Below are 72089 nucleotides of genomic sequence, written 5' to 3'. Positions count from 1 at the left end.
CGAAGCTTGATAATGAGACGCTGTTAATGCTTGAAAACAAAATTGTTTCAACTACTCTTCCTGTGGTTTACTCAATATTGGTTTTAATCAGCATTCCGGGGAATCTGTTATCCCTTTGGATTTTGATATTCCATTCCAAACCCATTACATCTTCTATAATCCTCATGATCAATCTGAGTCTTACAGACTTTGTCCTTGCAATATTTCTTCCATTCCAAATCATCTATAACATCAACAACAATCACTGGATATTTGGGACATGGCTTTGCAATATAGTGTCTGTGCTATTTTATGCAAACATGTACATTTCCATCTTGACCATCATGTCAATTAGCATTGAGCGCTACTTGGGTGTTGTCCATCCAATGAAGGCAAGTACATGGAGGAGAAAAAGATACGCAGTTGCTGCCATTTGTTTTATTTGGATATTTACCTTGGCTTTGTTGTATCCACTCATATCTACAGACCTGACCTATGAAGTGAAGCATTTAAATATAACCACTTGCTTTGATATACTTAAGTGGAATATGCTACCAAATCTAGTGTATTGGGCAATTTTTATTGGTGGCCTTTTTATGTGTTTATTTTTAATTCCTCTAATTGTGACTGTCGTCTGCTATGTTTGCATAATATGGACACTTGTTAAGTGTTCAAATAGACGCGGGACAGGTCAAGAGAAACGCTCGATAAAACTCGCTATCATGGTCCTTGTTGTATTCGTCACGTGTTATGCCCCAAACAATTTTATCCTCTTAATACACACTATTTGTCGATTATTCTATTACAAAAGCTACTACCATGCTTATAAACTCACACTTACCTTGAGCTGCCTGAGTAGTTGCCTGGATCCTTTTCTTTATTATTTTGCTTCTAAAGATTTCTACAAAAAAGTCTTGGAGGTATGGAATAGAAGCTTCAAGAGAAATAAAAGCTATGAGGGGCGACGCGGCAGCTTATTCTCAGCGACCTTCTCAAATGAACAAGTGGAAGCCCTTGAAAATGGAAATGGTCATAAACATAACCTTCAGCAAAGTGATCTATAGACTGTGTTACAAGACTTTCTGAATGAGCTCTTAAGTCATATTTTACATTTAATTATCAAGCAAGCATTTATATTTATGTACAGAAGAAAAAGATGTGTCATTTATGAACGTCATGAGTGGAAATAGTAGTAGGGTTGAAAACTACTGGGAGCAAAGAACAAAGCACTTTAAAAATGTGGCTATGCTATGACATTGAAAATTACTTTATGATCAAAATAGGAACTGGGGCAAAATGTATATAAATGTATAAAGGTAATTTGGCTTGAGTAAACAAACATACTCTAGTGCTTTTTTGTATACGGTATATGTACAAGATGCTTTATCGGTATTTATCTTACACTGAATATACTGCTTTATATTCTATTTTGCATTAAAAAAACAATGTTTGACTGCACTCAGTTTATCATTTGAGAACACTTTGTAAAGCACTTAAATCCCCATTACCTGTAGAATTTTGTTTTTCCTGTTCACTATCTACCATTGGACAAAATTATTTTATGTTCAAATGTAAATAAAATACATTTATCTGAAGGCTAGAATGTTTTTTTTTTTGTGCTGGAACATTAAACTGCTTGCGAAGCCCATAACCTGTGTGCTGGACAGCACAGATTTATAAAGACACATGTTGCATTTTTTTAGAATAAAGAGACGTAGCTTGTTCTGCTGCAACACATTTATTTTGTGATTCGGAAAAATGATAAATGACTCTGCTTTACTCTGGACACCCTGTTGCTATGTGTCTTAACGGCATTCAGTGCTGGCCTCAGTAGTACTGAACCACTGAGGTGTTCCCATGGCACCAATTACAGTTACTGTGACTGAGAAAATAGGGATCGCCACCTGCTGGTAGGAGGTTAAAACAGCAGCAAAAGAACTATGGACAATGTAGTTATGGGATTGTCAATAATAACAATAAAAAAAAACACATTAGATCTGTGTAATATAAAAACTGGCTGTTTAGAAGTTGTGTTCTTGAACAAAACACCAATATATATACAAATATATTTGCAGGAATAAATCCTAAACCTAGTAGATACACATCTTACCGTCTATTGCAATGTTCAGTTCTCAGTAGAGAATTGAAGAACAATTGTTCACTTAAAGCAGTTTCTTTTCATTACACTTTACTGTTATCAGACTCAATTTTACAGCCTACAGTTAATTTTTATGCTTTGACAACAATGTTACCAGTCAGTATACTCTATACTATAACAGTAGTATTTGACTTTCAATTCTCTAGTTATCACTTTAATAAGCGGTTTGTAAGTCCATTGTATTCCATGGTCTCCAAAAGCTCGGACTACAATGTGTGGTGTGAATGTCCTTCACAGGTAGTTCTCTTTGTATCACAGAAGGTTGCCAAAAAGTTTCATAAGTCAACATTCTTGGTTGGCGTCTCTCTCTCTCTCTGTGTGGATGTGATCTAGGTGATTGTGCAGGGTTTTCTTGTTCTTCATCAGAAGACTGTCCTGCTTCAAGTGCTGGCTGGGGAACTTGAACTTCACTGTGTCATCTTCTAAATTTTCATCAATGGTATTGATACTTCTACCTCAGCTGGCGGCAGGTATTCATTTGGCTGTTGGGTGACTTTGGGTTGGAAAACTCTAGCTTTCGGTTTAGGATTGTGTCTCCATTTCCTTTTGTTTTGGCTGGTCTGTAGCCTTCTCAGATGTTTCCAGTGGTAAGTGGTCACATGGCATTAACAAATTTCTGTGAATTACTCAAGTTCAACCTTCTGTTCTTTTCTGGTCTGACTTCATAGACAGGGCTTTCTTTGCTTTTTCTTTGCACAACTATGTGAACTTTATCTTCCCAGTAGGATGGAATTTTTCCAGGTCCTCCTGTTTCAGTTACGTTGTGAACAAGCACTCGGCCACCAGGTTTTAAATCATTCCCATGGATTCTTCTATGATATTATACATTTCCTCTTATTGCTTCTTTGTGGGCTGTTTTGGATACAATGTGCTATGCTTCACTCATTCTCTTTTGACAGTCTGTTACTTAGTCTTGATACGTTTCGTATTCAGTAGCCTTGCTGCGTGTGCAATTATAGGCGTCAACAGCTTTTCCCAATGAGTTCTTCCAGTCCCAACATGGATAGCAGTGTCCTGTTGAACCTTTCAACTTGGCCATTTCCTTGAGGGTGATATGGTGTTGTATGAGAGCCACGCACTCCAGAGAGTTCTTTCAGCCTTGTAAACATCTGATTCTCAAACTCTTTTCCCATATCATGGTGGATCTTGCTCGGGAACCCAAACTTGAGTGCAAAATCATTAAAGATCGTGTACAAGTTCAAGTGCAGTGAAGACTGTTCCTATTCCCTGTGAGGGTTCTTCCAACTCTACAGATATTCCCAGTATTGAAGAGCTGATGATATCCTGTTTGATTTTTTCGGTACATTGATTCATGTAGTAATTTATCTCTAACGGCATTCGGGATAGACCATATGCATCCGCATTTGAATTTCCTGGATGGTATCTAATAGTGCAAGCTGTGCTACCCACCAGTGGCCTGTGGCATTCAATTTGGCTGTAGTGAAGATATAGGTGAGAGGATTGTTGTTTGTATACACCATGAATGAGGGTGCGTGATGCAGATACTCCCTGAATCGTTCACAAATGGCCCATTTCAATGCCAGAAATTTGTATTTCCCAGAGTAAATGTGGTAATTCTTCTCCAGTGGCGTCCATCTTTCCTCCTTGCCTTTGGTATAATACTGCTCAAAGACCTTCCTGTGATGCGTCACAGTGTAACACGAAACGCTGTGTGAAATCTGCATATCCCAGGACAGGTGGTTTCAACAAATAGTTGATGAGCTGGTTTAGAATTTCCTGATGGCTATTCGTCTCTAATAGGTCTCCGTGACGGTAGATGTCCTTGCTGCTTGGTTGTTCAGCCCTTTTTCTTTGCTTAGGGGGTACACTCTTGTACTGATGATGTGTCTTTCCCATTTAGCTCATATGGGGCCGGAGATAGCAGCTCATATAAGGGCTTGACAATTCTGGAGATGTTTGGAACGTAAGTAGTATGTAGTATAAGAGAAATCACAACATCTTTCTTAAATCTCCTATCGTTTCAGGTTTTTTTGCTTTTAATTTCTGTACTGGTGCAGTCTCAGCTGGATCCATCGTGTAACCATCTCCTGAGACATCTTTCTCAGAGATCTCACTTTTCTCTTGAATAGTTTGCACTTTGTAAGACAGTCTGAACATGCTTCAAGTGTTCTTCAAACGCACTGCTATGAACAAGATTGTCATCCAAGTAAGGTTGGCAGATAACATCTCTCAGACCTGAAAGACAATCTTCCATACTCTTTTGGAACTCGGCAGGAGCTGTGCTAAGCCCAAATGGGATACAGACCCACTGATAAAGTCCTTAGGGAGTAATGAAGGCGGTTAACGGGCCACTTTCCCTGTAGTCACAGCAGAGCCTCAGACTTCCATACTTCTTCCTGACACAGACCACAGATCTTGGATATACTCCTTCACTTCTTGATGGAGGGTTTTTGGAACTAGACTAGATTATTTAAGATTTACTGGAGGTTTCACCGCTTTCTGCTGATGCTGTAGACAAGGAATTGCTGTCATGGGAGTGTACTTCTGTGTGGAGTTCATTTAGTCATGGACTAGATTAGCTGTTTCATTTGCTCTTTCAATCAGTACTTCATCTGTGACAGCAATATCATTAACGTAAGGTTCACCGGCTGCGGCGATGCACGTAGACAACCTCCGCTGCCGGCACTTCTGCTGGTGCTTCTCCAGCCAGCCCCGTTACACACCAGGGAGTCTGGGGGTGCATTGGTAAGTCGGGGGGGAGTGGCACTTTTCGGAAGCAGAGTGGCATTTCTAGGGGGCATAAAGCATCTCTGGGGGGACAGGTGGGCATTTCTAGGGGGCATAAAGCATATCTGGGGGGCAGGTGGGCATTTCTGGGGGCAGATGGGCATTTCTAGGGGGCACAAAGCATATCTGGTGATCAGAGTGGCATATCTAGGGGACATAAAGCATTTCAGGGGTTATAAAGCATATTAGGGGCAGAGTGGCATATTAGGGGGCAGAACGGCATATCTATAAGGTAAGGTGCATTATGGGAGGGACCTTAAAATGGCTATTGGTTTTCTGTTTGTATAGAACATATGCTGACAAACTGTATAATAGATACCAAAAATGTTCCTGTTCATTAGATAAAATACTTTTTTACCATTCCACTAATGTGTATTTTTTCTTTAAAAATATTTTTTTTCTTTAAAATAGCACCAAACTTTAAGGGTACGGCCTATATTCGGGTGCGGCCTATATTTGAGTCAATACGGTATATATATGTATTCTGCAAAAGAGGAATACAGGAAAAAGAATTATCTTTTTTTTTAAATCATGTGATTTGGGGCTTCAGTTTTATTTACATGTAGTGTACAGTACAAGATATTTAGAACATTAACTTTCTTTTTCCGTTCCTAGTATCATTTCCTCTCCGAAAACACCCTGTCACACTTTATGGCTGAGCAGCTGTACCCAAGGTAGGGAGATAAACGGACACATATATTCAATGCGCATCTCAATCTGGACAGAAAAAAAGGCTCAACACAAAGTCTGAAAGTACAACAAATAAATAAAATTTTGTATATTGATAATTTAATGCAAAGAGATTATCCTCTAGATTGTAAACTCGTTTTGAGCAGGGCCCGCCTCACCTGTTGTTTCTGTAAGTGAAATTATGTTATATATTACTTGTTATGTCCCATTTACCCATTGTACAGCGCTGTGGAATATGATGTGCGATATAAAACAACACCGTTGGTTTCTTGAAAAAATGCCTTTTATTCCCATGCAGATGTCTGTAATGGTAAATCATTTTTTAAACAATAAAATTTATAGAGCATAATCGTTCACATCATTAAATCAAGTAATCATTAAACATTTAATGCAGCACATTCATTAAATTTATGTGAATATCAAGACTAAACACAGGATAGACGTATAGTTTAAACATCAATGGTACGCTGTTTCTGAAATTCTAGCAAGGCTCCAACACTGCATACACAAAATGCAGATTGCAGGTTGTGTTTACCACAACACTTTTTTGTGTTTGCACAATTTGGGCTTTTCACATGTGGCGTAGTGGGACTTAAGCCTGTTGGCTAGGACTGCCACAACAAATTGAGGATTTTTGGCAGCTATGCGTAGTCTATAGTCGTCCAGTTCTGTAAAGCATACTTGGCAATGACCCACCAGTGTATTTGATGGGAAATCACAAACAAAAATGAGAACAATTACAGAAATCATTTGATGTCCTAAATACATAGAGCCTCTTTCAAACTTAAATATTAATAATAAGTAATTGTAGCCAAATGCTCAAAAGGAACACATCACTGTGTGAATACAGTCTTTATGTTACACACATTTCTTATTACTGGTTATATCCCATGGTAAACAGATCCTTTGTACTTTGAACAAAGTTTGTACAAGGACTATTTATAAAAGTCTCATGGTGGCTAATTTGGGTCAGAAACAAATATACAAAATATAAAAAAGATAAATAACGAATTTTGCTTTTTGTGAGCACATGATAGCTAGCCTCTGTTCTAGCCATCACCCCTGACGTTGATAGAATCAAATAAGATAGAACAAGATGGCAATGAAAAACTTTATAAAATAATGTTTAGTGTCATGAACCATGAACCATTAGTTACAGATACACTTTTAAATAGCAATAATCAGAGGCGTATCTAAGGTATGGCACCTATGGCTCATGCCTTAGGCGCCATTTGTAAGGGGGGGCGCCAGTGAGCGGCTTTTAAATGATGGGTTTTTTTGATGCGGAGGAGAGACAGGGGCGTCTAGCAACTGCTCGGCGCCCCTCATCCTCCTCCACGAGGCCTCTACCTCCGTCCCGGTGCCGGCATTTCATGCTGAGCGCCGGAATATGACGTCAAATTTCGGTGCTCAGCAGTGGAGCAGCGGGCACCGCAGCAGAGCAGGAAGACAGAAGCCTCGTGCTCCCATCGCTGGACCTAAAGGTGAGAGAACTACAAAGGGGGAGAGGGTAGATAGTGAGTATGGGGAGGGAGAGGGGTTAGAAAGTGATAATGGAGGGAGAGGGGTTAGAAAGTGATAAGGGAAAGACAGGGGATAGAAAGTGATAAGGGAATGAGAGGGGGTAGATAGTGAGAAAGGGGGAGAGAGGGCAGAAAGTGATAAAGGAGGGAGAGGGGTAGATATTGAGGAAGAGGTTAGTAGGGAAAGGGGAGGGAGAGGGGTTAGAAAGTGACAAGGGAGGGAGAGGGATAGATATAAGTAAAGAGCATGAGTTAATATGTGAATGTATTATCTGAATGAGGGAGAGCATGAGTTGTCTGAACGAGGGAGAGCATGAGTTAATATGTGGATGAGTTGTCTGAATGAGGGAGAGCATAAGTTAATATGTGGATGAGTTGTCTGAATGAGGGAGAGCATGAGTTGTTTGAATGAGGGAGAGCATGAGTTACTATGTGGATGAGTTGTCTGAATGAAGGGAGAACATGAATTAATATGTGGATGAATTGTCTGAATGAGCGAGAGCATGAGTTAATATGTGGATGAGTTGTCTGAATGAGAGAGAGCATGAGTTAATATGTGGATGAGTTGTCTGAATGAGGGAGAGCATGAGTTAATATGTGGATGAGTTGTCTGAATGAGGGAGAGCATGAGTTAATGTGTGGATGAATTGTCTGAATGAGGGAGAGCATGAATTAATGTGTGGATAAATTGTCTGAATTAAAGTGTGAATTAGTGAGTGACTGTAAAAGTGTTTGTGTGTATCATAGATGTATAATTGTGGAAGGGCAAAGATGGCACTAGCAGGAGGTTTGAGCCTTGGGGACCAAGATGGCACAGGCAGGGTGTATATGGGACAAAGATGACACAGGCCGGACTGTTTGGGGACAAAGTTGACTTGTGCTGGGCTATTTGGGGACAAAGATGGCAAATCTTATGTGTGTTATCTGGGTGCTGGTCAGGTTCTATGTGGGCAGTGTGGACACCAGGGCTGGCTTTGGGGTGTGCAACCTATGATCTATGCCTGTAATTTAGGGGGTTTTAACTATACCTTTAATGCCATGTTTTTATGTGGATTCCAATTGATCTGTGCCTGCAAAGCTGGGTTTTTGTGTTATTCTGTAGATCCGTATCTGCTATGCTATGTTGCCATACATTATTTATGTATACCTGCAAATACATGGTTAATATGTCTTATTCAGTTGATTAATACCTGCAATGCTGTTTCCATGTATTTATTTGATCTATACCTGCAATGCTACATTTCATATATTATTACTGTATACCTGCAAATACAGGATTTGTATGTCTGATTCTGTTTATTTGATATATACCTTCAGTGCTGAGATCACAAGTGAATTTCAATTGATCTATACATGCCAAAGCTGGGTTTGTGTGTTAATGTGTTGATCTATACCTGATATCGGCAGCAGGGTCTAATATTTATATATATATGGGCAGCAGGGGCTAATAAATGGGTTTTAGATACATGGACAGGGGCGCAATTTCAGTGCTTGCCATAGGCGCTATTTTCAGTAGATACGCCTCTGTGAATAATGCAAGGGTTTTCACGTGAAATAGGATGTCCTTGGTCCACTTCCATCCTCCAAACCTTGCCCTTATAAAATTGTCTTTCTTCAGAAAAGACTTTGGAATGAAAGTAGAACCTTTTTGCATCTAGGATAGGGTGACTAGAGGTTCCTGGTTTCCAGACATGTCCCCAGATCTGGTCACCTTAATCCAGGAGGAGGAAGAAGCCTATTCCTGTTTTTGAGTTTGTATACCTTACTAAACTGCTTTTGAGGTCATGATGCATGCAATATTTAGGAAACACTGCAACTACATGAGAAATAGGATAGCGTTTCCTTTTAATGGTGTTAAATTACCAGAGGAAAATATCTTATATGTATGTATGTCTTCACATAAATTTGGTCATCAACATAGAAAAGAACTTTATGGTGACACCCCCTAACTCAGTGCTCTAATTTGCCTAGATCATACGGATGACCATATATGGTAAAGCCATGAAGGAGTTAAAGATCAATATGTGGTGAAGAATACCTAGTAAACACTTAGTAAGCATCTAGGGCTTATAATACAAAGTCAGTCAGAGGTCTATCTTATTTATTTTTCAGTTACTCCAAGAAGGCTGCAATGGACGTATCCTTAGGGGCCATGACAGGTTTGTGCAAAATGAAGCAAGTTATAGCTAACGGGTATTTGTATGTATTTTGACGATACACGACGTTCAACACATACATAACACACAGCACAGGTATTAGTTTTACTTATGCGCCCCTGCCACATATTGTGAGGACTATTCAGTTGTGTGCACATTATTTAGGACAAGGGGAAATCATTGAATGTATTGATTTTAACACAAACTATTTTTAACATATAAAAAATGATTAAGGTATATTTCATAGACAGTATATACGTTTAGATTTAATCAATTGTTTTGCAAAACTTTCATTGAGCTCACAATATTTTGACACAAATTCTTTACTTCCATATATAACAGAGTGATGCACTATTTATTTCTACTTTTTAGATTTCATATTTAAATTTGATTATCTACAGGTATACACATTAGTGTGACTAGCGGTGTATTTATGCCAGCCCCCCCCCCGTCCCCTCCCCTCCCACACCAACCTCTGTAGCCACCGTCTATTGAACTCAACTCAACCAAAATTCGCACATGCCTCAATAGTGTAAATAAGCCAGAATATGTCACGGATTGTGATGTTACAGGGCTGCAGAACATTGTGGTAAACTGATGACATTGTAGAAGGGGTAGGACATAGGTGTCTGGGTTCCAAGTACAGACTACGCTTTCTAAATGGAGTACTTAATAGGTATAAACTAATGCAGATTTTATTAATACTGCATTTCAACATGCCTGTTGTGGACATCCTATACACAGAACTTTAGGCCTTCAGTCTTTTCTGGATGTCATGGAATCACAAACCTTTAATATGCGTATATACTCACATTAACAATGCATGCTTCATTTACTTTCTCATTCATTCACACAATTGCAGATTATTCTAAGTTATGAATATTGGTTGCACATGAAAATGAATGTGTACCCCATCCTTAAAAATGACAAATTACTCTGGTTTCTATTAGAGAAGGCAGTTATTTTAAAGTTTACTCTCCCTTTAATAAAGATTGTTTTTTTACTATAGTTTTATTTCCTCTTACAACAACGTTTATCTCACTGAACATGTTATTTCACATACCTTATTTGATCTGGTGTTCTGCCTTTCCTTCCTGCACAAACTTTTTATGTCAACATATATTTTGTATTTAAAAAATCAATTTTCTCCAAAACATGACTTATTGTTTATTTAGGAACCTGTTGCCTTATATCGCTATTATTTTATACAAACAGTGTTTGCTTTGCTGTCCCCATATTTCGCAACAAGACTACTGACACTTATTGTTTACTTTCCCAGCAGCTGCCAAACCAACACTTTCACCAGACATGTGAACGTAGACATGTGACGCATTTTCCCCATGTGTCCCAAGTTCACACTGGAAAGAAGTAGCAGCCTAATTTACAGGCTAGCTTGCATATAACCGGACCACATCCGACATTTCTTCTAGGACGCATATACAATGCGCATATTGTTGACACATTTAGTGTGTTACCCTCTAGTACTGAATGTGGGGTGGAACACTGCGTGACTTTCTTCAGTAAATGTATATATCTTACATACCGCAGGGTAGCATTGTTCATATATGGGTCAAGCAACGGGCAATATGTAGGTGTACTGGAAATATAGCTAGTTGTGTGTTTTGAACAATCACAAAAAATTAAAAAGACTTTAATAATTATATGTAGATAAAGATACAAAATACAAATATATAAAGGTTTCCTCATTTACATACCTGGGAGGCTTACAGGTCTCCCGTCCCCCTCAAAGATCTCCATTGTCTAAGGTTGGGGAGTCAATGAAATTCTGATCCCACCTTCTTGAAATTAAATACTTAGGTCTAAAGGCCAGTTAATCAGTTCTGATTTCCATAGTCCCTTAGTAGAATTTCCCAGCTATGACCACTGGCCATATTTAAAATGTCACTCTGTGGTATGTTGGGTGTATACATGGCTCATGTGGTTTTCCCAAACCCCTTTTGGAGTTGTTTTTAGAACGACATTGATAGGATTTGCAATATGAAATTAGTGGGTAGACATGGCATACAATGACAAATCATGCTACACGGTGGCCACCTAGTGGCACTACAAATGCGCACATTACAGGGACTGTCTGATGTTCCTGTCAGGCCCTCGAAAGAAGAATGTATGTTAAAGTACTCAGTGAGTACTTTAGAATTAAAAAAACATTTATTTGACCTAGAAGCTGCAGCCTTGCTGCAGCAGCTGCCCTCATCCTCAGTGGTCTGACCTTCATTGCCACTGAAAATGCTCCCATTGAAATCAATAGGAGCATGTGCTGTGCATGCATTCAGGGGTCTTAACAGACTGCAGCATTCGCAGAGCCAGAACTAGAGCTGATTGGAGGACAATATATCATGCGAGTGGATGTGTTCTGCTAAACATAGCTGGGAAAAATTACTTGGGGGGGGGGTCAAATACTCCAGAGTCCCACCATGCATTTGCAAAACAGATAGCACAAAAATGCAAAGTAACCAAACAGTTGTTGCATGCATTAAAATACATATGGTAGGTGGAATGTCCCTTTAACCAAATGTATTACTACAGGGCATTTAAGTACAAAACAATTCCCCATCGTAGAATTTTTTGTTATGATTGTACTGCTCCCTTAACATTACTATAACCCCTCAAATGCCCCATTGAGTTGACAAGGGAACTGAGTCTTGCAATTGTGTCTTGGAACTATGAATTTTCAGCTGCTAACGTCAAATATTTAAAGTTATGTAATCTCTGGTACTTTTATGTGATTTTCCTTGATAGTCTGTTGAATTCATATCAATGCACTCTTTCATACATTACGCTTGTGTGTGGTTTTTTTACGTTGTGTTACTGGGCACATTTTTAGTTTTAGTTATAGTGGAAAATCACACTGGAGCCAGGTCCTATGGATCGTATGTTTTGCTAGACTGGCGTGGTGGAGGGGAATGTGGATATTGGCCTTCTTGTCTCCACCTTTGGTGGGTTACCATGTTAGGAAAAAAGTGTGACCTCCTTAGGGTAACGAGAGCTCATTAAGGCAAAAGTAAATTAGACTTGGTCATCTACTGTAGCATGTAGTTTTCAGCATATTTTGGTACAGAAAAAAAATCATGTGGCAATGTGGTGATATTAAGGCATTGGCATATCTGGCTTTGATGATCAAGTCTACATATAGCCAGCGCTACTTGGTTGTGTACATAAGATGCACTTACTCCAGACGTATGATCCAATACTTTTTATCAGGCTCCAATAAAAGGGAATCAAAATACCAAGCTGCAATCTGCTCTATTTAATAAGTGGCAATCCCTTGTATCAGGCAGCCTTCAAAAAGCAAGAACTTGGACAGAGGATGTGGTGTAAAACCACAAATTTATTTTATCTAATTAAAAATACATGAACAGAGCTGTTCAAAAGTAGTCGCATTGCACCGTAACAATCAAAGACACATTGGGTCCTTGAGGTTTAATATCTATGTTTAAGCCCCAAGACACATTTGGTCCTTGGGGCTTAAACAGAGGTATTAAACCTCAACCAGATACACACCATGAAATAGACAAGATCTAATGAGTGACAGCTGCAGCGAGTGGGTGCCCCACCACAAGAGAATGCCCACACTCTGCCACAGACTGCTTCAAACATAATCCTGAATACTGGTGTACTGTAGTAGTGATACACATACATAAATAGGTCCATTCAAAATAGGCATAGTGTTTTCTTATACATAGGCATTATATAAGCCTGAGTAACATATAGACAGACAAAAAGACTTTGCACATGTCCCTTGGCCAAGACAATTAGTAAATAGCAATAAAATAGCGCTGCAGGTATGGATTTAGAGCTCCTGGTATACGTCACTTTCAAACAAGACCCCAATATGTGTTCAGCAACATCTCCTGAGTACAGCGATACCCCCCATGCATGGATTTGTCAGGTTGTTTGGGAGGTAAAACTCCACATTTAGGAAGAGCCTATTTTTTGAACTTGGAACTTTTACATCTGGTCCTACTGCCATCATGTCCTAATAGGGCCATCTTTAAAGCCGGATAATTCAATTAACCCATCAAACCATATATTTTTGAAAGCTAGACAGCCCAAGGTATTTCAAATGCTAGTATTTTTACCCTTTCCGTGCATGAGATTCTACCACCAGCCTTTGCCATTTGTGGTAGTAATTGTTTTTGTATTTTTTTCATACAAATTGTACTTCAGGTATAAATGCATAGCTCCAGGTATACATCAAACAACACCCCAATATGTGTTCAGCAACACCTTCCAAGTACAGTGATATTGCAAATGCATCGGTTTGTCTGGTGTTTGGGGGCTAAAAGGCCACATTTGGGAAGAGCGCTACCCCCCCCCCCCATTTTGGTCAGTCTGTGCCTATGCCCTTTCTTTGAGCACTCAGAAACTTTTTATTTTATTCTTTTTGGACTTTTTTCACATTTTGCTGGAACTGGATGGTGTGGTTCCTCTGATGCATAATTATTTTTAAATGTTACCACTTGTTTTCCAATGTCTTTATTATTTTTTTAATATTTTACTAATCACATAGTTATTAGAAACCTGGGTTCCATTGACTTACAAACCAATTCATGGTTAACCAGCTCATCTCCACCAAAATACACACCATTATATGGTCAGATCATTTACACCCTAGAAACATACAGAGATTGGATGAATTCCTCTTGACAGATCCTGAAGTCCTGACAGAAGTGAAGGGAAGATTAAACCTTTTTTAAATTTAACCCACCAAACGCCAGCAGTTAAATGATATGGCAGACTCACAAGAGGGGTATTTCTCAGGAAAAAAGCAAGTACATACAATATTAATCATTTTACAAGTAAACTGGACTCCCTTGAGACGTTATGTTAGCAAACCCTATATGAGGTAACTTTGTCAGAGATACTGTATTTGCTCAATTATAAGACAAATGCTCTGAAAAATAGCACTCGTCTTATAATAAAGGTCGTCTTGTAATCAGACCTCAAATAGAGATGTTTCAGGCAAAAATAACAGTAATCCAAAAAGAAAACAAGGAGCTTACCAAATGTGGCAATGTGGCCTATCTTTCTGATAAACTTTGATAAACATAAAATTGTATGCAAAATTATTGGCTGAGAGATTAGGCCCAGTAATGTGCAAGCTTGTCTGTGTTGACAGGTGAGGTATATGCTTGTCAGGTCCACAGATGTCAGGTCAGACTGGAGGGCCTGTGCAGGGGCAAGATCAAGCTTAGCACTCGGCTGGCGGCAGACAGGTGCTGCTATTTTGAGTTGCCGACAGCTGTCGACTCTTTGGTGCCATCTAAAGACACCACAGGGAGAAGCAGGAGGCCTCTTAACAGGAAAGGGGTCTGTTGAGCAGGCAGGCAGAAAGGGCATACTGTTAGATGTGCTCTTTACTTCTCTTTCTTTTTTCTAAATCATTTACTTTCTATGTTTTGAATTCTGCAAGATTACAGTTATTTGCTCTTGTCTGTACAGGTGAAAAGGCATAAGTCTGGAGCGATTTAATCCATTTACATTGTCCCTTATTCAATATGTTAGACTTGTGCATTCAGGTTCGTATGAACTTGTTTTTTAAACGAAAACTAGATGTGTCATGCGTTCGTAGGAATCTCAGATAAGATGTGAGTCTCAGACAAAACTGATGAAAACTAATTGCGAGTGCGTACATTTTGGTAGGATTCATCATTTGTTTGCAGCATGTAGCTATCACCATTACAAGCAGTTTTGGCAATTACAAGTGCTCCTTGGGGAAACAGACTGGGTTTATGAGGGTACATATCAATGACTGAGGTGGTCTCATTGATGGTTATGACTGTGATTGATGAGTCCCAGAACCTGTGGAGGTTGTTTCCTTTATTTTTTCACACTGACCAATCAATATTTGCAAGAAGAAGGGACAAACATGAGATATATGAGTGTGTTAATGCAATTTTAACTTGTCAGTAGCAGTTACAGACAGGTAAGAGTTGGGAGGTGATCATTGACAGCTTAGTAGAGGCTGAGATTGATGCTCACCTCCCAGACTGCAGGTTAACTAATAATAGTTTATTTTGCAGAAAATTTACTGGGGGATCGGAGAAGCTGGAATGTACTTTAGTGTATGTCCTCTTCAGCATACCAAAACATTTTGGACAATGCTATGCTTACAACTTTGCGGGAACAGTTTGGGGAAGGCCCTTTTGCTTTCCAGCATGAAACACTCCAAAAGCCTTTCCAGAATAGTGGAAGCTGTCACACTTTGCGGGAGGTAGAGTGTCAAAGGCAACTTTGTGGTAGAAATTAGGAAGTATGCTTATGATACACAGCATTGTCATTTGATTATATCCGCTGCTCAAGCAGATACATCTCTTTGGTTATTTGACTTTCACAGGATTCATTCCTGTACATGCATATTACTAAAACTCTGAACATGCTACAATGAAACATACCAGAGAAACTTACTTTGCAAAAACACATGCTAGTAACCCAAAGTAATGTTTATTAACATATCAAAGGGTAGAAAAAAACAGAGAACAGAGGACACAACAAAAGAATTGGGCAAACTATTGATAACATTGATACATAAAATGCAAACATTATCCCCACATGAGCTTAATGCTGATTTTTAACAAACTATAACAAATCCGGTGATTGCTGCCTTAATTACGAACATGCCACATTATACTGTATATTGTTTAGTTTGTATGATGAGAGATGCGTATATATCTTTTTTTTTGCTTTTATTGTTTTTACGAGCTATATTATGTTTAGGGATCCTTTGATGGATACGGGAAAGCTAGTATATGAGGCAACAAAAATGGGGATAGCAAAGAGTTAATATTCAAGCTGGAAGAATGAGGCTGAAGGCTGAAAGAGGGATCATGTTACACAGAGAACTGCAGGAGGATGATCTCGCAAGACTATGACATCAATGAGACTGGAACCAGGAAGTGAATGTTGGAATCACCTTTATTAAAGCCGGGAAAGAACATGAATAGAGCGCACCAGATGAAGTCTGTAAGACGTGAAAAGTGTTGTGGAAAAGCATCAAGGACATTCTATCCCGAGTTGTAGAACTGGTTGCCCTATACAGAGAAGACTTGGGAGTAGGGATCCGGGTGACCCATTGTTTTTAAATTGTGAGGTATCTTATGCATTTCTTTTATGTAATAAATTCTGTTTACTTGAATGCTTCTCTGTTACTCTATTCGAGGAGACTGGTGGAGTGTGACATCTCATATTTAATACAGAAACCTGAGCGTTCTGATCTAAAGCTCTGGATATAGTGAGCATTCTCCTGCTCGCTAAAGAGTGAGTGCAATACATCTTATGTTAATATATGCCTATTTTGATACAGAGTATACTGCTCTATGCACTTTATTCTGTTTTTTTTTTCCCTTGTGAGGTTCTGATCCTTTGTGAAGGAGAACTGATCTTGCTACATTGGTTTCTACTTTATATTTTGCACAAAGTATTTTTACTGTTGGGTATTATTTATCGAGCATATTTGTAGCTCACATCTTCACTTTTCCCATTTTAAATATTACTGGCGACATGAGCTCAGGGAGTTTACTTTTCCTATATTGCATTGCCAACGCTGATAGTAGCTGTCTCCAAAAGATAAGCCCTTTAACTAAAACACTGCCGTGACCCATGAACAATGTGAGACCGCCGAGACAAATCTGCAAAACTGTACACATTGCTTACCTGATTTTGTATTCTTTTTTTTTTGTGTGTGTGTGAAGTTGCATGGTCAAATTATTTAGCCTTCCAGATTAACCCCTTCTTTAGCAAGGGTACTCTCTACTTGAGCTGTTTTTGCAATATGTTTCATTTGTACTACACGTATACAGATTATACATTGTTATTTCAAGGATATATTGGGGTTTCTTTGATACCAATTTAAAAATATTTTTTTTTGATATAGTAATTGTCACTAAAGTAGCTGACCAAATGAGTTGACCAAAATACATTAATTTAAGTGTTTGAGTTGGAAATGCATTATATAAAAACAATAGATAATCCATAAAGTGCATATTTCTGGAAAGACAAACTGGGGAATTTTTTTTACACACTTGTTATACAAACATTCAGCCACCAGTCTTTGCCAAAGTTAGCTTATTATTGTTATTATTATTTATTAATGCTTTCTTGATGGTTAGCATTTTTTGCACAGGTTATGTCCAAATGCCTCCAATAAATCACTGGAACTTATTCCAGTTATTACAGAACTATCCCACATCCGTTACTGCACACTACATGACGCACTCAATTCACTACACAACAGCACAAAGTTTAGAGCAGGGTAGATGCATAGAAAAGAAAGGGTTAAATTACACAGTACACTATACAAAAACAGTGACAACAGGGGGCTATTGCCCCCAGTCCAGTCCAAAGATCTTCACAAAGAGCCGGTCCTACCTAGACTGCCAACTCCCATCACATTCATCAACAGCATGGGTGATGGGGGAGTCGTAATCGACAGATGGTCAACAGCTCATTTGTAAAAGAAAAAAGAAAAATAAAACAAATTGCCTATATGTTTAGAAAATGTGTGTGATCAGCTGACCTTTTTTGCCCCATATATATAATCACACACATACAGAGAGGGAAATTAAACATGCATGGGATAAACATAAACCTATCCTGGATCTAAGATTAGATCAGGAACTATATCTATATTATGGAATGTTCATCGGCTTTGTCTAAAATGCTGTGATCCCAAAATAATTTTGTGATACTAAAGGAGTGTAGTAATCACATATACTTTTTGGTTCTAGACACTATGGTAAAAACATTGACTGTCAAGTTCAGATTTGGTTATTTGGCAATCTTTACCTCTGATGCCATTGACCTATCTTCCCCTGCACCTTTTGTAGTGATCTGCAATAGCAGTGAATGAGTTTGCTAGGAGAGTTTAGTGTCCCATTTATACTCACTCATAAAGAATACATTTTAAATTACTTTGTAAGTACTTTAATACGTATTTTTTACTTGTAGAAAAAAAAGCCCTCTTTGAGGAAAGTTGCAGTTCCACAGTAGTCCCTTTTTGTGCTCCACTTTTGGCTTCTTGAAGCACCCAGTGGCAGGGAAGTGCAACTTGTGAAATCAATGGGACTGCTTTCTCGGCATTCTCATAGGTGTCTCGTTGAACCTCCTGGAACTCTTGTCTGATCTGATTTCGTGCAAAATGAACTTCAGCATGCATTAGAAAATATCATTATAGGTACTAGATTGCATTTAAGCCTGAACTGCAGTGACATACACTACCGGTCAAAAGTTTGGGGCCACTTAGCAGTTTTCATGGAAAAAAATGGAAATTTCTAGCTGTGCCATCATTGGAACACTGAGTGATGGTTGCTGATAAAGGGCCTCTGTACGCCTATGAAGATATTCTATTAAAAGTCTACACTGTATTTCTCATCCATTTGATGAGGTTTTAATGTACGAAACTTGCAATTCTTTCAAAAACTAGGACACTTCAAGGTGACTCCAAACGTGTGTAAATTGGTTGCTGTATTTACTAACTAAATGGTTTTTTTTTTTTTTTTTTTTATGGAAAATGTATCCTATCAGCCACCCTGAGGCGTACTAATCTGCACAATGTATATGTTTTCTCTCTTTTTTTTTTTAATTATTACATATTGGCATATACAGAAGGCTCGTGTGCTATTGCCCAGGGGAGAAAGCATTTGGAGCGCACATATGCAATCGACATAATTAGCTTGACATTTTATATTTGCATTACTTTGATACATGTTTGGAATATAGTTAGCTATGTGATTTAAAGCAGATCTGTCATTTTCTCTATATTTTACAATTCTGTACATAAAATAAACCCCCAACTTATACTATAAGAATAGCCATCATAAGTCTTTGCACCTGTATGACGATTCCACCCCATTAACCTATCTTTTCCCTATTATTATTTTTGAAACACGTTTTATTCATTTTACATAGTATTGGAACCAACAATAAATATGTAGCTACCCACCACCCATTCTCACAATCTGCTCACCAACCCCCGCTGGTTAGTAGGTTGTCTACTTCCTTTTATTCTGGTCAGTGCAACCTTTTTATTTGGGGTGGTCGCCAAGCTTGTCGAAGCATATTCATCTAAGGGGTGGCTTCTCTTGTTCCCCCCCCCTCGTTTTTCCCCTATTGTTAAGTTACTTATTGTTGTTGACTGGCTCAGACAGCCCTTGTAAGGGAATTGTGAATGGGGGAGGATGAGAAAATGCTTGCTCTGCAATTCTGAGACATCAAGCTCTGTGTCCATGGGATGAACTTCTAAAGTAAATATCTCAAAAAATCCAGCACTGGATCTAGTTTTGCTAAACTTGTAAGAGCAACAGTTCATGTTAAAGTATTTTGTATTTTGTTAAAATCATCATTGTACTTGATTGGTTCAGGTAGCTTTTTTTTTTTTTTGTTGGTTAAAAAAAAAAATACAAAAAATTTGGATATGATGACACGGAAGCCAACTTCAGAAAAAAAATGATTGGATAATACCACTGATATCATCTGCTTACATGGGGGTGAACTTTGAAACGGTCTCCAAAACAATTGCGCTGGTTGACAAACAAAAATCGCAGGCAAAAGGTAGTTTTAGTAAATGAATTTTAGTTAAGGTATAAGCTGTTACAGGACAGTTCGCCATTAAGTTTTTGGGGTCAGATGTGACTACAAATGCTTTATTCACATGGCTGAATTCTCCATATGTTACACATATGTTCATCTTACTTGTACATTACGTCCTTTTCATGCAGGCTTTTCCAAAGGCGTGGAAGGAAGATCCGATCGGTGAAATGTTACTGAACCCAGTCATTTCAAAGTTGGCAGGTAAAAGGGTAGTGCTAGCAAGTGCATCTCCTCGCAGACAAGATATACTTTCCAATGTGGTAAGTTTTTTTTAATTTATTTATTTATTTATTTTTTTGGCTTTCCGCTCATAATATGTAAATATGAATGAACTGTTTTTTTTTTTTGATTATTTCAAATAAATGTATAGTTGTTTCACACACACAAAAAAAAGCAGGAATAGTGGTGCGATTACATAGGGCCAAATTGCCATTTAGTTAATTCAGCCGCATGCAATCTCACCACTTACCAGGAGAAGAAACAAACGCGGCTATCAAACTGTGTTCCCCTCCGTAATAACATTTTCATTTTCAGTCAGAATTGCCATTAAAATCGACGCTAAAACGTAATAATATTCCTCATGCGTTTTTACTCTGAAGATGTAAAATACACAGCTTCATTTTGTGTTCATGTGTACATGTATCATTTTTTTTTCTAAATTATGTGTTTATAACATGATGTAAACTTAGGTATGTTATGTAATTTGTCAAGAGTAGCTTTTCTCTTGTTGTTAAACTTGTTTAGGGTCTCCGATTTGAGGTGGTTCCCTCATGGTTCAAAGAAACGCTTGATAAGTCGATGTTTTCTGTACCCCATGAATATGCCGTTGAAACTGCCAAACAGAAGGCACTTGAAGTGGCCAGGAGAATGCATTTGGTGAGTATAACTGCTTCCTATTCCCAGTGTCTTCTATCAAGTGATGTATTTAGACTTTGTGCTGCCCTAGGCCTGCCTAAACTCACACCGTTAGGACGTACAGGAACATAATAACTTTGTTGCAGAGACATCTGTCAACGGCCTTGACTCTCACCTGTTGAAAGAAGACAACTCTCTTGAGGGAGAGCCATAGCAGGAAGCCTCCCTGATCGCAATTCTTAAGGCGCGGCTTTTTATGCTGCTTCCACTAAAATGTCACCCTAGGCCAGGCATGTCCAAACTTTTTTCGAAGAGTGCCAGATTTGATGAGGTGAACATGTGCGAGGGCCGACCATTTTGCCTGACATTTTCTGAACCATTAAAATGAAATGCAAATTAACTATTTTATGCAACGTTTATTGAAAACGGCATACCACATCTATCCCTTTCTCACTCTCCTTTTTCAGCAACCGCTCAGCACCCCTTGGGCCCCCCTGACTGGCAGAACTCCAGGGCCCGGTCGCAGTCGCGACCCCGGTAGTTCCGCCACTGCCTACAATTTCTTCATCAGATGCCCTTGTGGCTGTGTGTGCCGGCGCAGGGAGAAGGAAAGCCCAAATCTAGCGACGTCCGAGATCGCAAGATTTGGGCTTTCCTTCTCCCTGCGCCGGCACACACAGCCACAAGGGCATCTGATGAAGAAATTGTGTAGGGGAGGGCAGGGGCGTACCTAGAGTATTTGGCACCCAGGGCGGATCCTGTATGTGGCACCCCCCCCACACACACTTTAAAACTACCTGGCCGAAACTGAATATGACCCCCCACACACACCATAAAAAAAAGTAAGTAACACACCAAAATAGGACAAAACAATTAAATAACAATATATATATATAATTTTTTTATATATAATAATTTAATTATATAAATATAATTGTTAACAGCAATCACATTCCTATCATGCCCAGGCATACCCAGATTCCAGGAGGCAGTCGCAGACTTGGCATGATAGGAGTATGATTGCCTTATCTACCCCTTCTCGCTCCCTTCTGCCCTATCTACCCCTTCTCACTCCCTTCTCCCTATCTACCCCTCCTAACTATCTACCCTCTCCCTCTTTGAAGTTCACTTACCTTTCAGGAGTCCTGCGGTGGGGGTGCAAGGCCTCTGTCTCCCAGCTCTGCCACTGTATAGAACAGTATAGAGTGATGGGAGTTATGATGTACTTTAGAGCATAATTATATAATGAAAAATACATTGGAAATGGTACAGCATAACACCCATCACTCTCACACATTTACCAATCCACACGCATACCAATCCACACGCATACCAATCCACACACATACACCAATCCACACACATACACCAATCCACACACATACACCAATCCACACACACACACCAATCCACACACACATACCAATCCACACACACATCAATCCACACACATACACCAATCCACACACATACACCAATCCACACACATACACCAATCCACACACATACACCAATCCACACACATACACATCCACACATATACCAATCCACACACATACACCAATCCACACACACATACCAATCCACACACACATACCAATCCACACACATACCAATCCACACACATACCAATCCACACACATACACCAATCCACACACATACACCAATCCACACACACATACCAATCCACACACACATACCAATCCACACACACATACACCAATCCACACACACATACACCAATCCACACATACATACACCAATCCACACATACCAATCCACACATTCCAATCCACACATTCCAATCCACACATATATACCAATCCACACATATATACCAATCCACACATATATACCAATCCACACACATACACCAATCCACACACATACCAATCCACACACATACACCAATCCACACACATACACCAATCCACACACATACACCAATCCACACACACATACCAATCCACACATACACATCCACACATATACCAATCCACACACATACACCAATCCACACACATACACCAATCCACACACACATACCAATCCACACACATACACCAATCCACACACATACACCAATCCACACACATACACCAATCCACTCTCACTGTATGCTTTCCTACCTTTCCTCTTTTCTCCTTACAGCTCCTTTTCCTGCTCTTCGCTCCTCTTCTTCTTCAGTTCTTCCTTCTTCTTCCGAGGCCACGGGGTTCAGAGGGCACGGACAGCGGTGGGCGCGGCTTCAGTGTTGTGCGCCGGTTTCTGACAACAAACCCCGGCGCACAACAGCTGTTGCCGAGCGGATCGCAAGGGAGCAGTATCGGAGGTCTTTACCGGACATCCGGCTCCCTTGAGTGATTTTAAGCCGGATGTCCGGTAAATACCTCCGATACTGCTCCCTTGCGATCCGCGCGGCAACAGCTGTTGTGCGCCGGGGTTTGTTGTCAGATCCCGGCACACAACACTGAAGCCGCGCCCACCTGTGTGTGGCTGTGTGTGCCGGCGCAGGGAGAAGGAAAGCCCAGATCTCGCGCTTTCCTTCTCCCTGCGCCGGCTGATGACGCCAAGTCCCGTGGCTCACTTGGGGGCCGCATCAGTCCGGAACGCGGGCCGCAATTGGCCCGCGGGCCGGACTTTGGACATGCCTGCCCTAGGCCTTTTACACCAAGAGGGATTCCGCCCTTTAAGTCTGACGGCTTTTCCTGATCTAAGGGATTCAAACCCCTATCTGTCCTTGGTCTAGTCTGATATTGAGGATAGCTTTATGTATATCCCATGCATGTTGATATTCACTTACTTTATTGGCATCCACCACTATGACCTCTTGTTCTAACATTTCTCCTCCTTTCCAATAAGCTTGCATCCTGTACTTTCTTTAATCCTTTTTAAGTATTTAAATGTTTCTATTGCAGCTCCCCTCTATCTTCTTTCCTTCAATCTATACATATAAAGATCCCTTCCCTCATACTTTCTATCCTCCAAACCACTTACCATTTTTGTAGGGCTCCTCTAAACTCTCTCCGATATGTCAGTATCCTTCTGGAGATGGGATCTAGAGCACTGTACACAATACTGTAGGAAAGATTTGACCAGAGATCTATGGCAGGGGGTCTGCTGGCCCTGAATAAAAGTAAGACCGTTGATCCCTGGACATTTACAGATAGGGTTCAAAATGTGAAAAGAAAACGTGATGGTTCTCCTGTGCTCAGTGGTTTGTTGGCTGGATATTCGTGCGTTTGAACAATAACTTACTTGGAACAGTGCTTCTTTAGCTGCTGATTAACCGCAGCACCTTTTTTGGGACTGATGTAGAATTATGCTAGTTTCAGCTTATCACAAGCTGCTTCCCCCACTCCAAAGGGATCCTGAGTGCCCTTTAGACCATTATTATGTCTCGACAGAGAGTGGATGCACCCTAATTACATGACGGAAGATAACAGGCTATCTTTGAGTTTTATCTCAGCATTTAACATGGCCAGATTGAATTGGTTGATAACATATTTTTCTGCCTCTTATGTTTTAGGTCTGCTAATTAGTTATTTTCCCCTGGTAATTCATTAAATACTTTTTATGGTTTAATGTGTACAATATATGTTGACGTGCACTCATCCTTTTTGATAACATTTAGTGATATGTTCCATTCTCCTATTTTTAACAAATCATTTAAATGTTGCCGATAAATTTTGCCGTCTGACCAAAGGTTAAAAAATAAGTATAAATACATTTATAATGTAAATACTTTAAAATCTAGGTTATAATACGCACCTGTGCATAATCTTGCGTTTTTAGGAAAAGTGTATGTGTATATTGTGCACCCAAATATACTCCCACCCACATATAAAGACATTTATACATATACACCCTTATACCCCAAACTCACTTCACATCTACATTTAGGCCCCTTTCCTGCTCACCTACCTTTTGTAGGCTCAGGAGGAGGCTTTTCCCTGGTGGTCCAGCAGCTGGCTGTCTGGTCTCCTGCTCCATCGCAGTCCTCACACACTGCCTGCACATGAGTGGTGTCTCAGGCTCTCAGGTCATATCATGTTGCTCAGACACGGTCAGCATGCTAGGACAGAAGGAACTCTGATAGAGAGGGCTTTGCTGGTATTGGAGACCAGATGGAGGCAACATTGTAACAGTGGTTTAAACCAGTGCTTCCCAAATTGAGTGATAGGAATGATCCGGGGGGGGGGGCGATGGTAGCCTCGGGGGCAATTGAGGGGCATTGACTAAAAATAAGGGGGCGGTGGAAGCATAAAGAAAGAAGAGAAGAACATTTTGAACAACTGTTGATACATGTTGCGTAACATAGCGTTAAAGTGCAACATATAGCTAAAAACTAGTGCTTCCTAAAGTGGCCGATACACCCACCTGTGAAAAGGGGTTGGTAAGGCAAATAAGTTTGGGAACTGGTTTAAACATTTTTCTTCAATTTAAAGTACTTGTGTATAATATGCACCCCTTTTTCGAGATTCTTAGAAAGGAGGTAAATTGTGCTTCTTATGTCTGGGGCTTTATAGTATAAGCATCAAAGCACTTAATTGTTAATGGACGTGGCTGTTTAAACATAGCTGTTTAAGACATAACTATCCTTTTAATGAATAATTGTTCATATTTTTATATGTATATATTCTAATTTCCTATTAATTAAACATGACTGTCTCCTTTGGTTTTCAGAAGCATCTAAAAACACCTGACATTGTTATCGGAGCAGATACAATTGTGGTATGGTTCAAGTAACATTATTCCGATGAAATTAAGAATGCAGCGTTTTTCTTATTCGGGCCTTTTTTTTTATAATTGTAAGCGTTTTTAAACTGACCTTTTTCTGTTAAATTGCAACCTTATCATTTTTTCACGGCAGGTGCACTTAAATAAACATATATGTTGGGCTGTAAGCATTTGACCCTACAGCTGCAGTTTGCACACCTGCTCTCGGTATTCATGGCCAGACTTCCAGGGTCACACTGCCCTGAACTGCATTATATTGTACTTATGTGGTGTTTGCGTATTAGAATGCCATAGATGTGAAGGTAGATAAAGTTCAAGGCTTCTGCAAAATATATATCTTTAAATAGTCTTCCAATTCCATCCATCAATTCTTATTAGGTAACCTACTGTTCATCTAATACACTTGGTAGATTTGAGAAATACTCTTATTGTAGCATAGACTAAGGGTGTAGGTCAACTTATAATGTAAATAATGAGTTTCCAGCTGTTTTGGTTAAATGTGTTTTACCTATGAAAAGAATGTGTGGATCAGTGCTGTTCTACTGCGGCAACTATCTTGACTAGTCCTTCAGGGGTCATACAGCTGCTTATAAGTAATGCATGGTTAGGTTTTTTTAAGAGTTAGATTATTTCAGAAGTAGAAACTGTTGGTTATCATAACCATTGTCTATAACGGAAGTTTTATTTTTTTAATAACATTCTTTTTTTGTTATTTTTTAAATGTCATGTGCTTCTTGAAATCTTTGTGCAGACTTTGGAAAATACAATTCTTGAAAAGCCAGTGGATAAACAAGATGCATATAATATGCTATCAAGGTTAGCCTCTCTTTTTTTGTATTTCCTTAAACATTTTATCTGCAGACCTGGAGGATTTTATTTTCGGATTCTATTGCTTGGAGAAGGTGTAACATCTTAAGAAATCCCATGTAGATAATGACTTCTTTAGTCAAAGAACATTGTTGCCTACTCTATTGTTTACCTGAAGGCAGTGCACTTGTTTGGTAGATTTCTTTATTATTGTTTTTGGCTACAGAAGTATTCTGTTGCTCAGTGGTGCACCCATGTTGCCCCTTTTATATAGGAAGACGGCATCATATTTTGGGCTCTCCTACAGTTTTCAACATATTTGTGTTTTCCATGGTTTATAGGAAAAAAGCACAATGTTTGACTAAATCAAAATGTATTTTTTTTCTTTCTAATTTCAGGCTGAGTGGCAAAGAGCACAGTGTCTTTACAGGAGTTGTAATTGTCCACTGCCAAAGTCATGGAGGTATGCTTTTAGAATGACTGTGATTTATTTTAAAACAAATTGTTGTGTACTGTTTTATTTAATAAATGCTATTGTTTTTAGAAAAGCATTCATGCATATGATAGGGGTTATCCTACGCTTGCACACATTATACATTCAGATATCCATTCTTCACATTCTTTGGCCAAGCACATCTCCCTGCACATGGTATTTTTACTACCGGTCAGCTCCGGCGCGGTCTCCGTGAACGCAGTACACATGCCCCGCAAGCATCCCCGTTGATTTCAGTGGGATATTTTTTTTTTTTTGCACAGCTGCATGGTAATTTTTTTTTGCGCAGCTGCATGGTAAAGTTTGACGTGTATGGATGTTCTGCTCACCAAATTGATAAAACTGTGTAGGTCAAGTGTGATACATTGTTTTTCCTTGTTTTTTTTGTCTGTATCTTTTAATGCACATACCTTTGCCACAGGTAATGAGCTGGAGACCAATATTATTGATTTTTATGAAGAAACCAAAGTAAAGTTTGCCAATTTGTCAGAAGAGCTCCTGTGGGAATATGTTCACAGCGGAGAGCCAATGTAAGCCCTTAATCCATCCCCGGAATTTTGAAGTTCACAGCTTGAGTCTTACACTTCTATATTAAAAATAAAATAACTGTACTTCTCAAGGAAACTATTACTGTTGATTAGGTTTTGCTTTTCACAGTAGCGACACACTGAATGCAAGACAGGTTTCCATATTGATTTGTCTCTGCTTTAATTGTCCCCATATCATTTTTGATTTATTAAAGGGACACTCCAGCCATCATATGTACTTTAATGCATACAATAGTTGTGTCCCATTAAAAGGCACATTTTAGGATATTATTTATTAAGACCGGCTATGGTGCAGAGTTGTAAAAATAGATTTTCTCGTAGCAAGTAATGCAATGGTCGGATTTGTAGGACATTCTGTTGATAAAAAAAAATCTCTCAACCCTTCCCAACCAAAAGTGTAAAAAAACAGGGAAAAAAAGTCTATAGGGTAAAAAGGGTAGTAATAGTCCTATAGCATTCTTTTTATGTTTGCACTTAATATGCTGTTTTTTTTATTTAAGCATACTATTTTTGTTTGTTTTGTTTTTGTGGGGTCCTGCAGGGATAAAGCAGGTGGATATGGCATCCAGTCTCTCGGAGGAATGTTGGTGGAATGCGTACATGGAGACTTCCTAAATGTGGTCGGGTTCCCTCTGAATCACTTTTGCAAAACATTAGCTGAGATCTACTATCCACCGTGTAAAAACACCATTCACAGAGTGAAGCATGACTCTATACCTTATGTGGAGACCTTCGAGAACCTAAGTGATGTGGAGAGTGGTTGTTCGAGTCAGGCAGAAATTCCAAAGACAAAAAGAACTGAAAGGAAATGCAAACATGACACAAAGGGTTTGGATAAACCATCAAAAGATACGGTGGCCCTGGAGACTGGAATTGTAGAACTAGCCAAAGACTGTAAACTGCCATCAAACATTGTTGAGCTTTTGGATGGATTTAAAGCATCTAAGGTATGTCTACTGTAAATCAGCTTTGTGAAGAATTATCACTCAGTTGGCTAATCTTTCTTATTAATATATGTGTGTGTGTGAATGCTATATTCATAATTACAGGGGTAGGAACACTACTTTTCAAAAGTTTGGGGTAACTTAGAAAGGTCCTTGTTTTTGAAAAGCAAATTTTGTCCATTAAAACAACATCAAATTGATCAGAAATAGAGTGTTGACTGTATTAATGCTGTAAATGATTTTTTATGGAATATCTTCATAGGTGTATAGGTTTATCAGCAACCATCACTCCTGGCACGTTGTGTTAACCCAAGTTTATGTTTAAAAAGGCTAATTGATCAATAGAAAATGCTTTAGCAATTATGTTAGAATTTCTAAAACTAGATATCTTTGTAAATGTATATGAAAAATATTTAACATTGGAAGTATAGATGCAAAGAGATATCAGAAAAAAATATTCGTAAGGAGAATGTTTTTGTCTGTCCATCAAACATTATTTATAAGAAAATTTATATAGGTTTCATGCACCTGTTTTCATTTTTTTTATCTGTGTAATTGTTTTGAATAACACTTCTTTGTTTTTTTTTTGTTTTTGTTGTTTAACCCATTCTTTCACCCAAAACAAATTTTATTTATGTGTACTAGCTTTTATATGTAGAAGAGTCTCATTGAAAACTGGATGCTTAACATGCAGTGAGAATATATATGAACCCTTGGTTAGGCTCTCTTTCCTCTGTATCTTTGGGAAAAAAATGAAATCAAGCTTTATTTATTTCATTTTTATATGTTAAGCTAAATAATACAAAACAAAACATGGATTCAGTCTATACCCAGTGAATACCATTAAACCCCCCCCCCCACCTATCTGAGGCATAAATATCCAGGACTCCGTCACACTATATGGCCATATATCGCTTAGCCTGCCACTATGTCAAAAGTGCCCCAAGTTTGGCAAGTTCTATCTAATTTTCCATGGCTATATTGCTTACCAAGGAGCTGAATCAGTGGGACTGCTTTGTTTTTAACCCATTTTAACTCTTAAAGCCTTTGGAAGTAATAATCTTCACTGCGATGTGACACAAACTTCTCTGGAGGGCTTCAGTCCCCTTATGCAGAACTGCGATGCCTATCTTAAAACAAACTGTATTACAGGCTGAAAAATCAATGCTTTTTGACTCGACGTGTTTGACTTTTCTTTATAGGCATTGTTTGCAGCATCTAAACTGAAGGTCTTTGATAAGTTGAAAGATAACGGCCCCTTGAAGGCTGTGGAAATTGCAGATTTGATTAATGCTTCTGTGCGTGGGACCGAAAGGCTTCTTGATGCTTGTGTTGCCCTTGGCCTGCTGGAGAAAACCCATCAAGGTGAATGTTATTGGTAATTTATTTGTGTTCATTGTTACAGGTTTGAAGGCTTCGATATAAGAGCAAGGGATTTGTCAGGCTATCTAGACAATGCTTCTGGAAACGGATTTTTCACAAGTTAAGCTCTGGTGTCTAAGTGCATATACTACTTTAGTAATAGGACAAAACTGTATCTATAAATTGGCTAAATTGTGGCAAAATGCATAGATTTGATGGGGGGTGATTTATAAAGGTACTGCAAGCACATGATGGGTGTTTGTGGTTGTTACTTTCTTTTTTTTTTTGTACGTATTTCTGTTGCAGATGCGATACCACCGCATCGTATATGCCTGTTTTATTTTTGTGCAAAAAAACATGAGGTGAACCTCTTTATGGCACAAATATGTCTCCTTTTCTCAAGGTTTCACTTTGGCATTACTGTAGCTGCAGTTCGGTGTGTGTGTGTTTTTTTTTTTTTTTACAGTTTCATTTTTATGATTCCTTAGGAAATCACCCCAATATCTGTATCTAAGGCTTTCTTATATATAGCAAAGGTGTACGTTTTTTTTTATTGTGTATGTTTTCTGCATAATGCATCTCTTGTGTTTTAGTTGGGTCATGTCACGTGTACCCATTCTTTTTATTTTTTTTAGAACTAGATCAACCAAGGTTCAAATGCTGTGTTTAAAATGTTTTAACGTGCGATATAGCACTACCGAATATGATGGCGCTATATAAAACAATAATACCAGCACGCCCTGGTGGTTGGTTTAAGAACTGAACCAAACAGTGCCATGTTAGAGCTAACATAAATAAGAGCTAGGGTTTTTAGTTAAGTTTCTACTCCCTAACTTCACAATTCTTTCAGGAGGTCCACTCACAGCTGCTGGTGATAGCCAATTAGAATGATTTTAAGAGTTGAAGCTGCAACTCTCTGGCAAACTACTGTTTGAGACTGTACAAAAAATATAATATACCGGAACAGTCACCCTGACCACTCTGTTTTAAAATTATCTAGATTTAGAATAATCCCTAATATTCATTCTCTATGGATAATTTTTTCAGTTTGTTGGGGAAAACAATATATAATCACGTAAAGGTATAGCTGGCGTCATGGTATATGTATAATATGGGTCACAAATATGTTACATATTGTTTTTTGTTGTTTTAATATGCTAATAGGTTTTAGCACCATGAACTGTAAAACATAATATGACGTAACTCATCATTAACCGATGAGGAAATATACATAATAACTGCAGTGAATCTCCAAGTTATAGTGTTATTGTCATCAGATTACATGAGTCAAAGAAGTAGTAGTCCATAATATAGCATAACATGCTTGTGTCTAAATGGTAAATAACGAAGACTAGAACTTGCTGCTTTATTAACCTGTACAATGTTTTGTTTTTAGTTTACAGGAACACACAGCAAGCCAATATATATCTGGCATCAGACGGAGAATTTTCAGTCCATGACTACATAATCCATTCAAATGACAAATTATGGCCATTGTTCTCAAACCTGGAAATTGCAGTCAAAGAGGGCATCAGTCAGTGCCAAAAGTGCAAAAACTCAGAGACTTCATCCAGTGTGAGATCTTTGTTTTCCCCGCAAATAAAACTTTCTGATGAAAACAGATTTTAATCATAAGCTAAGACATTTAACTTAATTCAAGTTATATTAGAAGTTATTTTGTGGAAAAACTATTTATATGTTCTTTACCTGATTATAAAACTTACTTTTCCTCGAATGTATTAATCATAGTGTTAAGGGGAGGGCTGGGGCCTTCAGGCCTGGGAGGCAATTAAAGCCAAGTGGCCCAATTGGCCACTTGCCCCCCCAACATACACACTAGCACACAAATATACACACTCACAACACCCATACTCATGCTTACTCATACTTGCACTAGCATACACTTACATATACTCACTAACAAACACATCCCTCTCACACCTACATACATTCTAACACATACACTTATATATATACCGGTACCTTCGCATTCTAGCATACATACATACATACATACATACATACATACATTCACACATACTCCCTATTGCTAACTCACTCGCTCCCTCTTACCTCCACCTTACCAATCTGCCAGCTTTATCTCTGGATACTCACACACTGTGCAAGCAGCCACCCTTTCGCTGCGGGATCATGTAACCTAGCGTTATGCGACCCCACTGTGTTCCTGCCTCTGCATATTTTTGTCTTTCCAAATCCATGAGTACGCAGAGGAACATTAATTTGGGTCAATATAACTACCAAATCTAAATAATATATTGGTTATTTTAACTTGAGGCTTAGAAAATGAAAAGTGAAAAAGACAGAGTACAATTGTGGTAATTGCACAGTTTAAAATAATGATATTAAAAACCATTTTTACTCTATTTTAGAACTTTATGAATGCTGACTGATATATTCACTAGCACCTTATAACAACCTTGTTTATCAAGAAACTCTTCAGACTTATACCTGATAAATGGCTGGCCTCATGATGGTATTTTCGAATGCTGGGGTTCAAATATGGTTTTGCTAAAAAGTTGTGTTTCATTTATTTAGGATGGCTCCTCCTTTCATTCAGAAGTAAAGAAACCATTTATGACTGCAATGCATGGTATGCTTAAAATAACAGCACACGATCTTGCAACTGCATTTGACCTTTCCAGTTATGGCTCGGCCTGTGATCTAGGAGGTATGTATTCTAAGGTTTCATATTTTAGCACACCAGTTATTGGTGGGAGTGGGGTCCTGACATGCCCCAGTGCCCGCACATTTCCCCCGTAAATGGCGCTGTGCCCCGCAACTGACATCAGCAAATAGTCCTGGCCACATCTCGCAAGGGGGGCTCCAGGTAGACGGAGTCTAAAAGTTCCCAAGTTCCTTCCTGATGGAGACACCTTCCCATGTTAGCCTTTCAAAATGGATAGTATAGCGTGGGAGTTAAAAACTACAGCTGTTCTCTGGACTCTCCCTTTAGCAAATAAACTCATCTGTTTACTGTTCAAGTAAAAGTTGGTGCTCATCTTGGTGGATGTTGTTTTAAATCAAGTGTTATCTAAAATGCATCCATTGTCATTTTTTCATCTAGAAAGCTTGGATAATAGGTGAGGTCTTGGGACCGACTTTCAGAACCTATGGCTTATTATGCATTGTCAGAAATGGAATCCTTCCTCTCTTCATAGTCCTGCTTAATTTAATAGTAATTTAATAGTATCCCTTTGCTTTACTTATCGTTATTATTCAAATAACACATTCAGTTATCCTCAATTCTTCTTTCGTATATAGGTTGCAGTGGCACGCTAGCTTATGAATTGGTTCGTCTGTACCCAGATATGAGAGTTAATGTCTTTGACCTACCTGAAGTTATTCAGCATACTCCATGCTTTCAGACTGAAAATTTGGACTCATCGCGTCTGACATTCACGTCAGGTAATTATTATTTACATTTTTACAACTCTTCCCCGTTTGTGTTTCTTCTTGTGTATTTTGAAATGCAGAACTCTTGATAATGATAATAGGGAACTATTTTCGTATTTTTTCTCTATTATAAGACGACACCCAAAATTCCAATATTAATTTAGGGGAAAAAAAGAAAAAGCCTGAATATAAGACTACCCTATAGGTAAAAAGCTTTTACTAGTAAATATTAAGTTGCATGTAAACTATTTTTTCATATTTAATAAAAACTATGATTGAAAAAAAATATTTTCTTGTTTTTATTTCCTTTTGTTTGCCAACATGCACTCCAGTTATGCACATCTGCCCCCCAGGCTTGCCAACCTTTCCCCAGATATGCATTATACCCCCTATATGCCACTCCTCCCCCCCCAGACTTACTAATGCATCCCATGACTTGTCCCCTGTGCTTCAGACTCCCTGGTGTCTAGCGGGGCAGACGGTGGACGTCTGTGCAATGCACATAAACAACCTCCCCTTCTACCGGCCCTTCCGCTGGGGCTTCTATGATGGAGCACCGGAAGGTCATGTCGCGCTGGCGCTCCCTCATAGAAGCAGAGAGGAGGATCCAGGTTCCCTGCAGCACTGCGGGGGATCTGGATCCTAATCTTATAGTAAGACCTCTATTTGAAGTTTGATTATAAGACGACCTCTAATACAGTGATTTACAATTCTTTTTAGTTGTGACGTTAAAGGATATTTTGCATGTAATAGGGAAACTATTGTTTTTTTTTAATAATTTTAATTTGTGTGAGATGGTATATGTTAAGATTGATTTGTGTCTGAATTGTTAGGTGTCAAACTAAAAGACGTGTGTAAGTATTCATGTGGGTATATGTATTAATTGTTGGGTTTTTTAAAAAAATCTTTGTTTTCATTAACAGGGAACTTTTTTGAAGACAATCTTCCCAAAGCAGATTTATACATTCTTTCCAGGGTTATACATCATTTATCAGATGAAAAATTGAACTGCCTTCTGGGGAAAATATCAAAAAATTGTAGTCCAGGTAAAAAAAACCTCCAAAAACAAATGATGTGCGTGTATATTTGCGTGTGTGTGTGTGTATACGGCCAAAAGTATGAGGACACCTTACAATCACACCAATATGACCTTGGGCAACCCATTCGAAAACCATGGGCGTTATTATGAATTTTGCCCCATCTTTACATCTGCAAAAGTTTTCACTTTTCTAAGGGTTTCTGTGTACCATTTGTGCCTATTCAGACAAAAAGAGCATTTGTGAGGTCAGGACAAGAAGGCTTGGATCACAATTGGCATTCCAGTGCATCCAAAAGGGTTAAGCTCAGGCCACTTCAGTTCTTCCACACCATGCTTGTCAAACCACAGTCATGCTCGAACAGGACAAGACCTTTTCCGAACTGGTGCCACTAACTTAGAAGCATGTAATTGTGTAAGATGCATTTGTATGCTGTAGCATTAACATTACCCTTCACTAAGGAGCCTAGCCCAAACCGCCCCAGACCCTTATGCCTCCTTCACCAAACTTTATAGTAGGTACTATGCATTCTGGTAGGTAGTATTCTCCTGGCGTCCATCAAATCCAGATTCATCCATCAGACTTTAAGATAGCAGCATGAATCTTAATTCTTCACTTCAGAGAACTAGTGGTGGTGGCTTTACACCACTGCAGCCGACGGCTACTATTGTGCTTAGTGATCTTTGGCTTGTGTGCAGCTGCTCAGACATGGAAATCAATTTCATGAAGCTCATCATGTGAAACCCAGGTGCGGGGAAGATCAAACTTGCTTAAAGTGGTACATGCCTCCAGAGCTCTGAAGTTGTAACTCTTTGGGGAGTAGTCACAAGCACAAAGATAATAGGTGTGCAAGTCAAAGTATTCAGGGATGCCAGTGATCAGGATACATGGTAGCCAAGCCAGTAGCAGGATGCCAGGGATCAAGATGAATGCAGGGAAACTGGAAACATCAGATAACAACTTCCCTCTCTGGAGCACTGGCATGGAGAGGCGTGGGTGGACCCACAAGGTGGCAAGCTACAGACTTGACACCAGAAGTGGTTATCAAATGCTTTCTAGCACAAATTAAGTAATTGCCATACAATACTCATTAAATAAACAAACCCTTTTATGCAATGGTCCTTTTTTTCTATCATGTTGTGAGTTGGAAATTTATACCCATGATAAAATGTCATTTATTGTTAAAAGTATTACATAGGCTTGGAAGCATCATATGATTCCTTTTTCAAGTTCTGGCTGGTAGGTGTGCAACCATTGTCTCTTCCCAGAGTACTGCATACTCTTGGTCACAAATGTTTTACTTTTATTTTTTATAATAGTATGAGGGTCTCTTAGACTTTGTAACTAAGGCAACTTTATTTTTATGGTCATGGGGTTCTGACAATACTAGAGGAGTTTACCAGCTGAAATTTCAGATGTGAATTAGTCATGAGAAATAAAAGATCATTGTTTTGTGCCATGTATGCTAATCAAGTAACTACCTTCTGTTTTCATCATTGCAGGCCAAGGGGGCTTACTCATAGCTGAAATTGTTCTCGATGAAGAGAAAAAACAGCCAAGAGCATTATTACAGTCTCTTAGTATGAGCGAGGGAATGCAGAGAAGTGGATCAGAATATAGGCAACTCCTTGAAAAGCATGGGTTTAACAATGTGCAACTCAAGATTACTGGCAACTTACTAGATGTGATACTCGCTGTAAAAAGATAATGTTAGTCTGTGGATGGGGGAAAGAGTTGTTAATAGTTACCAGAAACCAATATTTCCTTTGCTATAAACAGATTTGTTACAGCATGATAGTTTGTTGTAAATTAAATCTGTTTCCATTAAATAAGTGTTTTTTTTTATCTAAAACTTTCTATGTACAATTATTTGTACACTTTTATAGTAACTGTATGAACATTTTATAAGAGACACGTCTTCAAAGGACTTTAAAAAGTTGCTGTTTGCACTTAAAGAGATAAATTCAGTATTGGCCTGTGCCAAGGGGAGAAAGTAAAGAAGGACAAAAGAATGGAAAAAGAGTGTCAGCTCTGACAACACCGGGGACGTGTTCCTAATGCCTCAATGAGTCGTGAAAATCAACAGGGGGAAAAAAAGCAAAAATGTTATATTCATACACACAGTGAAACATAAATATCATATGAAATAGTCCATAAAATGTAAAATCAATTAGTTGCCAAGTAGTCTGAAAATGCTGTAAACCTGAGACGTTTCAGATGCATCTCATAAAATGACATAGACAGCCCTGGAAGAGGTTTACATTTTAAGACATGGCACACAAGGACACGATGTCCATATTGAGATAAGTGTATTTTTAATTGCATTCAATGTTTGTTTTATAAAAATAAAAAAAGAAAGAGAGATAATGACTGTGTGTTACATTAGACTGTCAAACATACCAATCATTGGTCAGACCAATTTAGAAATGGAACACTACAGTAACTTCTCTGTAGCACGTATAAAACACATGCAATGCAAGCAAGGCATTAAAAAGATGTACCTTTTATATGTAGAGTTCACAAATGTTTATTGTGGATTTTCATGGCTATTATTTTTAATAAAATGACTTAACTTTATAAAAAGCTGCTACTGAAAGCAGGTCGCATGCTAAGGTGCACTTCCTACTCGTGAGCTGTAGAAAGTAAATGGGAACATGTGTATGCTATTAAACACAGCCTTGACTTCATTGTATGCTTTCAATATGGCTCCTGCTTTCAACAGACAGGCAGGGGAAGAGAAAAAAGAAACAAAGGTCTCTTTTGCTAACACCAATAGTAAAAAAAAAAAAAAACAATTGTAAATCATGCAGTAAAATGCATTGGAGCTTATGCAAAATGGACTTTTTTTTTTTTTTTTTTTTAAAAAAAGGGGTCAGACTGTCCTTTGACAAAAGAAACTCTTTTTGGTTTTAATGACAACACCCTATCTGTGTAGAAATTCTATACAATTATATTATATTAACAAGGATTTATCAACAATGTTGGGAATTGTTTGTTTTTTCCTCCCAAACATTTTATGTATCCGATATATAGCACCTGTTGCAATACGCAAAAATCATAAACATAAGTTACAAAGTATTAGCATGTAAAAATATTATGAAAAGGATACGTTGTCGTGTGTCTTTTTCAGTTCTTTACACTGATGATCCTTATTAGTCTAGAAACTGATATGTAAACAATCAAACATAAAAGAAAGGCAACCTCCACTATGCTCTTGTCCCCTGCATTAAAACCTATGATTATAAGTCAACGTCCAGTCCCATCAAGGTCCGGTAAGTGTGAGGCTAAGGAGCCCCCAGCTCTTGTCTCGCCTGCAGAGTAGCTCATGAAAACGTGGCAGCCAACTTAGATGCTGCCCCTGGAAGTCGATATGCAGTTCTTTCTTGGGAAAGCGGATACTGCAGATTTGTTTGGTATAAAAAATGTGATAATTATCTTGCATAATGCTTGTGGCCAGGGCTGGACTGGGATTTAAAACCAGCCCTGGAAATAATTGTACACCAGCCCAATATGTTATGTATGCATGTATGTTTATATGTGTGCGTACATGGCTATGTATGTATAAGTGTATGGTGTTGGAGGGGCTGTGTGTGTGTGTATGTGTGTTTGTGTACGTTGTAACAGTTTATGTATGTTGTAACAGTGTGTGAATGCACGAATGTGTATAGTGTTAGTGTCTATGTTTATGGTGTTAAGAGTCGCTGTATATATGTGTTAGGGTAGAGTTGCTCCTGATCATCATCATATCCCCAACATCCTAATTCATTCCAATACCCAACCACAATCATCTTCCAACCACCATGTTTATATTCATCCTTACCATAATTTCCATCCCCTACCATTATCACTCAATTTTGCATCACAATCACCCCCTTCCATCTTCATGCTCCCTAACATAACTTCTCATCATCTATGTTACTCTTGTATGATTGTCACCTTGTATGTGAAAAGGAAACTTGCTAGAACAATTTGTAGGGTAAATATCTGTTTAGTCATTATACTGATGTGTCACAGACTTTGAACAGACAGTGGTAACATTGTGCTAGCTTTGGCTCTGCAGGAAACATTTGTCCGATATTTGTGACTTATGTTCTTTAATGACCTGGGCGATGAGGACACAGTGTGTGGGTACAAAATAGTCACTGTGTCAAATCATCCACATTCCTTGAAATTACATGGGTTTATAAAGTACTCCTAACTCCCAAAAGAACATGTTAACCAGTTTAGCTTTTAGTTGCATTTGGCATGTTTGGATGATATTTAATCACAAAATCAAACCTATGATGCAAATGTTCTCTGTACAGAATGGCATAATATCGAAAAGTGTGTTAACTTCTTGCAAAATACCACTAAAGCAAGCAGATCACGCAGAATACTGTCTACATTGGGGTCACACTGGATTTAGGCACTTGTGTATTCACATATAATATTTTGCAAAATCCTACAACTTATGCAAACATATCTTCTGTTTTCTCTCCAACCAAGGTTTTTATTCATGCTTGAAATGAATGATTAACTATCATACCAGACACACATCTAGCACTTAAATTTAGACCTGTGCATTCGTTTTCATGTGAACTTTATTTTAAATGAAAATTGCCTGTTTTGTGCGTTCATACAAATCAACGAAAACGTTGGTGATCTCTGATGAAACTGTCAAAAACTAACTTCAAAAGCTCAAAAAATTTGTCATGAATTGTCCATTCGTCGCTGCTTGTAGCTGCCACCATTACAAGCCATTTTGGCGCCATTACAAGCTGTTTGGTGCTCGTTGATGAGGTAAAGTGGGAGGGTCTCTGTACAGGAGGGTACATATCAATGACTAGGTAGAAGTAGCCAAAAATGTGGAGTGGTCTCATTGATGGTAATGGCTTGATGTGATTTATGGGTCAAACAACCTGTGGGAGTTTTTCCTTACTTTTTTTAATTTGTCTTTAACAGGACCAATGGTAACATAAGCCTCAGCTTACAGTGTCCAATCAGGCAAAATGATTCATTTAATGCAGCTATAACAGAAGTGTCCAAAAGCCAGGCGACTATTTGGTGGATGCAGCCTGCCAGATTTGCGACAGACACCCTTCTGATGCTTTGTCCCCTCCGTTCACAACTCCTGACATGTCTACAACTGTTTACAACGCCACCATCCAACCAACTGACCAAGTTCGCTGGCTTGGTGTTACACTTGACTCTTTGCTTCCTTCTTCACATCCAGTCCCTCACCAAATCCTGCCATCTTCACCTGAAAACTATCACCCATTCCTCACACAAGAAACTACCAAAATACTAATCCATTACCTTGTGCTATCCCTACATACTATACAACTCCCTACTAACTGGTCTCTCCCGCCTTTCACCTCTTCAATCCGTCCTCAACACTGCAGCTACACTAATCTTTCTCTGTCACCGTTCCTCATCTGCTGCTCCACTATGTCAATCGCTCCACTGGCTTCCCACAGCCTCCAGAATCAAATTCTAACTTCTGACTTACAGAGCCCTTTACATCTCTACACTCCTATCCAAATACACCATTATACACCCTCTTTGTTCCTCTCATGACCTGCATCTCTCTTCTACCACCATTACCTTCTCACTAGTGTCTTCTTTAACTGCACCCATTAGTAGGAGAGATAGGATCAGACAGCAACGTTGCTCTTTCAAGTTTATTCATTGGGAGAGTACAACCTAAAACCACAGACAAAACTGAGATTCCTAAATTGGAACATAAAATGGCTGCCAACCAGTAGCGTACCTAGCGGGGGGCGGGGGGGGCGGTCCGCACCGGGTGCCGCTCATCAGGGGGTGCCAACTTGCCGGCACCCGGCACCCCTCCAGAGACGGACAGTAATGTCCGCCGCTGGAGGAGCAGGCTCGCAAGGGAGCGGTATCGGAGGTCTTTAACAGACCTCCGGCTCCCTTGAGTGATTTTAAGCCGGTTCCCTTGAACCGGCTTAAAATCACTCAAGGGAGCCGGAGGTCTGTTAAAGACCTCCGATACCGCTCCCTCGCGATCCGCGCAGCAACTGCTGCTGAAGCAACACTGAAGCCGCGCCCACCTTCGTCCGTGCCCTCTGAACCGGAAGAAGACAGAAGAAGAGGAGCGAAGAGGAAGAAAAGGAGCTGACTGCTGCAAGAAGAAAAGAGGAAAGGTAGGAAATCATTCAGTGAGAGTGAGAGTGGATTGCTATGTGTGGATTGCTATGTGTGGATTGGTATGTGTGGAATCTGTGGATTGGTATGTGTGGAATCTGTGGATTGGTATGTGTGGAATCTGTGGATTGGTAAATGTGGAATCTGTGGATTGGTAAATGTGGATTGGTATGTGTGGAATCTGTGGGCTGGTATGTGTGGATTGGTAAATGTGGATTGGTATGTGTGGAATCTGGACTGGTATGTGTGGATTGGTAAATGTGGATTGGTATGTGTGGAATCTGTGGGCTGGTATGTGTGGATTGGTAAATGTGGATTGGTATGTGTGGAATCTGGACTGGTATGTGTGGATTGGTAAATGTGGATTGGTATGTGTGGAATCTGTGGGCTGGTATGTGTGGATTGGTAAGTGTGGAATCTGTGGATTGGTATGTGTGGATTGGTATGTGTGGATTGGTATGTGTGGAATCTGTGGATTGGTATGTGTGGACTGGTATGTGTGGATTGGTAAATGTGGATTTGTATGTGTGGAATCTGTGGATTGGTATGTGTGGAATCTGTGGACTGGTATGTGTGGAATCTGTGGACTGGTATGTGTGGATTGGTAAATGTGGATTGGTATGTGTGGAATCTGTGGACTGGTATGTGTGGAATCTGTGGACTGGTATGTGTGGAATCTGTGGATTGGTAAGTGTGGATTGGTATATGTGGAATCTGTGGATTGGTATGTGTGGATTGGTAAATGTGGATTGGTATGGGTGGAATCTGTGGAATGGTAAGTGTGGATTGGTAAATGTGTGAGAGTGATGGGTCTTATGCTGTACCATTTCCAATGTCTTTTTCATTATATAATTATGCTCTAAAGTACATCATAACTCCCATCACTCTATACTGTTCCATACAGTTCCATACAGCTGGGAGGCCTTGCACCCCCACCGCAGGACTCCTGAAAGGTAAGTGAACTTCAAAGGGGGGAGAGGGTAGATAGTTAGGAGGGGGTAGATAGGGAGAAGGGAGTGAGACGGGGGGATAGGGGGTAGATAGGGAGAAGGGAGTGAGAAGGGGTAGATAGGGCAGAAGGGGGTGAGAATGGGTAGGTAAGGAGAAAGGAGGGTAGCAAGAATTTTGAAATAAAGAGTCAGAATAAGAGAGAGAAAATGAATGGATTAATGTGTGGATGAATTGTGTGAATGAGTGAGAGAATTAATGAATTTGTGAGAATGCATCAATGAATATGTGTAAATAATTTGTGTGAATGAAAGTGAATTAGTGAGTGACTGTAAAAGTGTTTGTGTTAATCATAGGTGTATAGTTGATTTGTCAAAAAGGCAAAGATGGTATAAGCAGGGTGTTTATGGGACAAAAATGGCACAGGCAGGGTGTTTATGGGACAAAGATAGCACAGGTAGTGTGTTCATGGGACAAAGATAGCGTACACTCTGCTGTTTGGGAACAATGCTGACTCATGCTGGGCTGTTTGGGGGCAAATATGGCACGTCCTATGTGTGTGTAATTTGGGTGCTGGTCAGGTTCTATGTGGGCAATGTGGATGCCGTTTTTTTTGGAGGGTTATTAAAGAAAGCACTATTATATGTTCAGTAAATGCTATTTATATGTGTTTATTTTACTTATAAGTTATTAATTTATTTTTTCAGATTTCTTGTTGTTTACAGTTGACATACAGTTTACAAATTGGTGCAATAAGTATTCTTGCCAACATAATTTTGTAGATGTCTTTACATTTGGGGGGGGTGCCACTTACAGGATCCGCCCCGGGTGCCAAATACTCTAGGTACGCCCCTGCTGCCAACCATAGCGAGAAGAAGAACATATTATTGAGTGTTTCTTAAAGGGAAACTACACTACACCAGCAAGACTTCTGAATTTTTTGCATGCCCCTTATGTGACGACATGTATCCATAAGACTTTGGAGACCATTCACAACATCCACATTTATATTGCGATTCCATTTTATGTATGATATAAACTTGGAAATGTTCTGATCTTTAGGAGGTTTCCAGGTTGTGAGGCTTCAAAAGTAGTTTAGTTAATAGGTAGGTGAGTACACAAGTGAAAACAAAGGTATACAATAAGGTTATTATTTACAGGACTTTCAGCATAAGCATTGACCGTCTATTACTTACACATTTAATGCTTAAAAAAAACTTGAAACTATGGTGGGAGTTCCCCTTTAAATTCCAGAGCTGAGTGGATTTCTTTTATTTTTGTAAGATGTTACGCATGATCTCCGGCGGGGGGCTGAGGCCTACTATGGACACTTTTTCCCTCATGAATGCACCTTTTTATTTGACCACGTGTGGTCGTTTTTTTTGATATTTTAAAATTCTGAGAAACAGTATCAAAAGGGATGTACATTTTGACATTTGTCCCTGAAAAACACCACAAAAAAATTATCTCTTTTTGGTAGGACGGATAAAGACTTCTTAGAACTTTTGAGGGGGCTCAAGAAGATATGGCATTCCTGCAAGCTTCTGGCAAGGAGGCAAGGAAGAGGAAGCAAGTATCTCTGGACAGCATCTCCTTCAGCGGATTTTGGGGTCTGGTTTTCCGCTGTGGCCTTCACTAAGCACTTCTGGAACACACCCCACCTTTTCACAACCATCCACAGGTTTAAATAAAACGAAAAGTGACTCCTTAATAGTAATAGTTTTTTTTTGTTAAATTCATTTATAAAGACACTGTTTCTAAGGCTTGTGAATAAACACGATTTTCATGCCTGGAACTATAGTTTAATGATCCCCATTTATCAGTTCCAAAGCTGCATAATACAGCATGAGACATGGTGGGTGTAAATACTCGTGCTTTATTTACATGCTCACTTTGCCAGTTCTGGACGTTTTGGACTCAATAGGGTTAGATAATGCCAAATCATGTGATGCGTGTCATGTCATAACGTGAACATTAGACAAAGGGGTGTTAACCCTGTAATACCAAATACATTTGCAGTGCTTCGGAGAACACCCACTTATCCAATGATTTAGAATTCTCGTGATAAAAGGGCGTACAGGTGAATCTGCCTTATTCGTTATTACGAGTTAATGCCTACACCAGCGGAGTAGCGGGAAAAAGCATCGCCCCTCGCTCAACCAATCCAGAGCCGGGAATCTGCCTGAGGGGCGGGGATTTAGCTGAGCGTATTGATGACGCAGTCGTTCTCCGTTTCATAGTCGCTCCGCTAGGTCGGAGCAGTGTAGGCAGAGAGTGCGGCAACATGGCGGAGCAAGCGATTTCATTTGCTAAAGATTTCTTAGCTGGCGGGGTGGCAGCCGCTATCTCGAAGACTGCCGTGGCTCCGATAGAGAGAGTGAAGTTGCTCCTGCAGGTGAGTTAGGGAGGGAGCGTATAGGGATACGCGGTGTTTTTCCTGTTATTTATTGACTTGTGAGGCGCCACCTTGTTCTACAGCGTTGCATTACAGAGTAATTATGAGGGTGGAGGTCTTCTAAATGTGGTGTGGCTACCATGGAAATCCAAGTGTTCGTTCGAAGTCATTTATAAATATGGCACTCTAGCTATATAAAGCAAACACATTGTTACACTTTACCCCCTTGTAGCAGTGAATCTTGTATTGATAGATGCCACACTTTAGGAGGGGAATACTCTTGGGGTATTATCCTTTCTCTTCATGGTTCCCTGGGAAAAAACACTGCCGATTATATTATGAGTTATTGGGTGCAAACTAATATAAAGTGACTTCAACAATGAGTAGATCTGTCCCCATGGTAGGGCGGCTAAATGGGTCTTCAAACACAGAATGCACCACAAAAGTGAATTGTGAAGCCTGTCAATGATTTTACTCCTGTCTGGCCCAGTACAATTTCTGTTTCCATCCCTAAAGGGGGGACTCCTGAAAACTTTTGTCTTCCTCCAAGTTACTCAACAATTACCATAAGTCATTTTATTTCCAGGTAGTAGTTGCCCTGAGCTTAAGGGCATTAGGCCAGTTTGCTTTTAAGTGAACTAGTCCTGTCTTCCCTTCCTGGTATGTATTGCATGCTGAGGTATGCCCTTGCATGAATTTTTTTTTTTTAATGTTCTTGTATGTTTTGTGAGCCCCCCCCCCCTGTCTGCTGTACACAGGCTTAATTAACGTACATGTTCTACATTCAAGGCAAGAATTCTCTTATGCCTGATACTATGGTTTCTTTTATGAGGATATTTCCTATAATTTGGTAATAGTTCTGGGCTTCGAGTCAGAGCTTATGTATCTTGTCTACTATGTCTGATTGTTAGGGGCTTCTTGGTTTTAAGAGTTAGGATTTCATTTTCCGTTCTGGCCTGTTTTCAGGTTTATACAAGCAATATAGGTAAGTGGAACTCGGCACAACTCCCTTCAAATAGGTTCCATAATCTTTGCCGTAGTGAATTTTTTTTTTTTTTTTTTTTTTTTTTTTTTATACTTGTACAACAGAAGAAAATGCATAGAAATAGACATGGCTAAGGTGTTTTGCACCAGGACCTTATTCGTAATATTTATTTTGCATAATAGATTACCATTGCAAAGTTTATGGAACTTTTTTGATTGGAGCTGTGCAGAGTGCCATTTACCTTTTTTGTTTCGTGTGTGTGTACTCGGTTGGGTCTGAGTCCTGCCCATGGCTCGTGCAGGAGTGGGAACCTTATTGGGTGTAGGTGTCCAGCTTTTGTGAGTTTCATGTTTGTAAATTTGCATGATTTCTTTCTCCCTCCTAGTGAAAGTTGATTAGTTCTAGTTATTTAAATGGCTATGGAAGGAAGAAACCTTTAAGATTGTCGCTTTTGAGGTTACTCTGCCTTAATCATAGCCAAATAGAAAGTATAATTAAAAAAATAAATGAACGTTTAACAAAGGTGTTTAACCTAAACTTCATTAGATATAGTTTACAATATTCTATGGGAGTATCTTTTATGCTTGGTTGTTTAAAAATTCATTGTCAAATCAGAGTATACAAGCTGATGATAATGTAACTATTTTATTAGTACATTCTACTTGCCAGTCTCGCATGTCATGAGCTTTTATCCGTTTTTTTTTTTTGTTTTGGACAGGTCCAGTACGCCAGCAAGCAGATAGCAGTAGACCAGCAGTACAAGGGCATTATTGATTGTGTTGTCCGGATTCCCAAAGAGCAAGGTTTTATCTCCTTTTGGCGGGGAAACCTTGCTAATGTCATCAGATATTTCCCCACACAGGCCCTCAATTTTGCGTTTAAAGATAAATACAAGGAGGTATTTCTTGGAGGAATTAATAAGCACACCCAATTTTGGAAGTATTTTGCTGGTAATTTGGCTGCTGGTGGGGCTGCAGGTGCCACTTCACTTTGCTTTGTCTATCCCTTGGATTTTGCCAGGACGCGCCTGGCAGCAGACGTAGGGAAGGCTACCACGGAAAGGGAGTTTACTGGCTTGGCAGACTGTCTAATCAAAATTACAAAGTCTGATGGTGTGCGTGGCTTATACCAAGGTTTTAATGTCTCTGTGCAAGGAATCATCATCTATAGAGCAGCTTACTTTGGGGTATATGACACTGCTAAAGGTATGTATAATATCCCTATATATTACTTCCAGTATTATGTATATGTATAATTGTGTGTGTTTTAAATATGTAAATGTCGCAGTGTTATGTGCAGAAGCGAGTAGTAGATGATGCTAAACTATTTTAATTTTAACGAACAGGGCGGTGTTTGATTTAAACAACGAAGTAGGTTTAGGGCATAGTACTTATCACAGACAAAGTATGTAGGTATAATAGAGGGATTTATTTTCTTACAGGGATGCTTCCTGATCCCAAAAACACACATATTGTAATAAGTTGGATGATTGCACAGACAGTGACAGCTGTGGCTGGAGTTATTTCTTATCCATTTGATACTGTGAGAAGGCGTATGATGATGCAGTCTGGCCGTAAGGGAGGTAAGTTCTACTTTCTGTGTCAAAGAAACCTCTGGTTTTAATAGTCTAGTAAAACTGAGGTCTGCATTGAACTTGTAGAGGGTTTACTTTTGTACTATTGTAAATCTTGTCAGTGTTTAAGTGTGGTGATGATATATATATATATATCTTCATGTGTAAGGAGTATAGACTAATCCTTGCTGTAAATGTCACAAAACGTCCTGCTTAATTGACATCTACGTTACAGGGTTGATAGGCTTTTCCTATATAAGCTAGTAACAAACAAACAAACACACAAAAAAAAAAAAAAACAGAACAGTCCTACTAAAAGGGGAGTTGGTTTCAACAGGTATACTATACGATGAGCTTTTGCCGCAAGAAAAGATTGGCTGGCTCTGCCCTTGTTGGAGAAACCAGGCAGTGCTGTCCTCTCTTAATGCATAGTAAATGGGGAGATTAAATCATGACTCTCCTACAGACTCTTGAATATACCCATTTGACAAGCTCTTCTGCATTGGAGCTAGATTTCAACTGTATGTTCATTCTTAAATTTCTTTAGCGGATATCATGTACAAAGGAACAATAGACTGCTGGAAGAAGATTGCTCGGGATGAAGGAGGAAAAGCCTTTTTTAAGGGAGCCTGGTCTAATGTCATTAGAGGAATGGGAGGGGCTTTTGTTTTAGTCTTGTATGATGAATTTAAGAAATTTATATAAATCTGTCTTGCTCTGGGGGTCTGCAAATTACCTGGTTTTGTATTAAACCATTTAGTTGAATTTTTCTCCCCTTCCCGAGGATCATGTCGCCCCAACTGCGCTGTAAAAAGTAATGCCTAAATGTAAAAACTATTTATATAATGTAACGTGTTGCCAATTGCTGCTTTGAGCCTTCTGTAAATCAATTAAAAACAAATTTGATTGCATGTTGTATGCTATTTCTTTTGCACACTGGTTTAGACATGTATACAGCGAGCAAAACTGATTTGGACAACCTTTAGTTATTCTCTTTATTGGTTTTTAGTTAGTGATTTCTGTCCGTTCATTTCAGATGAAATTAAGGGGTTTTTCCCGGAACGTAAATCTGGGGAGGCCCTTGATGCGTTCTGGACGAAAAAGGTTCCCCGCAAGAGTAAGGACTGTCAAAGGGGTGGTGGTGGTGGTGGTGGTGGTGGTGGTAGTAGTAGTAGTAGAGCTCTGGGCCTGTGCAGGCACACTGGCAGATGAAAGGTAAGTGAAGCCCCATAGAGCAGGACTGAATTTAAATTAAAAAAAAAAAAAAAAAAAAAAAGCAAGAAAGCACTATAGACTTAACTAGTTTTAATAATGCGTTCTGGGTATCCTAATTTGAGAATATTGTTTTCTTGTAAGTCAGTCTGCTCAACTAGTTCTGGCATGAGGTGTGTGAGTATGTGGGTGGGCATGAAAGCAACTACTGGGCCACTGAAGAGTAGCCTGGCCTGACAACTGCTTTATGATCCTAAAAAACATACCTGGTCAGTCACAGGGACTATAAAGATTGACTTCTGTCTAGGGGCGCTTCAAAACACGCGATCGTGAATCACTCGTAAAAAATAAAACAAAATAAAAAGGAAAAAAACAAATAGTGTGATACAATAAAAAAAAAAGTTCTGGAATTTTTGCACAATGCTTCAACAGTTGCACTCACAATGTACCGTATTTGCTCGATTATAAAACGAGGTTTTTTTCAGAGCAAATGCTCTGAAAAATACCCCTCGTCTTATAATCGGGGTCGTCTTCTAATCAGACCTCAAATAGAGGTCTGATTAGGAGACTAAGATCCAGATCCCCCGCACCGCTGCAGGGGACCTGGATCCTCCTGTCGTCGCCCCCCCCCCCCCCCACACACACACTTACCGGTGCTTCCGGAGGTGAAGTTGGCAGCGGGGGTTTGTATGCGTCCGTCGCAAATACCTTCCCCGACTGTCAGAGATCAGAGTTCAAGAGTTCCTGATCTCTGACAGCCGGGGAAGGTATTTGCGACGGACGCATACAAACCCCCGCTGCCAACTCCACCTCCTTCCGGCTGCCGCGGAATGAGACGTCAACCCGCTGCCCCGGCAATACAGCAGGAAATTGGAAGCACCGGTAAGTGTGTGTGTGTCATTTCTGGAATGCCTTACACCCCTATATGCCACTCTGGCACTTAGGGGGTTAAAAGGCATATTATGGGGCAGAGTGGCATATAGGGAGGTATAAGGCATTTCAGGAGGCAGAGTGGCGTTAAGGGGGCATTTAATAGTGCACTCTGCCTCCTGAAATGCCTTATACCTCCCTATATGCCACTCTGCCCCATAATATGCCTTTTAACCCCCTAAATGCCAGAGTGGCATATAGGGGTATAAGGAATTCCTGGAGGCAGAGTGCTCTATATAATGCCTTTTAACTCCCTTAATGCCACTCTGCCTCCTGGAATGCCTTATACCTCCCTATATGCCACTCTGCCCCATAATATGCATTTTAACCCCCTAAATGCCAGAATGGGATATAGGGGTATAAGGCATTTCTGGAGGCAGAGTGGCACATAGGGGGTCAAAAGGCATATCATGGGCCACAGTGCCATATTGGTGTGGCAAGCCTGGGGGCAGATGTGCGTAACTGGGGGACAGGTTGGAAAATACAAGAAATAAAAACAAAAAAAAAATATTTTTCTCAATCATAGCTTTTATTAAAAAAAATAGTTTACATGAATTAACATTTACTGGTAAAACTTTTTTCCTTTAGGGTCGTCTTATATTCAGGCTTTTTCTTTTTTTCCTAAGTTAATATTCAGATTTTGGGGGGTCGTCTTATAATCAGGGTCGTCTTATAATCGAGCAAATACGGTATATAAATCTTTAGCGCGTGTATCAACCAGGAACTCCATCCAGACACCACCAATTCAGGAAAACCTACCAGATGTGCTTGATATCTTCCATCTAAACGTGAGTGTATTACTTCACCGCGTAAATAGTGGTTTTAAAGATATTACCCTATTGGATCTTTCTTTTCTTCCATGCACGCGAGGTTAAGGAACCAGTAAACATACCAAATGGTGGTTGATACACGCGCTAAAGATTTATATAAATTGTGAGTGCAACTGTTGAAGCATTGTGCGAAAATTCCAGAACTTTTTTTATTGGATCACACTGTTTTTTCTTTTGTTTTATTTTTTATGAGTGATTCGCGATCGTGTGTTTTGAAGCGCCCCTAGACAGAAGTCAATCTTTATATTCCTTTCAACATTCCGTGGAGAGTGTTTTTAGGGTTGCTGCTATAAACCCGATCAAAGAAAAGGAAAATATTTTTTGTTCTTGCCTTTTGACACTTGGTTTCACCCTTTTCACGTTCAGTCACAGGGACTGTCACCATCTCAGAGGTGCTACTCTTACTGTGGTTAGCTTTGGTGGTACTAGTACCTGCTTGGAATCAAGGGCAGCTGCCAAAATGGGGCATGCTCTGGTAGGTCTAATGCAGCTGCTCTGCGTGGGTGCAAAGAATTGGCAATGGGACATGTGGCTGGCACTATTGCTGGGCATTTTGGTTTCGAACTCTCTCTCCACCGCTTAGCATGCCCTTTTTATCTTAAGGGCCAACTTGCCCTTGGTTCAGAGGGTGGCTGGCATGTTCTCCTGGGGTGTCTATGGTTTGCATGCTTGATTAGCCTACTAATCACCTTTGCAAGATCCACACAAGACTGATAAAGGGAGGGCACTACAACCCTGCTAAAGGTGGTGCAATAGGAAAGGTGGTAATGGGGAGCAAGAGCCTATAGCAGCTGCCTATAGCCCCCCCCATCATGAAGAAAGCACATCCAACAAAGTTTAAGTTGACCAAGTGCCTGTTGCCTTTATTCGGCTGCTGCTTTGACATGCCCCTTGAATGGAAAACCCCAAAGTGTTCTAGGGTAGGCTGGTGCAGTGGATGTTGGTGCTGATTCTGTCACCCTCAGCGAGAAGGCTGTGGCCTCACCATGCCCATTGCTCTGGCAGCTGTTGAGGGTTTGCTGTTATTGCCTTTAGTTTTCCTGGGAAGCAAAGCTGCAGTGTGTTGTGTGTCTAGCTCATAAAATAAATCCAGAACATTGTCTTAATCATAGATGGCCGTATTCTTTTCACCTGGGCTGACGGTGGTGTAAGGTCCTTCCTCAGTGTCTTCTGGGGCAAAAATAGACCTTCTACTATCTGACAGTGCCACTGCTTAATGCCACTGCTTGCTGCCCCTCTTTGCTGTAGAGTGTATGGCCAGTGCTTACAGTAGTGGTCACGTTAACCCAAAAGGCAGTTGTGGTTGCACTGGTAGTGGTGCTTTTATGCCGTGCTTCACCATTAATAGCGTGCATTCTATCTATGCCCTGGATCCTGACCTCTGAGTCCTTGGTTGTAATTGTGCTGTGTGTTCCCCTCACTGCTATTTCATACACCCCTGCCCACAGCTCTGCCTAACCTATGAACACTGCAATCGTTCCTTCTCACGGACATTTCCAATTTTTATATATATATACACTTGGCCATTTAAAATGGGAAAAATTCAAAATTAAACGGTATACTGCCTACTTACGCATTTCACAAAATCAAATGCCCGCTTTTGTCACCGATATTTAATATAATGCAATTAATAAAAGTTTTCCGCAAATGAGAGGCTTGGCTGGTAGCATAAATGGACAACGATCTTGAGCTAGTACTCAGTAGTACTAGTAACAGGTTTTAATTTTAAAACAAGGACAGTCATACTTTTTACGCAAGCCCAGTAGAATGCCTGTTATCACCGATATTTATCAATGGAGACTAAAAGATGAGATGATAGGCAATGCAAAAAACCTTATCCACAAACCTATGTGTTTCACTGGTACTAGCATAAATAGGCGACTGCCTCATTAACTAAACTTCCTCAGGAACAGGGGAAGAAAATGTCTGCTGCCTGAAATACATTATAGTAGTCACTACAGCTTCTCCAATTCACCCAACAGTACATTTTCTCCACTAAAATAAACTATTTAACTTGCTGTAAGGTGTGCAATGAGCATTAATGTCAGCCTCTGCTAGCCTAAATCTGTCACTGCCTCACGCTCAGCACACTTGCATAACTAATGCTTTCCCCTTGTAAATGCTGATTGGCCAGAGTGAAATAAAAGCAAGAAAAAAAAATCCCACAGATTGTTGGACCCATCAACCACAGCCTTAACCATCCATTTTTTTTTTATCTACTTCCACCACCTTGTCATTAATATGTACCCTGCTACATATAGTCCCTCCACACTTTTGCAATTCGATTTTGTTTTGCCAGAGATAGTCTTTGTTTCGAACGCACAAAACAGACAATTTTCGTTTAAAACAAATGCACGAGTCTAGTGAGCATGTTGAAAGCGATGAGTAGGTGAGTAGGCTGAGGTTGCGTTCTGTACTGTGTGGTGCTGTTGCATGTCTGCTGCTGATAACTTTGAGCTCTCTTCTGTTGAGAGCAAGCCCATGGAAGCTCTGATGAAGGTTTATTTTCTCTTTACGGTAGATGAGATAGATACCCTTATCTCCGCTTTGAGGTCTGCTATGCATCTGGAAGAAAGTAAAACTCAAAAGCGTGACCACTTCTTTTCTAAGCTTATTGCCTCTGTGAATCTGCTGCTCGAAAAATCTGGTCTGCCACATGGCCTGTAGGGACCGCACCGCATGTATTGTGCATGCTCGTACTAGCAAGACTCTTAAAGAGGTTGCCCTATTCTGGTCATCCTGCTGCAACTTGGGAGCGTGATACGTGATCCCATCCAGCATCTGTTCCTGCCCACCCCTAGTCCCCTGTTTCCCTTCTCTCTGCTGTGCTTCCCTGAACTACTGGAGCACTTAGGCCCTAAGGAGGTATCCTTGCATATAAAGGATGCATACTACTTACTAGGTACTTTAATGTGCATTCATCGTTAGGCTGTCCAGTGTGTTTGGCTGTGGCCTGTCTTGATCATCCATTTTCCATACTATAGTGGGTGCCTGAGAATTGCGTTTTTCTGTTTACATTTTCTACAGTGATGACAAGGATCACAAAAGGCAAGTGTACCTGGCATTTCGAGTATAGACTGTGCATATGATTGTGATCAGTTTGATGTACTGATGGAGATGTTTGCCCAATATCAAGGTGAACAAAAAAATCTTTGAGTAGGAGATGTTGCCAATTCTGTATCAAGTTAAATCTCATGCTGATTTGTGTTATGGTAATCAATAGCATAAAACTATAACAATGACAGAAATATTGTACTGTCTTTTTTTAATAGGATACCACCATTATAAATAAATCAGACATTTTGATTATTACAATAACACTTTAGTAATCGTACTCATGTTACATAGACTCCCTGTTTGATCCTTGTTCATAAATATTTAACAATTTACATAGAAACTATCTTGAACTTCAGTTATAGTTGAACAAACACATTCTTCATCTTTCACCGAGACCATATCAACAGCGGAAAATTTGTGTTCCTAAAAGTCAAACAATGCAATAATGTGAAACAAAATAATTAACCAAGCTAATGGCGTACAGTACATCTGTTATTGTATATGCCGATATGATACGTGACATAAAATCAAAAGGCATTTTTTTTCTTAACCTTAATTTAAATTTATTTTCATAATTATCAATAATAATTATTGATGGCCATTCAGGGTACTGTGGGGATGACTTTATGTGACTAAAATCTTGGCATGAAGATTTGAGTGATCATAGGGCCACTGGGCCAAAGTTCTTTGCAGTAAAAGAACGTGTATTTAGTCACAAATACTATATAATACTTGTCACTTCAAAAGCTTTTTATGTCCAGAGTACTCTTGTTACAACATTATAGTTACTATTGTATAGAAGAAACATGTGTAATGATCCTTTGCTGTTTATACTTTTGTATATTCACTTCTCGAATAAAAAATACTGCAACAGATAGTCAATGTAGGATGCAATGCATTTTCCAGTCATCTGGAAATATTTAACGGTATTTTTTGGAATGGGTAACCCTTTTTCTGCAGGATAAAGTTGAGAACTAAATGAAGCTGGGTATCCGTGGACATTTTTAAGAGGTTGCACCCCATTTAAGTGTTCCTCCTCATTCCTTCCCTACCTCAGTTTTACCTTTCCTTCACCCTTTCTAGTTTTATCTCAACCCCTATTCTTTTGTCACCCCAAACATACCTGTTTATCTCTTTGTTCATATTGACCAAAATCCTTTATTACATTTACTGGTTGTGGTACTGGAGGAAAGATTTTTCTCAATATTTTGAACCTTGAATTAAAAATAAACTGAAGTTATTATAGTAAGAATTCCATAATGTTTTTTCTAGTAGTGCCCAAAGGATAACTTTAAACAGGTTAGTGCTTCTAGCAGCCAAAACTATATTTGACACCAACTTGCTCGGTCCTGGAATTTTGCTTAACTGCGACAGGCATATTCTCACTGATAAATATAATTAGGGTATCCATAGACTCATCATGAAATTTTTGGACAATCGAGAATTCTGTTTTAAACAATGATCTGGGACTGGATCAAATGGGTTTGTCCTCTCAGGATTTTGCAGAAACAACCCACTCTTTCTTTGCCCAACACTAGATCTGGATTCCAAGAACCAATGAGCACAAAGATTGCTATTGCTCCCCTAGACTCTAACAAAGGGGGGGGTCAATCACGCACATACCAATACTCTCCGGGTAAAACACTGCTTCCCCAGGTCTCTTGGTCGCTCAGCTCTTTCACTGAACACAGCATTTAGGTATGATCAAGCAACCTATGGGCTACATCCACCCCCTAAAACTCCCTACTCTGGCCCTTAACCTGCCAGAAACGTCTTTCATCATGACAGGCAATGAGTGTGGAGGCTATACAGAGCTGCTTTTAGTAACTGGAGGCGATTGAGTCTTCTGATTGCACTCTATGCAAGCCATCAAGATGAAACACACAAACCTCTGCTGACAAGATATGATTCCAGGGCAGCCTTGTGGAGACCCTATCTACTGTGAAAATGAGGAACCAAAAGCAGGCACAGTAAAAGGTCTGGAAAATTACTATACGTCCTTGTGCGAGTGCTTTGGTAGTGCATTATCAGACATTTTGCCCTAAACTTTGAAATGCTGAGAACATGCAGGGGTAGTTTTTTTTTTTTTTTTTTTTGCTTGTTAAGCAAATCATTTATTTACCTGCAACACAACACTGTAGAAACTGATAGGACAGCAATGGTGCATACTGTGAGCACTATCAAGAGGTGATCGCGGGTAAATATTGGTGAATCTGGGGATCCTGCTGGAAAACATTGTAAGAATTAAATATCTGCAGTATGTTCTGGTATGACTTGATATTTCTAACAGACTTAATATGTATTACATGACAGAATATAGGCAATGCAGGGAAAAAAATGTAAGATATAATTGTCTGAGAATAATGCTACTTGCAAACCTTTATGGCATATACATGTTTTAAAGGTAATACTGAGTAGGAATGCCAAACAATTGCTCATTAGAGCCTCATTTTTAAATAATGAATGCAAGGGAAAGTTAAATATTTTTTTAGCACCCATACATTCTAGATATAATTTGACTCTTGTGTATCCAATTATAGTGTACTATGTTTATCACTCTTGGCCACCCATATTTGTCTGATTAGGCCAGACTCAGCTGTAAAAGATGGCTGTTAGGACACTTGGATGTATAGAGTGACATGGGCTTTAGACATAATTTACACATTCTTTGCCACCCATGCCAACGGACACAGAATTAGGATGAGGGAGAAGAACTGGATAGAGATAAAATATATTTTTATCCCCCCTTACCACCAATACACAATGAGCAGAGGATGCAGTGTCAGAGGTATAACTACTAGGGTTTATTTTATTACTGCTTGCTTTTTTCCCACCCTCACAAATTTCATCTCCTACAGCAGAATACCGTATATGCGAATTGAGAGCGATGTTCTTGGGATTTGGACTCTTTGAATTGGCAAGTTGTGATTTTGCTGCTGCAAACTCATTTTCTGCCAAGTTTATGAGGATGCAATGCAGTGCTTTTGGGGAAATGTATTGGGATAACGCTGGACAGTGTGCATTTAGGGTCTTGTCTGGCAAGTATTTTTAAGGGGTGTGTTTTGTTTTTGGCACTGTTTGCACTGTTGCAAAGGGTCATTTGTATGATGCCATCTGCCATGAGCTGTCATAACAAGGGATTCAAACCTGGTGTTTTTATGCAGTGCAGTCCAAGTACTTACTATACTTACTTACTGTAGTACTTACTATAGAAGATTGGCTCGCTCCATTCACCCCAAAAAGTATTTTCAAAACAAGGAGTCACCCATTTTGCTCTTACTTTTGCAATTAACTGTTCCCTCACATTTATTATAGGGATTGTATACATAGTTGTTTTGACTTTGTGGGTTGCCTAGGAGAAAAATAAATAAAATAAAAGTGTGTTCACACTGATACAATAACTTTACACTGATAACTGACTATTTCATTTACAGAGCCACTGTGGAAGATGTGGCACACTAGACCTTGGATAGGCTTTGACTAATTGATAATACAATCACATCTATATTTTAATAATTATCAAGTTACCTCATTGTTTTTACTCCAAATGTTAAGTTCATAATTAAAGCAATCTTCTGCATATGGGTCAAGTGTTTCTGGTTGCAGCCATGTAAATACTAATCTATTCAAACTATTGTTCAAGGTGAAGTTTCTTGGAGGAGTCAAAATTTCTGAAAATGAAATGATCATAAATCTCAGTAAAAAAAACCCCAATATTTCCATTATTGCCATGCTTAGAGTTGTTATTTGTGAAATGAAATTTAAACATACAAATAATAAGTCACATATTTATTTTAAGGGGCCCTTTTGAGTTGATCTTCCTTATGATACACAAAAAAGTCCCATGGAGCAGGACAATAAGTTAGGCAAAAACCCAGGTCCAAATCCTTAAAAGATAAAATAAAACAAATTTGGAAAATGTTTTCTGGGTAGTAGGAAGTGGGATGAGGATTTAAGCAACATGGTAAACATTTTGGGGTAAGGGTACTAGTGGATGCAGTGATTATACGGCCACCTTATTCTTGTTTCTCATCGTTGCTCTAGATTAGAGTCTAGACTGCCTTTTGGCCTTATATGTGAGCAGTAAGCAATAAATACCTATAATCTATGTGCCATCCTTTTAAATATAATCATAAAGTAACATTACCATAATCAGCAGGGGTAATAAATTCATCCAAGAACCGGACTGGTCTATTTTTGCTTTCTTCCAACACTATCATGTGCACTGATTTGTCGAAATTAATATCTAGAAAGCTGAATAAACATTTATTATGTCTTCCAAGTAGATCCTTCTCATAGGCTGGGCATGTTAGTTTTTCCCCCTCTTGGCTATAAATGTAAAATGATACAAGAAATAAGTAACTGCTCTGTATAAAAATTGTAAAATCAATTATAATAATGAACATTTACTTACATAAGGTAAAGTAAGTAGGTGGTGTTTTCTGCTGCTTGTCTACCCACATCCCATGAGCAATTCATAAAAGAAATATTAAATACAACACATGAAATGTTTTCATCAGATGTGTAGGGTCCTCCTAGAAAAAGCATAATTTAAAGTTATCATGGAATTGTTCATTGGCATGTTAACATCACGTATAGTAGCATACAATATACAACAAATTTACACACACTGAGAAAGAAAGGTGATCCTATCTATCTCTCCTAAATAGAATTGTTTTGGTTATTATTATAGTTCCTGGTGTACCACGTTTACCTGCTATGGAAGTCATCTGTGTATTGTGGCTACAGAAAAAATCCCGTGAGTCATTTGTGACTCTATAGGGTATAGATCTGGCCCTGGGTGCAAATAGAAAGAATTCAATATACTGATTATAGTAATATAATTTTATAATAATCTGTCATACTTTTATCTCTTCTTCAAACTAAAATGTTTGCATATACCTGCTTGAGGAAAAGTACAGTGGCGGAACTACCGGGGTCGCAGGGGTTGCGACTGCGACCGGGCCCTGGAGTTCTGCCAGTCAGTGGGGCCCAAGGGGTGCCGAGCGGTTGCTGAAAACGACCGCTCGGCAACTCTTGGGCCCCCCTGGCTGACAGAAATCCAGGATGCCTCAGCTCCCCGCCGCTGCCGCTGCTGCCGCCGTCGCCGTCTGCCTCAGCGCTGCCCAGAGTGCAGTGTTGGGAGCGTGAAGCGTTTGTCTCGGGTGCTGGCGCTTCACGTTGAGCGCCGAAATATATCGTCATATGCCGGCGCTCAGCAGTGAAGCGCCGGCACCCGAGACAAACGCCTCACGCTCCCAACACAGGAGTTGACGGTAAGTGACCTACAAAGGGGGGGTAGGGAGGGAGTGGGTAGATCGTGAGAAGGGGGGGTAGGGAGGGAGTGGGTAGATCGTGAGAGGGGGTAGGGAGGGAGTGGGTAGATCGTGAGAAGGGGGGGTAGGGAGGGAGTGGGTAGATCGTGAGAATGGGGGGGTATGGAGGGAGAGGGTAGATCGTGAGAAGGGGGGGGTAGGGAGGGAGAGGGTAGATCGTGAGAAGGGGGGGTAGGGAGGGAGAGGGTAGATCGTGAGAAAGGGATGGGTGGGGGGGGCCCTTAACAGATTCTCGCACCGGGGCCCTGAGGTTTCTAGTTACGCCCCTGGAAAAGCATCTTATTTTTACCCTGTTTGTGGCCATTCTGACCTGTAGTTGAAAGATTCTGACCTTAGACCTTACCCATGTGGGCCTGTATATTAGGCCAAATGTAACCCAAACAACTGATAAAACAGGTAACTATGGCAATTGGCAAATCACATGAATCAATTGTGGGGGACTGAACAAAAAGAAAGTAAGGTGTTAGTGTGAAGAGAGTAAGCCTTCAGTGGCTTAACCTGAAATCGAGAAGGTATGCAAACTTTCTTTAAAAAAGATGAAGTTAAAGAAACTTCTAAGAAAACACATTTCTAGTAACATGTATACATCTATTTTTCAGTATCATTAAACTATATAGTTTACCTTCAGGAAAGATTGTTTTTGTTGTCCAGTTATTCTTCACATCCCTGCCATTTTTCATTGTTCTTATTTCTACTTCCACACCTTTATGTAAAATAGCTTCAGGTATAATTTCCACAAAGCATTTTTGTAGCTGACAAAATACAACACGTAAATATTGATTATAACCCCTACAATGCATTATGTTAAAATCTGTTGCAACCTCGTAATTTAATTCATTTAGAAGTTGAAAAAAGTCTTGTATGTGCAATGAACCAAAAAATGCAATGCTCCTAAGCATTAGGTTTTCAAGAATAGGCGGACTAGATTTAAAATCCAAGTCATTCAAAAATATATATATATTAATATAAATGTGAAATATATAATTAAAAGTCCATTTTTGTCATTAATAAAGTATAAATTAACAAAAGTAAACCTAATGTTATATACCACACTGAATTTCACTGATATTATTTAAGGATGGATTCAAGAACTACATTTGCTGGGGTATTTTTATAACAGACTAGCTTGTAATGTTAATAAGCAACTTTTAAATAAGTTTTACCTTTAGGGCTAGGTGAAAATTTTTAAATTTAAAGGCATTTCACTAAAAGAGTGATGGCAGAGTTATGGTTTTAACTTTGTATGATTTATTATGAAGGGCCAGTACTGACAAGTTTCTCCAGCGGAGTCGGCAGTGGCGGAACTACCGGGGTCGCTGGAGTCGCGACTGCGACTGGGCCCTGGAATTCTGCCAGTCAGGGGGGCCCAAGGGGTCTTGGGCCCCCCTGACTGACAGAAATCCAGGATGCTTCCGCTCCCCGCCGCTGCTGCCGCCACCGCTGCCGCTGCCGCCGCCTGCCTCAGCGCTGCCCAGAGTGCAGTGTTGGGAGCGTGAAGTGTTTGTCTCGGGTGCCGGCGCTTCACGCTGAGCGCCGGCATATGACGTCAAAGGGAGGGAGTGGGTAGATCGTAAGAGGGAGTGAGTAGATCGTGGGAGTGAGTAGATCGTGAGAAGGGGGGGTAGGGAGGGAGTGGGTAGATTGTGAGAAGGGGGGGTAGGGAGGGAGTGGGTAGATTGTGAGAAGGGGGGGTAGGGAGGGAGTGGGTAGATCGTGAGAAGGGGGGGTAGGGAGGGAGTGGGTAGAACGTGAGAAGGGGGGATAGGGAGGGAGTGGGTAGATCGTGAGAAGGGGGGGTAGGGAGGGAGTGGGTAGATCGTGAGAAGGGGGGGGTAGGGAGGGAGTGGGTAGATCGTGAGAAGGGGGGTAGGGAGGGAGTGGGTAGATCGTGAGAAGGGGGTAGGGAGGGAGTGGGTAGATCGTGAGAAGGAGGGGTAGGGAGGGAGTGGGTAGATCGTGAGTAGGGGGGTAGGGAGGGTAGATCGTGAGTAAGGGATAGATGGGTTGGGGGTGTGGGGGGGCCCTTAACAGATTCTCGCACCGGGGCCCTGAGGTTTCTAGTTACGCCCCTGGGAGTCAGCCCTTAATACATAATTCAATGTTTAAAGAAATCTTGCTGATTTAAGCATAGGTTTCCAGCCAAGCTCTTCCTGTCAACCGCTTTAGCGAATAAACCCCATGTGTCATGTTCACAAATCCAGATGGCTCTATAAGAAAGGCTCTCAGCAGGATCATTAAACATTGAAGTACTATTGTGGTGCTGTTTGCAAGCTGCTGTGAAGACAGGCACCTCACAAAGTAACAGCATAAGTGTCTGTACGTGTATGAGGGTGTGTCAAGCTGAACCGAGCATGCAGGCTATCTTCCAGGAGCTGCGGGAAGGTTTAGAAGACAAGGCGAAACCAGAAACAGTCCGAAGGTCAGGGCGGGAGAGAGCAGCGAAGTCAAAATACAAGCCAAAGGTTGGGATAGGAGAGGACAGGATCAACGAAGTACAAAGCCAAGGGTCAAAAAACAGGAATCAGAATCAGGGAGCGCGAAATAAATTGCTCAGTGCCAGTTTTTAAATCCTCCACTAGATGTTGCCCCACCTCCCTGCGTGGTGCCGTTGACGTGCTTTCCCAGGCTACGTATTGCAGGAAGCTAGAAAAGGCAGCAGGGGGCGTGCGGTTCCTGGAGGACGGAGGTTGCGGAGGCGTGGGAGCTAGTACCCGCTATCGGCAGGTACTCAGGTGAGTTACTGCAGCGAGGATTCTCTCTGCCTCGCCACGGACCCAGGGTGTTAGCATATGGTGTTAGAAAGTGTGTGGGTATGTGTTAATCTATGGTGTTAGTGTGGAATTTGGGCATGTGTCAGTGTATGGTGTTAGAGTGTGTGTTAGTGTATACTGTTAGTTTGAGTGTATGGCGTTAGAGTGTGTGGGTGCATGTGTTATTGCAGAGTGATTGTGTTTTAGTGTATAACAACATTTTCCAAAGTGAAATGTGGATATATGTTATAGGCATACAATGCTGTATGACATTACAAGAGGGATGGATGTTCTTACATGAAGTACTGTAAAGCGGCCAAATATCACTGCTTTATATTCATACTGCTCCATGGCGGTTGTTATGTTGTTGCAGTCCCAAGAAACATTTAAAAAACCCACTCCAATGGTTACTTTCAAATCAGTAGGCAATGGTGCAAATTCTGCGTCTATAAGGTCACAAAGAAAAAACAAGTATTACTTGGAATCCTATTTACTGACATATGTTATAATTTAGAGATTTGTGAGTTTGTAGGAGAGTTTCAGTTCCAACTCAACAAATTAATTGTATATTACAATTGGCAGTCTTTCGTGCAGGCAATTAACTTATGTACACTTACCATATGTAGTAACTAAAGCATTACAATGATTAACGTGGCCTGGTCACCATGGGCATTGTCGGTTCCCCTGTGTCAACTGAGATCCAAGAGGTCATAAAAGACACTCATATACAGCAGTGTAAAACTGATACAGCAGTGTAAAAAAGTAAGAAGTGTTGCCAGATAAAGTGTCCTGGCGGTAATGTGAGGAATGTAAATAAAATAGAGACGTGAGAAGAAAAAAGGGAGAGAGACAACCAAAAGAAAGAAATAGTGGTCATGAGAGAAGCAAAAGAGGTAAAAAGACAAAAGAACTTTGATGGATGACATCCATGAAAATCTGGGGCAGGTTCCAAGTTAAAGAGGAAGCGTGAAGAAAATAATTAAAACAATATAGCTAAAGAAATAATACAGTATCTCACAAAAGTGAGTACACCCCTCACATTTTTGTAAATATTTTATTATATCTTTTATTATATCTGCTACAATGTAAAGTAGTGAGTGCACAGCCTGTATAACAGTGTAAATTTGCTGTCCCCTCAAAATAACTCAACACTGCATTATGAATGATCAACCAAATAGGCTTCTCTAACAAGAAAGACTGAGGTAGCCTTACATAATGCATAATCTAAATAGATCTGCACCTTTAACAAGCCTTTTTGTGGACATACTTTTTGAGATTGCATCTGGGGATTTGTCATGGTTTTACCAATGACTGCTAAAATGGTTGTCTAATAGAGAGAGGGGAAAGACAAGGTTAAAACAAGAAGGGAGGCAGACAGAAAGGGAGAGAGAACACACACAAGAGAAGGGGGAACATTGAGAGAAGAAAGAGTGGAGAGAGGAGAAAATGGAGAAAAGACAAACAAAAGAAAAAGGAAAGAAAAATGTGCTGGAAAAAGAAAGAGAAAAGGGAGGTAGGATAATGAAAATGATGAGAAGAGATAGTAGAGAAAGGAAAGGGAAGAGAATAGGGAGATGAGAAAATGCAGACAGGTGAAGAGAACAGCGAGTGAGAGAAGAGAAAAGGAAAAACTGAATAGAAAGGAGTGATAAAAGAGAGAGAATGAAAGGTAATGAGGAAAAATGAGAAAGAAGGTAAGGGCAAAAAAAAGAATACTACAAATGAAGCAAAGAAAAGCAAAAGGAGACAGGCAAGAGAAGAAAATCTTTTAATTGGCTGAGAATGAATACATCTGGACCCACAGCAACTACATCAGAAAAATAGCAAATGTACCTATTATGTCTATTATAAGCACATTTGCTCACAATCTGTGCTGACTGGACTGTGGGTCATCTCCACAATCTTCAACATTTGCACAACTGATACGGTAACTCAATCATACATGCACGTAATCTCAAATCCTCCACCCATGCTAGATTTTGTAACTTCCTCTGCGTGCATTTCATCGTGTTTGAGGGCTCAGCAAAGTGTTGAAGTTGTGCTTGTTTGTCTAACGGCTGCCCAGTCCCCAGTTCTAGGAAATGTGGACTCACATAGCCATCACCCCTTAATTACCTGCAATGTAAAATAGGTACATCCAGAAACCAGTGCTTCTTTATTACATGACACTGACCTTTAAAGGTAGCAACTCTGTATCATAGGAAAGTTGGTGTGTTAAAGTAGTCAATCCACTAATAAACCTCAACTTTACTGAATACAAAACTTCTTAGATAATGTTGTTTTTTTGTGTGTACTGGATTACACACAGTTGTGTTTAAAAGGCTAAATGTCTAGCCTTGAAAAGCCAAAAACCATACAGACTACTTGTAACTGGTTTGATGGAACATTGTGATCCAAGTAGTCAGGAGATGAAAGAAATACCTGGTGCAATGGTAGAGATACCCAGAGGATTTGTAATCCCAGTCTGGAATTGATTTAATGTGGCTTACCTTGTGAACTCTTTGTAGTGGCGCAGAATACTTGGATAAGCAGCAGGCACATAAGGTAAGAAACAGCTGAGATGTCTCTCATTTCACATTAGCACAACTATATATTGGGTGCGAAAAACCTACAAAACATGAAAACACATTAAAAGTCTTATACTACACAATGCCGCTCCTTGGTATTTAGAAACATGTCATAAAATGATAGTAAATAATCTCAAATTCTAGAAAAGAAATATTTTACTAAAAAAAATACAAATATTATCTCTACTTACGGCAATACGCCTGCGCGAGTGTGGAAATCCCTTAATCCCCCGTGTAATACACATGAAATGCAGGTGAAATCAAAACAAATATGTTTGAAAGTATCAGAACAACTGAGCATAAACACTACCTGTATGTAATGTAATGTTATCCGCAAGTCCATCTGGACTGCACACATAAAATTTAACACATATGAGGTGTTAAAAATGCAAAAGTTTTGTCAATTAACAAACTAGAGCGTGCAATTAACGAAACTTCATATGTTGGGAATGTTAGCAGGTATGTGACAGTACAACTGCATATGTTCTGTGGTCCATGTTGTTGCTACACCTTTGGCTAGTGCATAACTGTATATAGATACAGGCAGGATGGAGGCATAGTTAAAGGTTGGGGGAGCGAGTAGGGGTTTATTTAATTGTCATGTTACTTTACTCCTTATATCCCACAGGAGATGACTGGTGACACAGGGTGTCTCTACCCAGTGGGTGTGGAGGGCAAGGATGCCCCCTATGGACAGTATTTTATTTTTCCCAAATGGCAACAGAGTGGAGAATGAGGGGGCGGTACTGCCTGTGATCTGTGCTCCCATAGGTTACATTTAGACAGCATTCCTTTATCCTCTGGGGCTGTATTTAGGCAATATACCCCCAGATTTATTAAGTTATTCCCTGCCCCATGGAGTGGGGAAAGGAGAGGTTAATCTCCTGAGGACTAACATTTAATTCGAATTTTCGTAAATGGTTTATTTTAACCCCTTAAGGACAATAGGGGTTATTACTCGTAGTATATTGTGGGACAATGGCTATTTTAACATTTTTCGGTGTTACTGTTTAGCTGTGATTTTCTTCTTTCTCATTTCATGCTCCCACACATATTATATATTGTTTTTTTCAGGACAAACAGGGCTTTCTTTAGATACCATTAATTTTGTCATATCATCTAATTTACTATAAAAAAAATGATAAAATATGGGGATTTTTTGTTAAAAAATTACTTTTTCTCACTTTTTAAACAAAAAACTTTTACTCATCTGCAAAAACGAATGAAAAAACCTGCTAAATAGATTCTACTATTTGTCCTGAGTTTAGAAATACCCAATGTTTTTATGTTTTTTTGCTTTTTTCTGCACGTTATGGGGCAATAAGTACAGGTAGCGTTTTGCTATTTCAAAACCTTTTTTTCCAAATCTGGTAATTCTTCCCCCCATGTGCCATTTCGGGTATCTTTGAAGCCGGCCAATGCAATTTACCCCATCAAGTCATATATTTTTAAAAACTAGACACCCCAAGGTATTTCACATGCTGGTAATTTAACCCTTTCCATGCACTAATTTTACCACCAGCCTTTGTGAAACTTTATGGTAGTAAATTTTTTTGTATTTTTTTCACACACGTTGTACTTCAGGTATAAATTTATCGCTCCTGGTATATGTCCCTGTCAAACAACACCCCAATATGTGTTCAGTAACATCTCCTGAGCGCAGTGATACCCCACATGCATGGGTTTGTTGGGTTATTTGGGAGGTAAAAGGCCGCCTTTGTGAGGTGTGTATTTTTTGGCCATTCAGACATCTGATCCTACTGCCCCCATGTCCCATATTTGGGACACCTTTGAACCCGGCCAATTCAATTTACCCCATCCACTCATGCATTTTTTAATACGAGACACCCTATGGGCATTTGTAATGCCAATATTTTAACTCTTTCCATGCTGGAATTTTTGTAAAGATAAAGAATTTTAGGACTTGCTTATTAATTTTTTTTTTTTTTTTGGTGACAGTGGGGATTTTTATATGTTACCATATTATTTTTATTTTTTTAAACATTTTTAAAAAAATTTTTTTTAACATTTTTTAAAAAAATTTTTTATTTTTTTTTACTAATCACTCATTAGTGAGCTGGGCTCCATTGACCTTGCATGGTTGGATGCAGTACCTGCATTCAACCTGCAGGAGGAGCTCGAGAGTTCACAAGAGGGTCTGGATAGACCCTCTGAACTCAGATCTATTGTTAATGCCATCCTGTGAATGACGGCAACGTCATTTACAGGATGGCGCTTGTGGTTGCTCTTCGGAGCAATCACAAGGCGATCGGGGGTCGGGGGCTAGTGTTGCTGATATGCCTCGATATCGAGGCATGTCAGTAACACCATTTATGCTTAGGAAGCGATTCCGATCGCTTCCTAAGCTGTTTTAGCCGGGCGCCGCCGCGATCTTTCATGATCGGTGCGGCGGCCATTTTTCTTCCGGGGAGGGCTGCCGAGGGCTGCCCTCCCCGGATCCACGGTCAGCCTCACTTGGGAGGCTTCCGTGGATGCTGCAAAGCCGCCGATCGCGGCGAAAACGCCGCGATCGCGGCGATGCAGCTATTTAACGGCAGCCCGTACATGTACGGGCATTGTCGTTAACCCCTTGCACGGCAACCCCGTACATGTACGTGGATTGTCGTTAAGGGGTTAAAGGTTTGTGCATGGGGGGGGGTGAGTTTGCGAGTACCTGGCAACCTCCTGCTAGATTTAAAGTCAAAGTAACAGCTCACACGCAACTTGTAGGTTAAAGTTGGACTTTTGTCCCTGCACAGACTCATGGAAGTTTACTGCTTGTTCTGCTATTAGGACATTATGTTATTTGTGGCATGTTTATAGAAATAGAATTATTATAAACATTAAAATTGATAATGTAAATTTTAATATTTTGCATATCGTTGCTGAAAATATTTTCTACTCCATTAAGAACGTTTCAAAGAGGAAATCATACCAATTTCACAGAAAAATAATGTTTTACTGAGTTACTTCTCTTCAATATTTCTCATGGAATCTGAACAAAGTAGGTTGTAGACTTTTTCCCAATCCATATTGCTATTACAATACAAATGTGTTTTAACCAGGGCCACCATCAGAAACCTTTGGGCACAGTGCAAGCTTAATGCCTGGGCCCCCATGACCACCATTTGCTCCACATATCACTCAGTCTTATAACATGCATAGATACACGCAAACTTGCTCTAACACACGCTCAAAATAACACTGTACACATAAATATTCTTTTTCCTGTTATTCTTCCAGGTGCCCTTAGCCCTATGTTCACCCCTGACACTCCAACACCATAGACTGACAACCACCCAAACACAAATGCTAACAACAAATTTTGTTAAATGATAAAAATAAACCATTATCAAAGAGACTCCAAACTTTTGAATGGTAGTTTATATCTCCATTTTTCAACATTAAATGTTAACATTTCCCCAATGTTGAAGAAGCATAGCTGTCCTTGATTTTCCAGACCCTACTTGAGAAAAATTGTGTTGGTATTCAGTGTATGGATGTTGGGAAGCAAATCAGTGTAACGCTGTTTGTGGCCCACAGATATTCCAAAGGCTTTGTTCCATACAGCTTTACTGGGTTTACCCCATGATGGTGGCCTTGCTCCCGGCAACAAAGATCTAGTCGCTGTGTAAGGCATACTGGTTTTGTATCTGTCTCTAAGCACAATTTAACGTGGCCTGTGAAACATTCTCTCCTTATTTTATGCGATCCAGCTGTACAATGTGGAGCTATATAACAGTACTTGCCAACCCAGTCCTCAGAGTACACCAACAGGGCAGGCATTAGTAAGGACAACATTGTATTCCAATGGGAAAATTAAAAAAACCCTGGTCATAAGTATTTAGAAACTGAGTGTCGTGAGGTGGCTCTTTATATATCATAGGAGATGGTCTCACTGCCGACTTGGGCCTCAGATTTGTTCACACCCCATCCTGGGTTTTGCCTAGTCGACTCTGATTGCTAGTCATGCTTCCCAAACAGTGGTGTCTTGAGGGGGCTCTTTGGGTTATGTGGGTAGGTGACTCTCACCCTGCCTATACAAGGCTCTAGCCCCCCCCCCAAATGCTGACGCCTGAAATGTTGGGGTTATTAAAATATATTATTGAAAAGATCTGTCACTATTCTTGAATTCTACATTTTATTGTTCTATGCACTGAATGAGCCCAAATAACTGATATATATATGATAAGCAATAAAAATGTAAGGTATGTACAGTACTCAAAATATGCAGAGCTTTTAAATATTTACAGAAACTATTACATGGATTGACACAATGCGCAAGTATAGATTAATTTACATATGCTAAAGGATGTGACAGCAACATTCGCTTTTTAAAAGGCAAACCTCAAAAGCCATAACATATAAACCAAGTACTGTATGTTACATTTTCACAGAAACTCTTATATGCCATAGAAAACACCATCACTTACGGCTTAAAAGTGGAAAATAGTGGAAAATAATAACGGCAAGAACTGCATCTTTTTCCCCGTTATCTAACTACAGCACACAACACAGAATTATTTGCTGACTTTGGAATACAGAGATCCATGAAAATACATTTTACAAGCAGACACAAGCAAATTTAGTTCTAAATTAGGAAATAATGATATACCGTACCTTTTTTCTCAACGAAATCACAGACCCACAATTTTCTTTTAAAACATATAGTTATATTAACAAAGAACATTTCGGATTATGTTGAAATGACCAGTTATGTGTATCAGCAACAGGAAATGAGATAAAGCGAAAATATTTCACAATTTCCTTTTATTCTTTCCTCTTAGAATTAGAAGAGAAATATTTTCTTTTACAAGTCATACTTTGAGCAATATTAAATAAATTAATTACATTTTAAGGAAAACAAAATTCTACGGTATCTTTAATTTGCTTCTTTTTCCATAATATTTTATCCCCCCCCCTTTTTAAGTTTTCTCATTTGCTGTTTAGCGTTACCCATAAAGGTACTTGGACATCACATTAACTGTGATCCCTAGCATGTTGACCAAAGTTCTGTTTCTATGACAACCTATCAGTGTCTACTTTCCTGTCACATGACAATTGAGCATTCCATGAAAAAATATGACAGGGGCAACATTCCGCTTAACAAAAGAATTGTTTTCCATTGAAAGTCTGGACATTTAGCAGTACTAGAAATATTGTTTTTAACACTTTAAGTTGTTGTAAACATGGCAGAAGCTTTAAAGAAGCAGGCATCACATTTTTTTGTTTGTTTTTCCTGATTCTTTTGTATCAGTGATATTTTACAGCTTTATCATATCACAGATGCTGAGTTACCTCTACACACACACACACACACACACACACACACACACACACTATATATATATATATATATATATATATATATATATATATATATATATATATATATATATAATATGAGTTAAAATACTGAGGTTTGTAACAGATCCTGTTTCATTGAAAGACCGTGAGAAAAGTGCTGGTCACCTGTCCTGCTTTTAACATAAACATGAAAACATGAAATTAGGTGATTTACAAAACATTTCTTGGAATGGTAGAAACAGTATAATTATGATATATAATACATCCACAGATTGACAAGTTTCTCTCTGCGTGTTGAATTGGTATTTGGAGTTGGTGCAAATTGTTATACCTAATACAGTATATAAAAAATATTTATCATTGGTCCATATACACAGATTAAGTAACTGCTTAAGGCCCTGACATGATTGTTTGATTGTTATTAGTATCATCATCTATGCCAGAGCATAAGTCACTGAGTAATGGCGGTGATAACAAATATAATCTAAATTCAGAGATAGATCCAAACCTTTGTAATAGTTTACGATAGATATTCTTGCAAGCTCGCAATGATAAACACATTCATTTAAAATATCCATGCTTACGCTAATGGTGGACAACCCACCTGGACGTAGCTCCCCCATGTACTTTGTTAACAAACTCTTGTTTGCAAAACATAATTCAAAGAATGGGACGTAAAAAATCATGTTGAATTTAGCAAATAGGCAAGAAGAAAACTGAAAATAACAACTGAATGACGACATCTCAGTTTACTCACATATTATGATTCAAAACAGCCAGAAGTAGCCTGGGCGTCCTTGATGAAACTTGTGATCGGCTATTCATATCCTGGGGATGTAAGAGTGAGGGAATAAAACTAGTGCTCTGCGCATTGTTTTTCTTCAGTTGAACAGATAAGATCTGTCACTAATGGAGTTGACGCGTGTTATCTGTGTTTAAAGCTGCGGTATTATTTTTTTTCCTGATGCATTTGAACAGAATTAACATACGCTTTATCTTGTCTAAAAGCATAAACACTACTAGTCAGAATAATATGTGCTCCGGAATTAGAGTTTTTGCAGTACCCATGTGATATTTACTAGGAAATCGAAAATTAGTTTTCCATTCCAAGCAGAATAACTCCTTGTTAGTCACCTGGATATGACTTCATACAAATCAAAACCTATTGGAGCATTTATTTGCTACTCTAATCTAGACAGTGGTAGACAATAAACCCTAGCGAGTGGCTGTTTCTATCCTGCATTTGTCAGGATCTGCCTCTGGTTTTTACCTTGGGCAATGACCTAGGGCAGTGCCCACAACTGCTCCCAGTGCATTACTGTCATTACTGCTAAGCACCAGGATATAATGTCCCATACTGGCCCTTTGAGGAGCAGCAAATCAGTAAACTTGATGGACATGGTCTTGGGCAGAGGGATTGCTATCCCCTGGACCTGTTATCCTAATCTGCCTAAACCAGAATATGACTCTGGGACTGTGGTCATGTTGCAAATGCAAAAAGTTTACTTATGTAGGAACCCAAATACCATACCCCGTGTATAGAAAGTGTATTGCATCATCCCTAGACTTGAATGGGTCCCACATAGACTTTAATGGGATACATATATTTGAATGCATCTTCAATATACTTGAGGCAACTGGTATACAGGGCAGAGGTGGAGAGATGAACATGGGATAAGGTATTCCAAAGGGATTTTTACTACATTTAACCCCACTCACCCTAGTAGGTACAGAGGACAAGGGGTTACATTTTGGGAATGGAATGGGGTTGAAAGGCATACATTATCTGTACTCCTGACAATGACTGCAACATCTGACAGCAAAATACCACTGGAAAAAAAGGGACATCAGTGAACACTCTCCATTTGGTGCTGTAGCTTGGATCCACCTACCAATCAAAAATTAAAGGAAAAATGTATGACTGGTATTACAACAAGCAAAATACTGTATATACTTGCGGACAAGCCAAATATTACCCGAATAAGCCAACAGTTTAAAAAATGCTGTGGCTCACAAACTGCATTTGTGTCAAGTTGGCTACTTATGACGGCTGTTCCTGTAAAAGTGGGCAATTCTGGCACCATGTTGGCAGGCACCCAGGACTCGTCATGGTGTGGTGGACTGACCTCTTCATTGGAAGTGACACTAGAAATGTCATATATGGGATCAATGAGTGTCATCAGATGAATTAACAGATTCTGACTTTGCCAGTACAATATAAACCTTTGTTGTATACAATTTAGCCATTTTAACCCCTTAAGGACAATGGGCGGTCCCTAAGCCCATTGAAAACTTTGTCATTAAGGGGTTAAAATAAGAGTTGAAATTAAAAAAAAACAATCTCTACTTACATAGCAACAAAATAAACCTTAACCTTAACCTTAACAACATAAATTTCCACCACCCCAAAAAAATATGAATTTTCTGCCTACTTGCTCACAAATTAAATTCCAAATTCCCCACAAATTAATTGAAGAACAACAAAAAAAGTTAGATAAAAACTGTATCTTTTCGCTCAGTGTTCTCCCTGCTCTCCAACAAACACAATGTATCACTGACCAATGTATCAGTGAACACGGAAAACAGAGACAGAGAGACACCTAGTGTGTCATGCTATTACCCAATCACAGAGATCACAGCAACTGGACAATTCCAGCAATTGGGTAATTGGCCAATCAATCAGTGTGCTCTTGCCATTAGACAACAATCATTTATTGTTTTGGTTTTTTTTTAATAAAAAAAATTAACACTACTAATGCTCATGATCGGGCTCTGACTGATCAGCAGCATTCACAATAGATGACTGAAGCGTCTGCTGGATAATGTTTATGTTTTATTTTTTCACTTTCTTTCTTTTTTTCCTTTACTGAGGCTGCTGATCAGTTTCTGAACATTCAGTTGCACTCAAATTGGAAGAATGGAACATCGGGTTTATTGAGAATGTGAAGCATCCATTTACAAAGCGTGTGAGGCAGTCCCCTGCACCGGGAACCAGTGGGTAGTAGTGTACAGAGCACCGCACATTGCTACTTTATTCATGACGTTCCATTCTGTCTGGTATTATTATTTATTGTTTTATATAGCTCCATCAAATTCCATAGCACTGTACAATGGGTAGACAGGACATAACAAGTAGTATGCAACATACTAACAGTATGAGAAACTCTGTCATTCACAGCGATCTAGTCTGCTGCTGGATAACTAATCTTATTACTTTTTTTTTAAAACTTTACTGAGGCTGCTGATCAGTCTCAATACAAACACACAATTCCAGACAGACACACGGAAATAATTTATATTTTCTTCAACTTGCTGGCTACGCAGGCCGCTCCCACACTACTTTTGCAGGGTCACTCAACATGCAACCCTGTCTGCTTCTTGAAACTAGGGGCATAAAGACGTAGGTTTGGGACTCTGGGTCATGTAAAATTGCATTATGCATTCCTGCCTCCTCAAGTTGGCCAAAAATTACTCAAAAAGCGCCGATCTGACATTGAACGATTTAGTTGCATCAATGAGACCACAGTAGAAGGTTTGTTAAGACTAATGTTTGGAACCATCTCAATGTCAACTGTGGCAAAAAGCAGCCTTAGTGGAAGCAGATTTTTGTGTTAGTATGTATGCATGTATTTTTAGATGTAAGGAAGTTTTACTTTACAGATTGGGTGGAAGATGTGGACGTGTAACAGTCTCCCATCAGAAGTGGTAAAACAGTAAGGCAATTTAGAGATAATGTACATTGGGAAGTCCTAAAGCTATCCTCAATATAAGATGATACCAAAGATTAAGGTCTTATCGTTTACATCAGGAAACATGAGCAGTCTAGATGGAACAAATGGTTGTTATGTGTTTATATCTCATTTGGAACATTCCCATGCATGTCTCTCCATAATCATACACATGCAAAATGGCCCATTGCAAATTATTTCATCCATTCCACAGGAAATATGAATAAAAATAAAGTGACAATCCTAATTTTTGCTCTCTGC

The 72089-nt window shown here is 39.5% G+C and overlaps 4 protein-coding genes across 8 annotated transcripts in view; 3 read left to right on the top strand and 1 right to left on the bottom strand.

Moving 5' to 3' along the window:
- The window catches only part of P2RY8 (P2Y receptor family member 8), a 17912-nt gene extending 16342 nt beyond the window's left edge, over positions 1 to 1570 (top strand). For both annotated transcript variants that reach the window (XM_053456817.1, XM_053456818.1), the window contains exon 2: positions 1 to 1570. This exon is cut by the window's left edge and continues 85 nt beyond it. In XM_053456817.1, the coding sequence (XP_053312792.1) occupies positions 1 to 1043 (1043 nt within the window). In that variant the 3' untranslated portion in view covers positions 1044 to 1570.
- A 14563-nt stretch (positions 1571 to 16133) lies between these two features.
- On the top strand, positions 16134 to 36468 carry ASMTL (acetylserotonin O-methyltransferase like). Of its 3 annotated transcripts, none has more exons than XM_053457354.1 (14): positions 16134 to 16360; positions 19991 to 20122; positions 20607 to 20738; positions 25405 to 25452; positions 26210 to 26274; positions 26664 to 26728; positions 27180 to 27288; positions 27848 to 28253; positions 29453 to 29615; positions 31009 to 31187; positions 32169 to 32301; positions 32895 to 33038; positions 33950 to 34072; positions 35566 to 36468. In XM_053457354.1, exons 2-14 carry the CDS (start codon positions 20030 to 20032, stop codon positions 35769 to 35771), a joined length of 1866 nt encoding a protein of 621 aa, XP_053313329.1. In that variant the 5' UTR covers positions 16134 to 16360; positions 19991 to 20029; the 3' UTR covers positions 35772 to 36468. The 3 variants fall into 3 exon arrangements, with proteins under 3 accessions (XP_053313329.1, XP_053313330.1, XP_053313328.1); XM_053457355.1 differs by having other exon boundaries at positions 16134 to 16365; positions 19991 to 20063; XM_053457353.1 differs by having other exon boundaries at positions 16134 to 16365.
- A 6958-nt stretch (positions 36469 to 43426) lies between these two features.
- Positions 43427 to 47015, top strand: SLC25A6 (solute carrier family 25 member 6). The gene is made up of 4 exons (XM_053456779.1): positions 43427 to 43553; positions 45257 to 45743; positions 45980 to 46120; positions 46659 to 47015. Exons 1-4 carry the CDS (start codon positions 43443 to 43445, stop codon positions 46814 to 46816), a joined length of 897 nt encoding a protein of 298 aa, XP_053312754.1. The 5' UTR covers positions 43427 to 43442; the 3' UTR covers positions 46817 to 47015.
- Positions 47016 to 52339: 5324 nt separating this feature from the next.
- LOC128474924 (interleukin-5 receptor subunit alpha-like) lies at positions 52340 to 67512 on the bottom strand. Of its 2 annotated transcripts, none has more exons than XM_053457349.1 (11): positions 67414 to 67512; positions 62716 to 62834; positions 60524 to 60672; positions 58099 to 58228; positions 56555 to 56675; positions 56288 to 56469; positions 55669 to 55811; positions 55348 to 55492; positions 54263 to 54365; positions 53264 to 53354; positions 52340 to 52563 (listed from the first exon to the last, which is right to left on the bottom strand). In XM_053457349.1, exons 2-11 carry the CDS (start codon positions 62795 to 62797, stop codon positions 52462 to 52464), a joined length of 1248 nt encoding a protein of 415 aa, XP_053313324.1. In that variant the 5' UTR covers positions 62798 to 62834; positions 67414 to 67512; the 3' UTR covers positions 52340 to 52461. The 2 variants fall into 2 exon arrangements, with proteins under 2 accessions (XP_053313324.1, XP_053313325.1); XM_053457350.1 differs by having other exon boundaries at positions 54263 to 54362.
- Positions 67513 to 72089: the final 4577 nt, after the last annotated feature.

Source organism: Spea bombifrons, chromosome 2 (assembly GCF_027358695.1).
Source record: "Spea bombifrons isolate aSpeBom1 chromosome 2, aSpeBom1.2.pri, whole genome shotgun sequence".
NCBI classification, from domain to species: Eukaryota; Metazoa; Chordata; class Amphibia; order Anura; family Pelobatidae; genus Spea; species Spea bombifrons.
This window is presented reverse-complemented; position numbering and strand designations above follow the sequence as displayed.

Coding starts and splice junctions, on each gene's coding strand:
- ASMTL (XM_053457354.1), top strand. CDS start 20,030: ATGTTACTGAACCCAGTCATTTCAAAGTTGGCAGGTAAAAGGGTAGTG. Junction 28,254..29,452: donor ATGGATTTAAAGCATCTAAG/GTATGTCTACTG, acceptor TTTTCTTTATAG/GCATTGTTTGCAGCATCTAA. Junction 31,188..32,168: donor ACTCAGAGACTTCATCCAGT/GTGAGATCTTTG, acceptor TCATTTATTTAG/GATGGCTCCTCCTTTCATTC.
- SLC25A6 (XM_053456779.1), top strand. CDS start 43,443: ATGGCGGAGCAAGCGATTTCATTTGCTAAAGATTTCTTAGCTGGCGGG. Junction 45,744..45,979: donor GGTATATGACACTGCTAAAG/GTATGTATAATA, acceptor ATTTTCTTACAG/GGATGCTTCCTGATCCCAAA. Junction 46,121..46,658: donor GCAGTCTGGCCGTAAGGGAG/GTAAGTTCTACT, acceptor AAATTTCTTTAG/CGGATATCATGTACAAAGGA.
- LOC128474924 (XM_053457349.1), bottom strand. CDS start 62,797: ATGAGAGACATCTCAGCTGTTTCTTACCTTATGTGCCTGCTGCTTATC. Junction 58,229..60,523: donor GCCGCTTTACAGTACTTCAT/GTAAGAACATCC, acceptor GTATTTTGTCAG/CTACAAAAATGCTTTGTGGA. Junction 52,564..53,263: donor ATGAACAAAGAGATAAACAG/GTATGTTTGGGG, acceptor TTTGACTTTTAG/GAACACAAATTTTCCGCTGT.